The 72089-nt window shown below is 38.9% G+C and overlaps 1 protein-coding gene across 1 annotated transcript; it reads left to right on the top strand.

The window, feature by feature from the left end:
• The first annotated feature begins 36415 nt into the window (after positions 1-36415).
• On the top strand, positions 36416-65698 carry LOC142160671 (DBH-like monooxygenase protein 2). The gene is made up of 9 exons (XM_075215528.1): positions 36416-36715; positions 37428-37574; positions 39794-39949; positions 44967-45069; positions 47598-47764; positions 57757-57846; positions 61988-62121; positions 64816-64930; positions 65618-65698. Exons 1-9 carry the CDS (start codon positions 36416-36418, stop codon positions 65696-65698), a joined length of 1293 nt encoding a protein of 430 aa, XP_075071629.1.
• The last annotated feature ends 6391 nt before the right edge of the window (positions 65699-72089 follow it).

The raw sequence follows: 72089 nt of genomic DNA, 5'->3' as shown, positions 1-72089 counted from the left end.
CTAGTAGGTTAATTGGCTGCTATCAAAATTGACCCTAGTCTCTCTCTATCTACCTGTGTGTGTATGTTAGGGAATTTAGACTGTAAGCTCCAATGCGGCAGGGACTGATGTGAATGAGTTCTCTGTACAGCGCTGCGGAATCAGTGGCGCTATATAAATAAATGGTGATGATGATGATACTGGTAGGTTAATTGGCTCTTATCAAATTGACCCTAGTTTGTGTGTGTATGTTAGAGAATTTAGACTGTAAGCCCCAATGGGGGCAGGGACTGATGTGAATGAGTTCTCTGTACAGCGCTGCCTCATTAGTGGCGCTATATAAATAAATGGTGATGATGATAAATAGAGAAGAGCAGGTGGCCTAGGACTGAACCTTGTGGCACTCCAAGTAATAGGGGAAATGGAGAGGAGGTGAATCCAGAGAAATAAACACTGAAGGAGCAGTTTTTTGAGAACACGGGATAAGACAATGTCAGAAGACCTAGTAATGTAGCATTTGTTTAATAAGTAAGTGGTTGACAATGTCAAATAGAGCAGAGAGGTCCAGGAGGATTAGAAGTGTACTGAGTGTTATAATATAATATAAAAACATCCTTGATGAGATGTGACATCATGCAGGTGTCAGGGAGCATACCTGTGGAATAGGATGCGGTCAGTGCAATGCTGCCTTGCCAAACAATTAAGTCTATCTCAAGATGATTTGAACTCTACATATTCCTGCAGAATGTTGGCAATAACAGCCAACTACTTTACATGAACTCATGCTTACAGTATTGTCATTATCTTGACATGTTCTTCTTTCATTTTCCCTACTAGTATCTTATTCCAGACCAAGATACCACCTATGTCTGTACATTCTTTCCATTGCCCCAGGTATCAAGCAAACATCATATTATAAAGGTATTTTTATTTTTATATCACTACAACATTCTGAACACTTCTTTACACAATACAACTCCTTGATTACACTTCTTCCAATATTCCTTGTTTCTCGTATGTCCTACATCTCATATCTCTCCTTCTTGATTAAGTCATTTCCAAACTATTCCCCTCTGCAAATATGACTGATTTTCTACCAATTCCAGAATGAAAACCTGCCATATACTATTTTTTTTATGTCTAACACAGTATGAACCAATCACTGATCCCGATTCCATTGGGATAGTGCATCACATCCTATTGTATGCTTGTGCCAACTCCACGGTCATCACAACACAGATTGGAGATTGCTACGGGAGTGATACCAGATTTTCCCAGTGCTTGACCCCCTTGTTTGGTTGGGCGGTAGGTGGTGAGGTAAGTGGAATAGAGGATGTGGATGAATTTGAGCAGCCTAAATGTGTAGGGCAACCCTACTCGTATGGTTTCCCAATGACAGGTCATGTTTTTTGGCGATACAAATCTTTAACTTAGTGTTCATTGTCTAGAATTCAGAGTAGCTTGACTATATATCTAGATATATGGTCCTACAACTGATTTACTGCACAATAAATAAACAGGGAAGGAAAAGTTGAATTTTACATTGCGATCCTATCCTTTTAAAATGCAATAAACAGGACACACACATTACCACAAGTTTGCTCACACTATAACAGGCACTCTTCTTGTATGTTCTCAAAGAAGGTGAACTAGTTACAGAAATCTACTCTACCTTGTCCTGGAAGTTTGTTTACATTAAAAGTTTAAATTATGGGAAAATTAATATTGTGATTTAAAGAGTTTTGGGCAAATTTGCCAAGCCTTGTAAAAAGCAAAATGCGAGTTGATGGTCATAGCAACCAATGAGACTCTGACTATCATTTATCTAGTACATTCTATAAAATTATAGCTAGAATCTAATTGGTGGCTATGGACAAGACCTCCACTCTTCCTTTTAAGAAGGTTTAATAAATCTCCCCTTTTGGGTTTATTAAATTGGGACTTTTCAGGCAAAATGGTGACACTTGAGCCCTAATTTTATGGCATGATCAATCTTCATATGGGTTTCTCATTCTTTCCTATTGAAGTCCTACACATATCACAGAACAAGGATATGACTTTTCTGTTCCAACAGTGCAGCCAAATGACCTATGTGCCAAGCTAGGGCAATGCTAAAAAAATCGGAAAGAAAGAAAAGAAATATAGCAAAAATCAAGTTTGATATAATTTCTATGTGTAATTAATGGGTAAATGTATATTCAGCTTAACATTGGATAATGTTATAATTTTTTATCTTTTTCTCTGCAGCCGTTCATTTTCCCAGCAGACGCAGGTGTCTCTATAGGCACTGAGAAGGACCCTCAGTATATGAGACTTGAAATTCATTACAGCAACTTTGAAAATAAGCCAGGTACTCTGCTAAGCCTGAAAGCCTTTAATAAAATGCTTATGGGACATCAGCGAAATGCGTTGATCGCTGTGTTTGATAGATGCCCAAATTGTCAAGAGTGACTTGGTTTGTAGTCGCACCAGCATCAGAGCTGGAACTAGAGAGCTGTGGACCCCGGTGCAGGAAAGCGGGTAGGAGGGAACCGGGGCCCACAACTCACTAGGTGGTCCCCGTGCAGCGCCACCATTGGTAGTTCTGCCGCTTACCAGCGCTGTGGTTGTGAAGATTTCTTAACCACTTCAAGGCCTCCGAGTTTTTGCCCCTTCATTACCAGACCAAATTTCACTTTTTGACATTTGTCAAATGGGCATCATTTTTTTTATTTTTGACATTTTTTTTTTCAGGCGAGATGAAAAAAAACGAAACAAAAAAAATAAATAAGCTTATATATGACCAGATCTGCATTTTCCTGAGTTTCACATAATTACCAAAAGCCTCAGATGATTCCCTAAAATTGAATTGAATAGTTCTCTTGGGCATAGCGATAGAAAATATGTATACTTTATACATTATATTGATAAAGTTGTGATATATAACACCACTGCACAAGAGTACAACATAACTGTCGAGGTGACTGCTATTGTGAGTGACACTCGCACATTTTCACGAGAGTGCATGACACTTACGTCAGGAGCACAAGTGTCACGCCACAAAATACAACGCAGGCTAGGTAGTATGGGCGTGGCGTTAAGGGAGGTATATGTAATATGTATTTATTTTCATGTTTTATTAACATTTATTATTATTTTTAATTGCTTAAAGATACTTTATTTTTTTATTGTATTATTTTACCCTTTGGGGAGCTCTATAAGCGATGAAAGGATTTTAGTGATCTCCCCTGTACATAAACACTAATATATCCAATTTGATTTGTATTTGAAAGCATCTTTTATATAACGATTATATCTATTGATAATGGGCCTGATTCATTAAGGAGTTATGTTAAGCAAAATATTGAGTATGTTTTCTTACTCAAGTTTTCTGGACAAAACCATGTTGCAATGCAAGGGGTGCAAATGAGTTTATTATTTTGCACATAAGTTAAATACTGGCTGTTTTTTCATGTAGCACACAAATACTTGATTGCTTATTTGTACACTGAAATTTAAAGTTGATCTAGGACATGCCCTACCCCAAATATAAATCTGCCATCACATTTTAAATTTACCTCCCCCTCCAATGCAACATGGTTTTGCCTTACTTGCTTACTTTTGCCTAACTTTATTTAATGAATCAGGCCCTATATATGTGTATTGTAATTATATATCATGGTGACATCACAGGTCACCTGGTATTTCCCACTACTGAATGCGGACGTGCTTGGCACCTTCCTATTTATCCCACTGCCATTATCTGCCGCAGTGAATATATATCAGACTAGAGTCATAGAGCCTTAAGCCTGACGTAAATGTACGTTGACTGGTCAGGAACAGGTGCCTACACGTGGGCAGATGTGGCAGCTCTCCCTGTTTATGTGTGGCCAAAAAAACAGGGAGAGCAGCTTGTTAAGATCACCCCTGGTTGCATTGTGGGTGGTGTTATCTTTGTCTGCAGTATCTAAGGCATACATACCAACTCTCCTGGTATGTCCGTGAGACTCCTGAATTCCAGGTAGGTCTCCCTGATTCCCGGGAGAGCAGGCGATTCTCCCATATCTGCCTACTTCACTAAATTAGAGCCGGCATGTACGGGCGGAGAGGGCGGGGCTTCGCAATTTGCGTCATTCTGGCCTCGCCCCAGTGATGTAATGCTTGTTTGGGGTCTTTTTAGCACTGTAAAAGACCCAAAACAGGCATTACATCACTGGGGGTGGGGCTAAAATTACACGGTTCTTGAAGCCCTGCCCCCTCTGCCTTCCAGAATTTCCCAGACCCGGCCAACATAGGGTTAGCAAGTATGATCTAAGGCAGTGATAGACAACCTGATAGACTTCAGGGTCCACATGGGCGACCTTCTGACCTTTTAAAGGGGCTGCACATTACCATTAATCTTAAAAATAACTTAAAACAATACATTTATTCAAAGAAATAGACACCACTCTGTAATAACACATCAGCCGGCATTATATAAGTGTTACAAGCTATAAGAAACACATCTGACAATAAAGGAGGAAGGAGCTGAGGGCCGCAGGTGAAGGCTCGGAGGGCCACATGTGTTCTCAGGGTCACCTGTTGACCATCACTGATCTAAGGAGTAAGACATGAAGAAAGGCCAAAGAAATGGTGGGAAGAAGTATAAAATATATAGTTCTGTATGACAATCATTGTTATCACGAGTTACCAAAGATAAGGGTAAATTTCACAATATAAGTATTCACACCACTATGTATTAAATTGCATCATGGTTTTGCAGGAATTCAAGACAGTTCTGGAATAAGAATTTATTACACTACTGAGCTGCGTCAGTACGACACTGCTATCCTGATAACTGGGATCTTTACATTCCCGATGCATTTTATTCCTCCTGGATCTGAACGCTTTAGAAGTTATGGACTCTGCAACACTCATCTGATCCCAGAGGTAGGTACCTAGGCTTCCAGGACATATATCTCTATCTTAAGGCCCTCCACCTTTCACGTTACCCATCACTGCAATAGATGATATCCTGTTCCTAAAATTGGGACATATTACACCACTCCTGAGTCCATGACCATGCCATGCCCCCTTTTGGTCAACCACTTACTTATCAAACAAATGCTACATTACTAGGTCTTCTGACATTGTCTTATCTCGGTACTCAAAAAACTGTTCCTTCAGTGTTTATTTCTCTGGATTCACCTCCTCTCCATTCCCCTATCATTGGAGTGCCATAAGTTTCAGTCCTAGGCCACCTGCTCTTATCTATCTATCTATCATTATCACCATTTATTTATATAGTGCCATTAATTCCGCAGCGCTGTAAATTGAACTCATGACCCCAGTGATGTAAGGCAGAAGTGCTAACCACTGAGCCATGTTAATCATGACTGTTTGCAGGTATGGAGGAGCCATAGGAATTGGCTCATGAGAGTAGATGGATCCACAGGTTATAATCTTGGGGTCTTCTTGAATTCAATTCACATGAGTTACTGTTCTATATGAAGCGGTTCATGGGATAAGAGTACTGTAAGCTCTTTAGAAAGTACCATCAACAATATTACCTTGTAAGCAGCAAGTAAATGTATCTCCGAACTTATAATGAAATTGATCCATTGTTATATTACATGACCTGTATTGTGTTGTACTGTGACTGTATATGGTGGTATATAAGGTATTGTGTGTGTTGAATTTGATGAAGAGCATACTATGATATCTAACCATAAGTTGTCCCTGATTGGCTGCAGTTTAGTGACTTTTATTTGTAATATGTAAAAGCAATTTTAATTTTAGTGTTTTATTCGTATGTGATTTAAAATATTATATGTGTAACAAGACACCTTATATCTGACCAGAATATTTATTAAGTTTGACGTCTTGCCATAGAGGGTGGAATCATATTCTCTGAGGACCATATAGATCAGTAAATCAGCCCTGAGAAAGTGCTGTTGATCTACTGTGACCTATTTATTGACTACAATGAAAACAGCTTGGTATATTGTGGATAACTGCTTGCTTGGATAATTTCTCCTATTGTATATTTTTCATTATTTTGCATATCCTGAGACATCAACTAGCAGAGATGAAAGGTGATATTTTTATGGATATATTTTATTTACATAGTATAAGCTTATTTCTTAGCATTTACAAAGAGCTGTCCCCAGGCGCCACATCTTTTTAAAAGTTACAGGGATGTTCTGCAGGTAACAAATTGTCCCACTGTTCAATTTGCAAAGCTGTGAGTGATACATGCACTGTCCACTAGATGTCCTCATTAGCTTGAGTGTGTGGAAAACACGTGAATTACGTTTCATATATTTACATAATTATAATATATAGAGCATTTATGTGGATTAATAATCCAAATGTAGTGTAAATCTATTAGAATTTTTTATCAAATTGTTGAATAAGCAATTCCATCTGATACTATGTTATGAGGCACTTTGCACATTAAAAGCAAATTTACGTAAATTCCTTTAAGAAAAAAATTGCATCTCCGGAGGATGGGTAATACAATGCATTCATAGTGAACTGTTCAATAAAAATTGTGTATAACATTTTTTAAATAGTAAATGATGCATTTTTTAAGGGCACACACTGCTAAAAGTTAATAGAAGCTAACATTTAAACAGTTTTTTTTTTTTATAATAAAACAGGATTTCAATCAATTTTTTTAAACAAAATAAAAGTTTTGACCAAATTCTGTTGTGCGGGGTTGAAGAGATTGCTTCATACTACAGATGTTCCCAAAAGAGCATTGACAGTCATGTTTTATAGGTGATTTCTTATGTAAAGCCTGATTCTTTTTCCTATCAGATTTTAACCCCAGCTATGTGGTGGTTCGAACAGAACAATGTATCTATAAATAACTGAGCTAATCATTATGATAATTAACTAATCGTTACTACAATCATTTAAGAATTACATTGCAACTCTGAGGCTTTGTGTCATTAGACGCTTATAGGTTAAGAGATGTGAACATTGCTTTAGTGATATTCAGAGCATATAGTAATTTGTAAGCAACAATTCTGAACAATAGTCTGCTTACAGCTTTGGAAGACACAACAGTGATGAGTCACTATAAGTCACTATGAAGGGTCAAGCAGAGAATGCCACAGGACAAGTGGTACTGTTTTTGGCAGAGTAGCGTTAGATCCTCAACTACTAGAACCACTTGAGATGTTCACTGTGACAGGATGGACCACCTATGCCACCCTGTCTGTTGTTGCTGGGAACCGGCTGGGCTTACTTTGCCACCATTCCATTTCGTTATTCCAAATGCGCCAACTTGCCGCAGTAGGAGGAGCTTACAATGCTGTTACCACTGAGCTCCTTCTATGGCACTCAGAACCACGTTCCTTCTGGTTCACTGACTCTGCTAGTGTACCTCATTGCTGGTGTACCCGGGCTGGTACTCCTGACCTCTCACTATAGATCCGGGTTGCTGTGGATGGATCCCCCCTGGCCTATCACACTAACCAGGGCTGCATGGGTAGCAGGTAGAGTGGTGGTACTGGAAAAGCTTGGGTCCAAACCTCAGACAACCATAAAACAGATTAGTTTTTGGGTCTAATCTGCAGGTCACAGGAATACAGCAATATTGAAGATGCTTTCAAGCAGGTCTTGAAGCAAGATGTTTATTTGCTCTCACTGGTTAAAGGTCCCAGTGATCAGGTCAGTTGAAGTCAGAAGAAAACATTTCAATTTACAAGTCAGTGCATTTATACAGATTTGGACACAGGCTATTTTTAGAATCAGGATGTACCCTGCTTACCAAAACATAAATTTACATGCATTGCAAAGCTAGCAATATTTACATTTATCTGTGAAATTCTAGAAATGCTGTGATGTCGGGCATCTTTGATTTAGACGCAGGCAATGTAGCAGCACGTTTTAAATTAAACCTTCCTGTCTCCAAGTGAAACCTCACACATCAAAAGGCCTGTTTAGCATTAGACCTTTTTGTTCCAACAGTTGCAGAATATAAATTCCCAAAAACAGGTTTAAACTTCTAACAAGTCATTTCCCCACATCACAATACACAGCAGACTTTCTAAACAAAGGCTCATTGTATCAGCTATATACATCAGAAATAATGTATTTCCTTTAACAAGGGTAAACAGAAAAACCAACTTTTCTACCCTGGTCTCAGAGATAACGATTTCCTATCTCACAATATACACAATATCAAAAATAAGTGCATTAGCAATTATATAAATAAGTGGCCTGCGCTATTTGCTTTAAATAAATTTATACCAAAAGTGATTTAATAGTGATCTAGTCACATTCACCTTCAGCAGCCTTATTTCCGGGGAACTTGTTACATTCCACAGCACTTGGTTTCCCCCAGGACTTAGGCTCGGGTAGTAGCAGTTGTTGATCTAGCACCTGCCCATTGGAGAGAACAGAACACAGTAGGAGGAAATGAGCAACCAGGATATATTAGCTGAACTCTGAGCCAGTCAGGCAAGGATTAATGTTGAGTGGTTTACACTTGTCTGATGAATTGGACAGCAAACAGCAGCAGGTAGTATGCAAACAGACTGTAAATAGCAGAACTCTGAGCCAGGCAGGTAAGGGTTAATGCAGAGTAGTCTGGTACTTGTCTGATGGAGTAGACAGCTCACAGTAACAGGTAGTGAGCAACCAGAATGTATTTGGTAGAACTCAGAGACAGGCAGGGACCAGGAGTAGAGAAGACAGCAGAATACTTTAAACAAGCCAGGGGTCAGGGCAGGTAGAGATATGAGAGCAAATCTGTTTAACAAATCCAAGAGTCAGAAGTGGAGAAGACAACAATTGCTATAAACAATTCAGTTCATACACTGATAACAGAACAGGTCAGGATACAAGGCCTACTAGGTAAAGCAGAAACTATCATCAGCACTGGTATGCTACCAGGAAGAGGTTAACAAAGTCAGCAGCACCAATCAGAACTGCAGGATGATTAACTGCATCAGTGTGATAGGTGATTGTACACCTGAGGCTGCCAGACTGAGAGCTGAATGAAGCTTGTAACTATGTGCTAAACAAATCAGGAATGATCCCACACATAGTAGTAGCAGTAATTGCTCAGATGATAGATCAAACAAACAGGAGAGATCCTGTTTTGTAAAAGGTACGGGCATGGTCTGTTATGATAGAAGCGAGTCTCCCATCGCTGCCCAACTGAGGACCAATTAGATCTGAGCTAGAGCAGTGAATGTCTCGAGCTGTGGACGATACTACTGAAGAGGACCACTCACGGAGTCAGTCAACCACTGGACACCAAAGTGGATAGTGAGAAAGGTAGACTATCAATGATAGGAGACAGGGTAACAGCTGAAGAGGGAAGTGCAAAGTGACATAAGGAAAGAGTATTAAAAAAGCAGAAAAGAGAATCTGACAGGGGTAAGGAGGTAAAAAGTGGTCTGAGGGGAGATGAACTAATCGGAAAGATAAACTGTAAGAAAAGTTGAGTAACCAAATACAGTGTTCTACAGTAGAGAAGCAATAGCAAAGATACAGACATAGTAATTTAGCAACATAATATAGTTAAAAGAAAATAGTTGGAAGAGAAACATGATAGTGTAGAGGAGGGAGAAAGTATAAGACTTAAACATACAAATCCTTTATAAGAAATACAAGAGTAACCAAGCTAGCCAGGGAAACAGGAAAACTAATTGTGACACAAGGGTATGAAAGAGAGGTAGAGATTTAGTTAGGCGAGGTAGAGGATAGGTAGAGCAGCAAAAAACAGCATGATGGGATAGGGCGGAATCCGTTGCAGCAGAACCAATGAGAGTCACTTCGCAGACGGAGGTCATCAACATGATCATCATCGATTGATACCACAAGAAAGGGAGTCATAGTGATTATTGTATTTATTATTGATTGTTGCTAGCAATAAACTTGTTTCTTATAATTATATTAACATTCCGCTTCATCTAATACCTTTACCTAATTCTTTAGAAGTTCTGGTTTCTTGGGGTCTTGGCTTTCTTGGGGATCATGTCTTCTCTGCATCACAGTTGACAACTTTCTCTCTCTGAAAAGAGGTGAAGAGATCATCACTACCAAGAGTACCCCGGCCAGAGTTCCAGAAACTAACATGTGGTTATGTGGTCGGGAAATATGTCATTGTTGGAGCATGCATTTTCATTATCAAATCTGACCGAAATTATTTCTATTCATATTGGGACCTGTGAAACCACACAATGCGATTTTCAAATTCATGCGAATAAAGCAGAGGGACAGTCGTGATCCATCATTCTATCGGCATAATATGAACGTTCAATGTTTCACCTGCCTCACAGTTTATTTGCATTTATTGATCTTGTGCATTTGTTCAACATATGAGATTGTATGCCGTGCATATTTGTATTACTAGGAACATGGTTAGATAAGTCAGACAAGGTATTACTAAATGTAATGTAAATCAGGGATAAGTGAGGACTAGATGTCTTGTTTTGGGCAGCATGGTGGCTAAGTGGTTAGCACTTCTTCCTTACAGCACTGGGGTCATGAGTTCAATTCTTGACCATAGCCTTATCTGTGTGCAGTTTGTATGTTCTCCTTGTGCTTGTGTGGGTTCAAGCAGGTCTCCGGTGCTCCGGTTTCCTCCCACACTCCAAAAACATGCTAGTTGGTTAATTGGCTGCTAATAAATTGACCCTAGTCTGTGTGTATGTGTTAGGGAATTTAGACTGTAAGCTCGAATGGGGCAGGGATTGATGGGAGTCAGTTCTCTGTACAGTGTTGCGGAATTAGTCTCACTATATAAATAAATGATGATGATGATGATGATTTATGTCATCTTTATTGACCCTAGTCTTTCTGTCTATCTATGTGTAAGTTGGGAAACTGTAAGCTCCAATGGGACAGGGACTGATGTGAATAAGTTCTCTGTACAGCGCTGCGGAATTAGTGGCAAATATAAATAAATGGTGATGAATATGATGATGATGATGATGGTTTAAACAATTGGTGTACGCATGGATAATGTTATCAAATCATTTCATTGTTATACAAGTATCCCTGGATTAGACATCTAGGCACCTTCTCCACATAGAGTCAACAGTCGCCAATCACCATGAGATAGAACCCTCAAGGTTATGTCTTATTACTGACCCATCTATTATAACCTGGTTACCGCGCCTTGTCCGCCCACCATTAGCTCCACCATCGTGGGAATATTGAAGTGGGTATAACCTGTTTTTTTTGACGGTATTAAGAGTTTCGTGGATTGATGACTAGGAACTGCGCTTACGTCTCTTGTGTATGCTGTATCTCTGAAGAATCTGTCTGGTGATTGCATGTTAACATGTCAGTATTGTCATTTACGGTATAAACAGCTTTTTGGTTTCAAAAATCTGACTGGTTGATATCAAAGAACCCACTAGGATGTGCGGTCCTCACTGAAGCCAATTCTTTTGTAAAAAGAAAAATTGTCCATAGTAAGTGAAAATTAGTTTGAATCAATTTTTTTGATAATGAAAAAATCCAAATATGACTTTAAGATTCTAAATGAATGCTGGCATCAATGATGTGATAGGCAAAATTGTCCATATTTGCGGGGAGGATTTTTGTGCAGTTTGGGTGTTTGAAAAAAATGTTGCAGAGACATCGAACAGAATATTTGTCCAAATAAACACAACATTTTATGTTTCTTGTGAAATTGTTTTAGCCAAATTCTATCAAATGTTTTTTCACCCTTCTCTCATCATTTAGTGAGTTTTTGTTAGGTATGGATGGTAATCATAGTTTATATATATATAGAGAAACATCCTTGAAATGGATCTCGGCAAAAGAGTTCAGGTCAATAAAGACCATCGCCATCCTACTACTACATGAAGCCGATACAATATTTAGACTGTAATAACGAAAAACATTTGAGAATGACGTATCCTGATAAACATAACTGAGAGGCTTAGTGGGACAAGTCTAGGGAAATTAGTGCTAAACCTGGTGATTTTATGACTTTTCTCCTTTTCATCAGGTTTTGGATGAGCCGGTGGGTGACCTGACAGTTAGCATATTTCTCCTGCATGGACATATCACTGTTCGTGGAATTCGAATAATGCATTACAGGTACAAATTGTGCCCTAAACACTCTAAAACAGATTAATGATTATCATAGCTGACATGGAGAACAATGAACAGTTGTTTTATGCTTGTAAAGTTGACTACAGGAATGATTCCCACGCAATGCAGTATATGCAGCATGTAACCAAACTACACCAGTAGTCCATTGCTTGGTCAGTAACCCCCTTAAAGGTCACATTTGTAGGCAGAAATGCTACTACCATATCTTCACCATTGTTTGGAAAAACTAGTTCGGAAAAGACAACAAGTCACGGGTGAATTGGAAGACATTCCCTTAGTTGGGGTTGTCAGTAGAAAGCTGGGAGATTCCACATCAACATGATAGAGGTGCTGGAAAGCCCTTACTAACCTAAGCAGACCTATACTCAACTACTTGAACCATAGGGGTACATCCCCAATAATTCATGCCATTTACCCGATACTCACTCCGTTCCTGGCCTACATATCATAATCAGTGCTCTTACATTGTTAAATGAAAACCAACCAGATGTCCATGTACCACCCAAGTCATAAATTCCACATTTTTAGGTCCAAAATTAGGTAAAAGAGTTGCTGTCAGTTATTCAAACTTCTCCAGTAAATTTGGGTTCATCGGGAGTTCTAATTATGGGTTACTTATTATGAGTTAAAGATTTTGGGTTACATTAAATGGGACTGAAATATCATATGGGTGCCCTATAAAAGTTGAATCTTGCCATGACTTGCTCAAATAACTACAGTCTGACACAAGTTTTCAGTTCCTCGTAAGCAATCTCTAGGTTCTGAGTCCTAAACATTATTTGATGCTGTCTTTAGTTAAAAAGACGCTCACATAATTTTTAAAGCTAACAACTTATCGTCTAGTGCATTGTGCATCTTTACTGCTTTTCCTGTATAGAACCCTTCAGCATTCTGAAGACAATGTGCCTTTAGCCCAGTTGTAAGGCATGTCTCTGTGTACTACTGAAGTCTTCCTAACGAAAAGGTTTACTACTCCTTGGGTATATTTTCAGATGTAACCTCTACCCCTGGGAGTTTTTAAAGCTAAAACATTTCTAGATTTACCAAAAATTGAGTTTAGCGCTGCAAACTGCCGTATTAACTATAGGGCGGTTTGAGGCTGCGATGTACAATGCCAGGCGATGTGTGGCGGATTGAAAACTGCTAAACCACCGGTGGTTTAGTCAAAACCTCCATCAAACGCAGGAAAAAGACAGGTTTTTCTAGACATGCTTTTCATTAACTTGATAGCTCAAGCATGCTGTTTGAGCTATACTGCCATTCAAAACATAAATTATAGGGGGAAATCATTATTTATTGATTATTTATTAAGGTTCAAAATTGATTTATAATTAACTTATGTGGACAAATTTTATTTTTCATTATTCCTGGTTCACTTCTAAATGAAAAGCGCTCCTTTAGTGTTTAACATCCTCACATCCTCACATCCACTCTTACTATCTGTTGGGGTCCCACAAGACTCTGTTCTTGGTCCTTTACTTTTTTCATTGTACACCTCTTCACTAATTCGCTCTTTCGGCCTCCAATACCACCTCTACGCTGATAACACCCAAATCTATATCTCTTCCCCTGACCTCTTTCCTTCTGTACTATCTCGTGTAACCAACTGTCTTTCTGCTATTTCCATATGGATGTCCCAACGCTACCTAAAGCTCAACATGTCCAAAACAGAGATTATTATCTTACCTCCTGCCACAATTACCACCTAACCTCAAATCTCCGTCACTGTCAATAACACCACAATTTCAGTCTCCCAAGCCCGCTGCCTTGGTGTCACACTTTATTCCACCCGCTGCTTTATTCCTCACATCCAGACTCTCTCCCAGTCCGGTTGACTCCACCTTAAAAACACTGCCAGAATACGCCCTTTTCTTACTCTACATGTTGGCAAAACTCTTTTCCATTCTCTCATCATCTCCCGTCTTGACTATTGCAACCTCCTGCTATCTGGCATTCCCGACACCCATATATCCACACTTCGATCCATCCGAAATGCTGCTGCAAAACTGATCTTCCTCTCTCATCGCTCCACATCTGCTGCACCACTTTGCAAATCCCTACACTGGCTCCCTGTGTCCTCCAGAATAAAGTTCAATTTACTCTCCCTTACCTACAAAGCCTTCAACAACAACACCCCCTACATAAATCTCAAATCTCATATCAAAATACTCTCCCTCCCGCCCTCTTAGATCTACAGCTGACCTGCGCCTTGTCTCGTCTCTGATAACCACCTCTCACTCCTGCCTACAAGACTTCTCTTGTGCTGCTCCCCACTTATGGAATTCCCTTCCATGCTCAATCAGACTTTCCCACAGCCTTCAAATCTTTAGATGCTGTTTGAAAACCCATCTCTTTTTAGAGGTGACCTTATCCCGATAACACTATTCACACTAATGCACCCTAACAACTGTCCCAATCTCCACTCTGAATTACATTTGCTCCTCTTGTTTCAGCTGTGCCCTTTTCCACTTAGAATGTAAGCTCTCTAATGAGCAGGGTCCTGCATACCCTTTGTTTTCATATCTGCATTTATCTTGTCTACCTTATATGTCCCTGTTTTATGCATGTACTGTTTTCCCTACTGTATAGTGCTGTAGTCACATCTACAATGGTAATAATAATAAAAATAATAATAATAATAGGGGCACCATTTAATGCCACATTTGTGCGTCATAAATAATCATTGCCCCCATTAGCAATCAAATAGCATTGCCCAGGTAATATACTTATATATTCATATTACCCAATAATATAATATCATCATCATCATCATCATCATTTATTTATATAGCGCCACTAATTCCACAGCGCTGTACAGAGAACTCATTCACATCAGTCCCTGCCCCATTGGAGCTTACAGTCTAAATTCCCTACTATAGACACGCACTCACACACAGACAATACAATAATATTGTCCACTTAATATATTGAAAAATAGCATTTGATCCCAGAAGTTAATTAGAAATTAATTTTGGCCCTTAATCAAGAAATAATGATTGCCCCTATAATTTATATGTCAATGGTGCTCTGAATGGCAATATAGCTCAAAAGGCATCATTTTTCTAGAGGTTTTCCCAGCAGTTTGTCAAACAGAAGCTTAGTAAACCTGTCTGTTTTGATCATATGAAAAAATTGGAAAGGCAATTTGTAAAGTGGTGGTTTGTAAAACTGTTGATTTCAGCCTTTTAACTGGCGGTTTGGCCTTTAGTAAATCTGGGGGTTATACCGAAACTGCCGGAAGCTGGTGGTTTCATCAAACAGCTCCTTTAGTAAATCTAGCCTCCAGTCTATAAAAATATTGTACAGATCATGTAAAAAAACATATATAGTATTATCCGGTACGCTAAAATAATGAATCTTGTCTTCTGACAGTATTTGTGACCCCAATTCACTATCCGGCATTTGTCATAAATGGCGATCTTTGATCTTTTTATAGGAACGGAACTTTAATTGGCAGCCTTGGGGAAGACAAAAAGTATGACTTCAAGTTTCAACAAGTTAGACAGTTGCCAGGAGAAATTACAATTAAAATGGTATGAGCTGAGTGCATGTGAAGATTGTGTAAGGGAATTACACGTTATAAAGACACTTGTATGATAATGTGCGCCCACTCGTCAGTAAATTTGCTAACCTCTTGCAAAAATGTGTCGAATATTTTCTCTAGGCAAGAATAAATGAGAGATCAGTAAAAATATGTAACATCGTCTAAAGTAAATTTTACTTAATTTTGCCTATACCAATGGTTTTGGATCTGAATAAAATTATAAACTATTTTCAGACCCTGACCTCCTTTTACTGTAGATTCTACTATTTTCACTCCCTCGTACATTTTGCAATTATATTATAGAAAAAACGTGTGGGTAACAATATTGGTTTTCAGTAATGTTTCATAAAATTGTTATCTAAGAATAGTTTGGTTGGCTGATCAGAGTGTATATTACATGTATGTGGACGTTTTAGTTTACAGCCTTAAATTAACGTGCCCTCTACCCACAGGGAGACCAGATATTGGTTGAATGTGCGTCAAACACGATGGACAGAGAAGATGTCACATTTGTAGGTATTGTTATCTCACTTAGGTCGATATATTACAGAAGACTTCCACATAAAGCAATATTGTTTTTTTTTTTAAATGTCAATCGAGAGCTTGTCTGGATTTGTGTTAAACAATAAAAACATTTATTAGTTAATTTAAATTTCTGTGGCCAAAGACTAATAATGGAAGTCATCTTGGGCCTGATTCATTAAGGATCTTAACTTGAGAAACTTCTTATTTCAGTCTCCTGTTCAAAACCATGTTACAATGCAAGGGGTGCAAATTAGTATTCTGTTTTGCACATAAGTTAAATACTGACTGTTTTTTCATGTAGCACACAAATATCAACTTTAAATTTCAGTGCACATATAAGCTATCAAGTATTTGTGTGCTACATGAAAAAACAGTCAGTATTTAACTTATGTGCAAAACAGAATACTAATTTGCACCCCTTGCATTGTAACATGGTTTTGTCCAGGAGACTTAAATAAGATGTTTCTCAAGTTAAGATCCTTAATGCATCAGGCCCCTTGTTTTTAAGCCAGAAGAATGATGCTGATCTTGTCCCTTCCCACTCATTTGCGGATTCAGTGGCGCTATATAAATAAATCATGATGATAATGATGATGATGATGATATTACGTGCAAATATTGATGCAAAATTCGGGAGATTAATCACCTTTCTCTCTCTCTCTGTATATATATATATATATATATATATATATATATATATATATATATATATAGAGAGAGAGAGAGAGAGAGAGAGATTCATATATATATATATATATATATATATATATATATATATATATGCACATGTATATACAGTTATGGCCAAAAAGTTTGATAATGACACAAATATTGTTTTTCACAAAGTCTGCTGACTCAGTTTTTATGGTGGCAATTTGCATATACTCCAGAATGTCATGAAGAGTGATCAGATGAATTGCAATTAATTTCAGATAATGGTATTCTGCAAAAGGTACAGGGATTGGACTGCTGAGGACTGGGGTAAAGTCATTTTCTCTGACACTTTTCCGGAGAAGGGAAGGTGAGCGCTACCATCAGTCCTGTGTCATGCCAACAGTAAAGCATCCCGAGACCATTCATGTGTGGGGTTACTTCTCAGCCAAGGGAGTGGGCTCACTCACAATTTTGCCTAATGTATTATTAGGCAAAATTGAATACAGAATGGTACCAAAACATCATCCAAGAGCAACTTCTCCCAACCATCCAAGAACAGTTTGGTGATGAACAATGCCTTTTCCAGCATGATGGGGCACCTTGCCATAAGACAAAAGTGAAAACAAAGTGGCTCGGGGATCAAAACATCAAAATTTTGGGTCCATGGCCAGGAAACTCCCCAGACCTTAATCCCATTGAGAACTTGTGGTCAATCCTCAAGAGACGGGTGGGCAAACAAAAACCCACAAATTCTGACAAACTCCAAGCATTGAGTATGCAAGAATGGGCGGCCATCAGTCAGTATGTGGCCCAGAAGCTGATTGACAGCATGCCAGGGCGGGTTGCAGAGGTCTTCAAAAAGAAGGGTCAACACTGCAAACATTGACTCTTTGCATAAACTTAATGTAATTGTCAATAAAAGCCTTTGACACTTATGAAATACTTGTATTTTTACTTCAGTATCCCATAGCAACATCTGGCAAAAAGGTCTAAAAACACTGAAGCAGCAAACTTTGTGAAAACCAATACTTGTGTCATTCTCAAAACTTTTCGCCATTACTGTATATATATATATATATATATATATATATATATATTTATTAATTATATACTGTATTTCTAACGGAAAATTTAAGAATTCAAAATTATAATTATAGTTAAGAATATGCAATTTTATTTGTAGTTTGGCTTCTACTAAATCTCACTTTTTCCAAACCACACATAAAATCACCATAAAAATGTGCGGTTTACAAACCACACTTTACTAAATATACCCCTAAGTATGTTTTTATTGTTCTGATTGTTTTGATGTGTACATGGGTAATGTGCCTTCCTAGTATAAAGTCTACTATTTGGTAGTGCCAAACATGCATTGTAACTTTTCTCATGATAAGTTGGCCGCTATTGTGGTCATTCCTTTCTAGTACTCAGATGATATTTGCATGTGTTTAAAATGTGTCTCCATAGGGAGGACCAAGTACCTTAAATGAAATGTGTATTGGATTCCTGTTCTATTATCCGATCATTCCAGTTGCTGCCTGCTGGAGTTACCTGGATATTCATTATGTGACGGATGCCTTGGGGCTGGAACGGGCAGACAGGTGAGTTCCAGCTAATATAATAGAATGTGCATATCCTATAATAGAATGTGCATATCCTATGATAGAATGTGCATATCCTAAAATAGAATGTGCATATCGTGTAATAGAATGTGCATATCCTATGATAGAATGTTCCTATCCTATAATAGAATGTGCGTATCCTATGATAGAATGTGCTTATCCTATGATAGAATGTGCGTATCCTATGATAGAATGTGCGTATCTTATGATAGAATGTGCGTATCCTATGATAGAATGTGCGTATCCTATGATAGAATGTGCGTATTCTATGATAGAATGTGCCAATCCTTTAATAAAATGTGCATATCCTATAATAGAATGTGCATATCATATCTGGACATATGAATATATATTTCTATTAAATCAGAGCCCTTTTATACAATCATTAAGAGCAAACTTGCCCCAGAACCCCCCTTCTTCCCCATACACAAAAAAACACCTAAATCAGGTATATGGTTTAGAAGGAGGAAACGGCTTATAGGAGCTTAGTGTTAGTGTTAAAACTGTAATGCTTTGTCAGAAAGCTTATGTTTTAATGAACTTAGACTTCAACAACATGGCTGCCATTACTTCATTAATTTTTTGGCTCCAGTGTGTAGTAATAATGTGAAGCACAGGGAGAGTAATTTTAACGCTAATTGTAATTAAAAAAAAAATGTTTGTGAAGGTATATTAGTGTTCATTTTGTAGAGTTGCAAGGTATTGTATAAATTTGGTAATGATTGATTCATTTAAAGGAGGTTATTATTAATGTGGGTTTTTAATGTACAGTTTACTTTATGTCTCTTCTTTTTTTTCTTTTTCTTTCTTTTTAACATACATTATTACATCTATGAAACTTTTTTCCAAAAATTAAGCATGTGAACTTCCCCTGCCCCCCAAACACATACAATTCCTGTACTTGCCCCTGAGTGATATGTGCAGAATTTTGTGTCAAAATGGTATTTTCCAAAATCCTACAAGAAAGTTTTTACATTGCATCCTATTGTCAGAAGCACATTAGTCACAATGTGTGACCTATTATATCTAATGTATTTTGTTTACAATGTGATTTTTTTTTAAAATAATACACATATTTTCTATGTCTATGAAGTGTGAACTCTGTGGCCTACACACAGTGAAAGCAGCCATTTTGGAGTCTGAACCATTGAGAATGCTGCCCATGAGCTACAAACTAATATCTTCCCTGAGGCATGAAGCGGAGGAAGCCATCTTTGTGGACTGAACCAATATTCATGAGAATTCTGCCTACCTATTCCATCACTGAGACATGAAGTGGGGGGGCCATCTGAATAAATAAATACATTGATTGGTATCATATATATTGTGTCTTCCCAGAAAATGTCTGCTCCATTTTATTTAGTACCATGAATAAATATGTTGCTTACCATGTGAATGAAATGTTATAAATGTGCTAATCCGAAAAAAAATATGGTCCAAGGATTAATCAGTAAACCATGAACATAGCAAGATACTGCTCCATTCCTTGAGTCAGGGCACTTCTGCCCGCCTACGGTTGGCTGGGGATGAGCAGTCCTGATGTCTAGGGAACAGAGGGCCTGATTCATTAAGGATCCTAAGTTGAGAAACTTCTTATTTCAGTCTCCTGGACAAAACCATGTTACAATGCAAGGGGTGCAAATTAGTATTCTGTTTTGCACATAAGTTAAATACTGACTGTTTTTTTATGTAGCACACAAATACCAACTTTAAATTTCAGTGTACAAATAAGCTATCAAGTATTTGTGTACTACATGAAAAAACAGTCAGTATTTAACTTATGTGCAAAACAGAATACTAATTTGCACCCCTTGCATTGTAACATGGTTTTGTCCAGGAGACTGAAATAAGAAGTTTCTCAAGTTAAGACCCTTAATGAATCAGGCCCCAGATGGGCTAGACAGGAATCTCTTGGATTAGGTAACATAAATACACAGCAATTATACAAGTTGGAGAAATGTTACAAGCTGCTGTTGTGGGTGCAAGTATTGTTAGCAGATGGATCCTTGAACATCATGTTGCAAGGCTGACCATAGCAAATAAAAGAATGTTTCAAGAAATCTAGGGCACAACACTTGGCTATTTGTCTCGATCTTGGCTAGGGTGCTATATTTCTAAAAGTGTGCTGGATTGAGGCAAGCAGGACGACACAGACAGAAAGTCGGATATTGGAAGAAGCAGGGTCCACAATACAACAGAGGCTTCTTTCAAACTAAGTTTGGAAGAGTGTGGTGTGAACTGTATGAAACAAAGTTCATTTGTTTTGCTTGATATCCATCTACTCTCCAACTTTCTCTTACAACCTTCTTCTGTCTCTTTCAGCATAATTGATGCCATTCTGAACATTAATAGTGTAGAGTGGGATGATGAAAGCAGAGACATTGCCCAGCGAGCAGTCATGGAAGCCAATCATACTGTGGTAGTTGAGGACCGTACGGTGAGTATAGTTTTTCATTAACCCTTCCCTCTTATCCATACAGCCGTGTGGTCCTGAGATGAGCTCACCTATCTGTAATGTGATGTATATGCTATCTGTACTATACACACAGGAACTAATATAGACACCGATATATCTTGCTGTGGTTGGCAAGCTGTATATTACATCTTCACTCTAGGAAACGCATAAACACATTTGTTGCTGTGAAGAAGATGTGTCAAGAGCCATGATGGACAATATAACGTAGATAGGAGATAGTTGAATGTAGACGCCAGGGAGATTTCTCAAGGAGCCTGTGTAGAAGAACATTAATTCACCTCAATATAAATTAACTTCATAAGTTAGGTGTCAGCTTCATTTTCCAGAAGCATTGTCTAGCTCAGTGATGGCCAACCTGTGACACTCCAGGTGTTGTGAAACTACTAGCCCCAGCATGCTTTGCCAGTAGATAACTAGCTGATAGCTGGCAAAGCATGCTGGGGCTTGTAGTTTTACAACACCTGGAGTGTCACAGGTAAGCCATCACTGGTCTAGCTGGTTACAATGACTTATGCAGTTCTGGTCTTCCCCTAAAGAACGCACATGTTCAACTGTCCAATTTGTGCACTAAATTGAGCTCCCTAGTTAACCATGGTGCTTGTGCTTTAGAATGCCGCGTTTATCCATCCCGCACTGATAACAACGATATTCCATGTCATATGGGGGCATATAAAATCATCCGATAAGCAGTCACCATCCAACAACATTTACCAACATGTCCAATAAGGATAGTGTGACGTTGGGCCAACTGTAGTTATTGCAATGTATGTGGCCAACACTAGTCTGTGTATGATTGTGATTCTGTATTGATAATTGTTCTGTGTCTCATCTTGTTGTTTATCCTTTCAGGGGAAGAGAGTGAATGAGACATGTCCGCCACCACCAATTTTTCTACCCACCCCTTATCCTTGTGATGAAGATTCCCCCTGAATAAAATGCATGGCCGTTGTAAAGGAGTTCTAGTTATCTGTAAAGTGGATGGAGGTTCTTAGATAATTCTTTTTTTATTTTGTTTTAATCAGTGGAACAAGTAAGGAGAAACAGTTCCAGCAGGAAATTATTTGTAGGACAAAACACAGGCTCAAAACACATTCCAGTTCTGGTACTATTTCTGGTGGTGAACTATGGGAACTAAATGGGTTTAGAGAACAGTATATTCCTTCTATTTGCACCTCAGAATAGCCAGATTCTTGCACCGAACCTAAGCCGGCTCTTTGAAAGGGAACGAGTTCCAAATGCCTCACTACAAGTAATGTGCACCCCACCAACCTTGCCAGCCAACTGAACAGTGTTCTCCTGCAAAACCAAAGGCAGCTCCAGCTGCACGGCCTTGACAACTTGATGCTGATGAATGGTGTTTTGGTGTAAAAAATAAAACAAGCTTTTAACAAATATTTTTATAAAAAAAAATTGAGTCCCCTTTCCCTAAATCCAATCACCACCGCTCATAACCTGGGCTGGATGCGGCAAATGAGGGGGCAAAACCAGCACTAGGCTATGACAGGACGGGCTGGTCAGACAACTGTTAAAACCCCCTGCCATAATGTGACGTTGCTCCTGCCTGTTCGGCACAGGGGTTAATTCCCTAAGGAATCAGGTCCACAAAATAAATTCCCTACCCTGGTAAAGGACAGCCCTGTGCTTAAAGCACCGGGGCTTCTCCCAACACCACTGTCCATAGAGGTTGAAGTAATAAAGAGTGAAATGTAACAAAGTCGCAGTTTTGTAAACAGCACTACTGGTACCAGCAATTCCTGGAAGTCATAAACTGTTTGGTTATGCTGGTGCTTGTAGAACTACAACTGCCAACATACCAATGGCTGATCATCAGCATGGATCTTTGCTCCAGGTGTAAAGCACCTGGAACAGATTCAACTCCTGACCGGTGTATTTTGGTTTGTATCCAACTATGACTATATAGCATACTGTGTCTTTATTGTACTTTAATGTACCCTTCCCTCCCCCATCAACCTTTCTAGACACAAGAAGACGCAAATCAGGGATGTACGCTAAAATTGTAATATGGACCCAGTGATACACATTTTTGGCGAGCAAATGCATATTTTATGCTAAAAAAACTGGACTGGCGTCCAACTCTTAATAAGGCCCATAATGTTTACTATACTTACAGTAAGTTGTATTTGCAGAGCATTTATTAATATTTTGGTGAATGGCAAAATTGGAATCCTTTCAAAACCCTTATTTAAATGTAACCATTGCGATATGTGCAAATATGTAAATCAAGTGCATAGGACTGTTTCTAAGTATAACAAGTCTAGGCAATTTGAAATTAACTTATAAATTGCATGACAGCATCAGTGATATATTTATTACAATGCTAATGTCTGGACTGTATATAGGTTATAGAAATCACCCACTTAAATTCAGGATACAAGAACTCGTGAGGAATATCAAAAATAAGAAAGTAATTTGGTTTCAAAGCATGTTAATCTTGACTCCGACCCTGGATAATTATCTTCCAAAGCTATCGAGCATGTAAGGACCGACCAAGAGGTGAAGACATCCAGAATTGTTATCATAAAAGGAAATGTTCTGCATATGCCAATTAAGTACCTTATCGTTATGGACTTAACGAAAATTATGAAATGGCTTCCTTTTTTTTTTGTATAAACATACTCTCTTTATAAACACCTTTGTATATGTTGTTATTTTTATTCAATATGTTTTATAATATTTTATGTATTCTAATGTGGGTTTATATGTGTACCTTTATGAATTATCTAGATTTTCTTTTCTATAGATATACTTTTAATACAGATATTTCCCATTATAATATGTATTTATTGTTTTCAACTTACACACATCAGATTTTTATTTCAAGTGTTAAATGTATTAAAAAAATATATGAACCAATCTAAAAATGGCCACAAGTAAGTTTTTGGGTTTGAGACTAACCAAAAATGGTACTCATAAAAAGTATGGATTTCACATTATTTACTACTCTATAAGATTCCAACTTTTTCATTGCATTGTGCTATATGAACTCAGGATGGAAATCCCTAAAAGTAACATCACTAGTAGATCAAGTGCTAATAGTAATTTTATTTACACAAAAAAAGTTGCACAACCAAACATAGTAGATTTAAATCCATTTAAAGCATGAAGCAGGCTACGCGTTTCGGAGGAATCTCCTTCTATAGGCAATTGTTAATCCCAGATTGTGCTCTTCTATGGAACTTTTGATCTGACCAGATAAGTGTCCAGCCCTCCCAGTGGTGTAGGAAGGAGCCATAGAAACCGGAGTGAGCATCTTCTAAGGTGACTGTCTCCTGTGACCAGTGAAACATTTTGGCATGACCAGTCCATTGGGCAAGCCTAATGCATTACAAGTGCAAGACTTCCCTCAAAACCCCTCTCTCTCTCTCTCTCTCTCTCTCTCTCTCTTAAGATTCCTAAGGAATAAATTATGGTGATGATTTTCATTAACCCTTATAAGAAAATATATTGACTGTCAATAAGCATAATCTTTAGCAACCATCAGCATAATCACCTCCATCAGAATAATTATTACCTTGCATGAGCATAATCATTAACTCCCCATCACTTACCTTAATGCTGGGCACTCACCAAATATTATTTGGTTTATGTTCTTTTGACTCCTTCAGAGCCATCTGACTGTGAGGTCCCGTCTGGCCCAAGCAGGCTGCAGCATCAATTGCTCAACCCTCAATTAAGGCAGAAGGGCGCCTAGCCAGCCTGCTGGCATCTCTCTGCATTCATGGACAAAGGAGAGAGGGAGCTTGTGAGACCCTCTTTCACTTGTCCATCTACCTATCGCCCTGCACATGACAGTACTGAGCTTTGCTTTCACAGAGTTCTTGCTGGTACAGTTAAAGCAACTGTACCAGGAACTTCTTGAATCTAGGAGGAGTCAAGAGAACTTTCCCCCAGGCCTGTACAGTGGAACCCACAGGCTATTTTCCAGCACCGACCAGCAGAGAATGTATCAGAGTAACTTGGCCAGTCTGTGCTTTCCTGGGCTACCTTCAGCCTATCACACACCCTTAGTACAGTGGATGTGAGCATTTTTCACACCCCGGAAAATATCTGAATAAAAAGTGCTTAATTTTATTTAACACAAGTCACCATTAATGCTAAAGAACATTTTTTAAAGTGTTAAATGAAATCTAACTAACAGCTGTAACATAAAACACAGGGAATTCAATGCAATTTGATACTGGTGTCCTTCTAGTCATCCCTGGGGTATCCACTCAAACTGGCATTAGAATGATTCCACTCCCACAGCTGGCAAGGCAGTGGTCTTGCTTTCATGTCACTCTACTTTTGGCAGGTACACAGATGGGCAAGACCCACAGGGAACAAGTGTGAAGGAATAAGATCATTGTTCCTCGCAGTCTCTTGCTGTAGCTTCCGGTTTTTGATCAGTCTAGCAGGAGCCGTAACCTCTAGCCAGTCCTGACATCTAGCTTCCCCGATCTCACAGCTGAATCTCGGAGTGTTCTGGTCTCCAGGCACAGTCTCATCATGGCTCTGGTTCCCAAGCTTGTGGCTTCTGGGTACAGGGAAGGAACAAACGCTGCAGGCTACCTGATTGTCAGCCCTAATCTCCCAGGGGCTGGACAGGGTTCTGGCTATTGCTCCTCTCACTCATGGACCCCATGCCAGCAGTTGCTCCCCAAAGTCTGGAGATAACAGGCTTGCATAAGTGTCCTCAGCAAAGGGAGTCTAGTCCCAGAAGATTAATTTAGCTTTGCTAACCTCCCTGAGTTAACCCATTCCAGTTTTGATAATCTTGTTTGGCCAACATTGAGTCATCTAAGGCTTATAGGGCCTAAGTCATCTTCGGACACAACCTGAACGCAACTTCATTGGATTATAAAAGACACACACATTACTGGTGCATACGTCGATCCGTATTCAAATACAAGCGCATAGGAGTAATACATTTGGACTTGAACATGGATGTAAAATCAAACGTAAATGTCATTAAGTTTTATTTTAATTCCTCTTTATTTATAGAGAACTACAAGTAGGTGAATACAAAAAAAAAACAACATAAAAATTATGCAATTAGAGACCGAGGTCATTGAACTTTTATTTGCTCTTCTACATAATTTTGGAGCAATGGTACACACATGGGTGCATTTCCTTAATTACACTGACTGACTTTATTACTCATAAACATTGATGTTTCCTGACAATTAAACCACATTCACTGCATTACCTCATCTACCTGCACTATTTGATGTTAACAATAACCCCTTTATTACATACTTCACTAACTAATATAAGTCTCATTTTTACACATTTGCTTAGAAAAAAATAAAATACACACAAAGAGGAAAACTCAATTAGGATTTGCGGCTGCACAGGACCCAACGTTGTGGATTTTTGTGTGCACAGAAATCCGCGATGTTGCTGTACCGTAATGGCACTTTACAAGCGCAGACGCGCGTAATCACGTCCGCGAATCCTAATTGAATACCCCCCAAAGGGATTTTAGAACATCAAACTTTTTTTATAAACCAAAAAACAAAAATAACTTTAAATAAACTGTACAACCAATTTATAAATATTATATACTATTTTACCGATGAGAATGTGCAGGGGAGGTTGTGGGTTATGAACCTAGAAAAAAAATATTAGTATAATAAAGTCTTCATTATTAGGGCTTTTTTCTTTTTTTTTAATGTAATTAAAAAATTAAACTATTATGCTAATGTATGCAAGTACGTCTATACATTGCTAAAAATATATTGCAATGCAAATGTCTGTAAATGCTCCGAAAGGCTCACAAAGATACCGTATTTTTCGCTCCATAAGACGCACTTTTCCCCCCAAAAGTGTGTGCGTCTTATGGAACGAATACTGCTGGCAAGACGCTACCATGACAAGCCAGCCGGGGCAGTGGCGGATCCAGGGGGGGGGGGGGGGGGGGCGATCGGGGCAGGGGGCAGGGACTTGCTGCCGACGGCTGCACAGTATGTGCAGGTCCGTTCGGCAGTGACAGTGTGCTGCCCGGCTGCTCTGATTGTGTTTTTAACACAATCAGAGAAGCCGGGCAGCACACTGTCACTGCCGAACGGACCTGCACATAGTGTGCAGCCGTCGGCAGCAAGTCCCTGAATTGCATGAAATTGCGTTCATTGGCATAAATCCCATTCTGGTACATGTGCAGAGCTATTTTTAGCAAGATTAAACATGCAAATGCATTTATGCCTGAAGATGAATCAGATCCACAGTGTCATAGCTATAAAACAGCAGGATTTTCAGCTAGGATAAAATGTTACAAATATTTAACTTCATCTGCATTAGGCCTTAACCATTGGTTCCTCCTCCTGGGACCTCATCCTGTGGCCCCTCCTCCTCCAGGACCTCCTCCTCTGGGCCCTCATACTGTGGCCCCTCCTCCTCTTGGGGCTCCTCTTCTGGTCTCTCCTCCTGTGTGCCATCCTCCTAATGGGCCTCTTGCACCATGTGGGTCTTGTGTTCAGGCTGCTCTTGGTGTTGTTGCTCTGTGAAACTTTGAGAGGACAAAACTATGTAGGTTGTCTTTTTCTAGTTTGTTTTAACAATTTTTTTTAACCAAAAGTCAACATGTATGTGATGTAAAAATAGCAAAGGACACAATGAACTGTCCTGAAATATATCCAAATTGTTATGGCTAACAGATGCCAAGATAAATTTAAAGAACACATGGACAGAGGTCTTCACCTATAGCAGATGCCTTTCCCATAGAGCTGGTAGCACTCGTAGGTACTTGGATGCCCCCAGGACTTCACACTAGAGTAGTAAAATTTTCTACGGAGACTGTAGCACAGAAGTGGAGGATAACCGGAATACAGAAGACAATACCAGGAACAGTTCAAAGGTCATGGGTCAGTAGCAAACAGGATAATCAGTGACAGGCCAACATTTTTCCAATCTTCAACTAGTCAGTGTTGGCGAGCTTGTGCCCACTACCTTAGTTTCCTTTTCTTAGCTGACAAGAGTGGAACAACAGGCTGTGCATTCAGAGATGCTCTTCTGCATACCACTGGTTATTTGAGTTATAGTTGTTTCCCTGCCAGCTTGAACCAGTCTGGCCTTTCTTCTCTGACCTTTTTCATTAACAAGCCACCTCCTGATCTAACCCTCTGGGTGAAATCATGCTCCCAACTGACTGACACATCCTGTGAAATATGCTAACAGTCTCTGTGGTGCCAATAGCCTGGAGTCCCAAGTGACAATACATTTACAGTGCAATATAACGCAAGTCATACTGGCATGAGGGATGCCAAGAGAGTTAAATCTTTAAATGAATTTAGCCTGACACCCTGCTCTCGCTGTACACGCTCCTCCATAGCTTAATGCATAGACGCGCTCACATCTGCCCAATGTTCTTATGAATCTGTTCAGATCGGTAAAGCAGCAAAGTGACCAAACAGCCTAGATAAATCAGGAGGACAGAGATTCCTGACACTTAGTTAAGCTGTGTTTAAACACCAATAAAAAGAGATTATGCAAAATTCTAATTTCAGATTTCGCTTATTTGATCGTTTTAGTATTAGCAGAAATATACATAACAATATGTGACCTCCTATGTGTGAAGAGTCTAAAGGATTATAGGTAAGAAAATAAATCTCATAAACCTTTTCATTGATCTCTAGAATGGGATGTTATCCCAGTTATGTCATTGCTTTTATTCAGGATATATATATAGAGTCTCAACCTGAGGTTGTCACCAGTTCTACTCCTTTCTCTTGATGGGTTGAAATACAAAAGATGAAACTACAGTTACATTTCACAAATGTAAGATAGAATGACTGATACCTTATATTTCCTGTGCTTTGTGGGGGTGGCAATTGTTGTATGAACTCCTCCCTTGAACCTGATGATGATAAAGTCCCAGTGTTCCCTATCTATCTCCCCTCCCCATCCTGTTAAACAATTTAAATGCAAGAGGGACAAATTGCAACTTACTGAGCTACAAGTCTGTTATGTAAATGAAGATAGTCATTGGAGAATAGCAAAACGCGTAGGTAGTGTGAACTGAGCATTCCAGAAGTCTACTCCATCCATCTGTACTAAGTTATCCAGCTACAATATGATCTTTGCACAGGAATATTAACATATTAAAAATGTCATGTGGAAGAAATTGCTATCCGATCATCAAATTTCGATCATGTTCTTAATGCTTTATAATTTCATCACAACAAAATAGCCTATGGCATGATGTAGTGATTGTGCCCATGAGCTACCATCAATGGTATCCGCTGTCAGGATGACCAGACTGAAAATACTAGCAAGCAGGCAGCGGAGAGGTATACACAACTCCATAAATGTGTTTATAGCCTGCAGAAACATAAAACTATATGTTACAGTGTACCTGTCACATACACATAGTTTTCAGGGGGCAAAAATGACACAATTTGTGATGAATTGCGTCATGGATGCCCCCATCCAGCCCACTTCATAGGAAGATTTGCAGGATGCAGGAGAAATGCCTGCTCTCCCTGGAGTCCAGGAGATGGACTCGGAATTCGGGAGTTTGCTATGTTCTATACCCTTGCATCTGAATTTATAATTAAAGTTTTTATATAATCTGGCTAAACTGGCTGAGTCTCACCGCTAGATCATTCTGTTCATCCTTCCTGGAGAGATTCTATTAGGGTCCCAGGCCTAGTCTGACTGCGTACTTATGCTGAATTCTCTGGTATTGTTCCTGACTTCTCAGATTCCTACATTACCTTGCTGCCTGAACCTTCTGGTCTACCTGGATTTTGCAATATTGGACTTCCTTTTCCAAGTATATTTTCAGCAAGTAGCTATTATATACCTTTGTACTTGCTTTTGAATACATTTTTTGCATTATGTTCTGATTTGTGCTAACTTGCAGTCTAATTTTTTTCTCTATCAAGTTTTTGTCATGTAAGACAGCCAATAGTAGAGACAGCCATATTTTGTGGTCTGGATAAAAATTCAGCCAGGCAAATGAGTGAGGACTAGTGGCCTCAATGAGCCATGGGGCACAGACTTCATTATGCCTCAGTGATGTCACTAGTCCCATCAGCATTGATAAGACATACCTTCCAACATTTTAAAAAGTAAAATCGGTACAAATTAAACTCCTCCCGTGATCTATCCAAACCAGGACCGATCCGCAACAAACCATGCCCAGACCCGCCTATCCATGCCCACTTCTCAGTGAGCCACACCCATTTCTGATTCTGATACTTAGGACAGTCCTGCCATAATCAAAACTATTGAGAGGTAATGCTATAGTCTCAAGGACATTGGCTTAGCTTACAAAAAAGCTGCATCTGCTATGTGCAAGTGGCAGGTATCGTTTACGCTAATGCAATCTTTGAATAAATAATTAATTCAATGACGGTCTGCCCACAACATATCAATGTGCACGTCTACTCCCCATTCTCGGGAGACGTTTCCATAAACTAGAAGCGCTTCTGGGCTTGAAAACGCCACCATGCGGCTCCTTAAACCCATGAACTTTTGAGGAAATATAGGAGTAACTGAGATTTTACAACGCTCCTCCGCTGTTTTAAACTTTATAAATGAGGCCTGTTGTTGACATTTGCTTTGTTCTTGCAGAATTTATACTTTGTGTCATCTCCCTTTTTACAGAAATCACAGCCGTGCTCTTTTCATAGTAAATATCTTGATCACTATTGAGCTATGTCAACACTGCTTAGTTTCTTAATGTTTGCGTAACACACAGATCATCTCAGGAAGAACGGATTATAAACAGTCTTTGCCATCAACTGTATTAAGAAAATAATTCCTGTAACTGAGCCATAGTTCATCTCCAGGTGATCCGGCTTTCAGCTAGGTACTTTGTCTTTCCTGGGATTTTGAATCTCCTTTCACAATCTGAGACCCTGGGACACTGAGTATTAATATAATTACAAACAAACAATCACAACCATCAACAACTTGGATGAAATCTGTGTCACACCACAGCATTGCCGTGCCAGAGTACCAGGAGACTTACATCACTATTCAGTGCTGGTGTTAAAGGTTAGATGTTCGTATCGGCAACATTATGACCTAGAACATCCCGCTTCAAATTTGCACACACATGTAAACGAAGGAGTGCGCTGAGCAAAAATACAGTGGAGATAATTTATCATATGAGTTATCCTTTCAAAAATTGCTGCTGAGTATGCTGGCTCTATATAGATAAATGTTAGTAACTAAGTGTAAGCTCCGGACTATCTTTCGGCGCACCAGAGGTAGTGTAAGGAAGGAATCTACAGAAATATATATATATATATATATATATATATATATATATATATATATTTATATATATTTATATACATATATATATATATATATATATATATATATATAGTCAAAGTAATAATTAAGAAAAATCCTATATTACCAATTAGTTCAATAGAATGAACCAATGATCTTGTATTTTATGTGTCTGTACTTTTAAGAGGGAAAAAGTATTGAACTTGGTTCTATATATTACACAATAACATATTACATAATAAGAACAACAAGAAACAGGTTTTTCCTAAATTTATTTCACAATGGCCGGACAAGGCCAAGGACATTGTTACTTTAAAAAAAGGTTGAGATGACCCATCCAAGAGCCCTTCCAAGGACATGTCATTTATAAGGAGGATTGATGATATGATGTCATTCTTACTATGGGCCAGAAGGTTTGGTTTGGCAAATGATAATTAATGTTTATGTAATGATAGAGACTTAGAGTGCCAGCAGTGATGTAAGCTGGGAAGGCGTGTTTAGTAATGATGAGTAACATTTTCTATAAAAGAATGACTTAATCAAATATAGATTATCAATTGGCATTTGACACCCTAGGCGTATGTCTGCTTCGTCCAGTATGGCTGTATCTATGTATAATATATTTTTAATAAAAATAGAAATATTATATTTTGGAAACCTGCTCATCTCATTTATTATTTAAAGAGAAGAATATAAAAATCTTATACAATATTTATACTGACCTCTAACATGTAAGTCTTACTCTTTGAAAACTCTTTGGTATTTTAGAATCTAACCTAGGGAACGACAAGTCTTAATAAACCATTTTCTGCAGACTTCACATCTCATGCTGCGTTACTTCTTCGCATCTTACACACTATTTCTTTTTACTCATTAGAGAACGTGACCATGTGAATAGCCAGCACACTAATAGGTTTAATCTATCTGTACTTTATACTGACATGCACAAGTGTCTAACCTTCTTAATTTATAAAAAAAAATCCAAACTGTGAAAAGTTTCCATGTAATCCTAAATTTCTATGTTTGTTTACATTTGCAGTGCTGAATATCTTTCTTTAGTGCTGCGTATGGGACAGAGTAGCTGCAGACCGGTCAGACTGCCCATGTGATCCCTGTCCACTACCGAAAGAACTTACAATGGGCACGTGAGCGCTAGAACTGGACTATGGAGCAATGGAAGATGGTGGCTTGGTCTGATGAATCATGTTTTCTTTTACATCATGTGAATGGGTGCGTGTGCGTCATTTACATGGAGAAGAGATGGCACCAGCTTGCACTATTGAAAGAAAGCAAGCTGGTAAGGGCAGTGTTCTGCTGGGAAACCTTGGTTCTTGAAATTCCTGTTGATGTTACTTAACACGTACCAGCTACCTAAACATTGTTGCAGACCAAGTACACCTCTTCATGGCAATGTTATTCCCTGATAGCAGTGGCCTCTTCCAGCAAATTAATGCACTCTGCAACACTGCAAAAATTGTCCAGGAATGGTTTGAGGAACATGACAAAGAGTTGAAGGTGTTGACTTGGCCCCCAAATTCCCCAGATCCAAATCCGATTGAGCATCTGCGGGATGTGATGGAAAAACAAGTCCGAGCTATGGCTTTGCCCTGATAAAACCTCTTAGCGAAACGCGCGTCGGCAACGCTGTGCTGTTTGCTCTCAGTGACTCTATAATTATAATATTTTTAGATAAGCTATTTAGAGACCGCTCTTCTAGATAACCAGGGAAGATTCAGATTATCTAGCATGCTTAGTTTGAGTTCGATAAGAATAGAGGCTCCCACAACCATATTTGAAAGGGAGATTATTGACCTTGAGTGAATGATTCCTGCTTATATAATGAATGAATGAATGAATACTCCTCCCCACACTACTCCAGAAAGGAGAATAGTAAAAGAAAAGTAATAGGGATTACAAAACCCTAGCTGTGAATATGTGGACAGATTCCATAGAAATTCAAAACCCTATATACATAAGTGTTAGGAGGTATCTATAGAATAAGATTGAGAAGAACATTCTATCATGATGGTACCTTAATAGCTATAAGTGGCATCTAATTATGGATTATCATCCACCAGCTGGTCTCATTTAGTATAGATGTATATATGAGAAATAACATCACTGAGCAATAGCACAGCTAGGTAGCTTTTTTCTACCTTTTTAACAGCTATTATTATTTATGGCAATTACATTTTTCCAATTTTTAATATTTCGCTATTAGTCTTTTGAAGGATTCATTCTTCATGATTTTAAAAGTCTAATGACAATAATAAAGTTACTAAATAAAATTTTAAAAGCTCATGCCCATTAGAGTGCTTCATTTTCTGAACACACTTTTTCTTCTCCCTTGTCTGTTGTAATGAGCTCTTGCAAACTGTTATGATCAGAGGTTGGCGCTTCATAGCAACGATGGCCGGCATCTTTCAATCAGGAACCAGTGTGCTTCTGGCTTGTCGCACCATTTGCTAAGCACCTCCAGCCAGAACCGCTGAAACATATGTTTATGATGCTCTCCTGGTCTCTATTCAACGGAACGGAGTATATTCACAGGTGCAGCTGAGGTGACTCATTCCTTAGGTCAGTAATGTGATCAGAGGGCATGTGTCACACCTCTGGTATCTTAAGATGGGATCCAATAGCCAGGTAGTCTGAAAGTAAACATGATTTTTTTTTAATACGCAAATTTAAGTATCCAACAAGTGAAGTCAATAGTCCCAAAGCAGATAAAGGTCCGGCGGAAGAATCAAAGTATATCAAACCAAATCACAAGAGGGAGCAAGGTTCTGTTAAAGAATCTGGTTAAGATTCAAACACAATACACAAGCAAAGGCTTCAAAACAGGAAGTGTTTTTTATAGGTCCAAACAGGAAATGAGATCCAAGATGGAATCTTCATGACACAGTCCCGGCCATCTTGTATGAGTGAAGTTCAGGGGGCAACAAGAAAGGGGGCTGCTGTAGGTAAAGACCTTATGAAGTGGCTCCATGGGTCTCATCTCATTGGGCACTGTACTGACACAAACAGGCCAAACAGAACAAACATTTCTAATCGCCTTTATCTAAGGGAGGTGGAAGGTGCCAGTCTTAGTGGGAGGAGGGAGGAAATCAGACTAGAGCTGGGGCGAAGCCTAGAACTTAACAGACATTCTGGTCAATCTAACAGTCAATGGAACTGAGTTATACATCATGACACCATCAACAGCACTAATATATTATTATAATTATATGTATATATATATATATATATATATATATATATATATATATACAAAAATATATTGTGTATACACTGTGTATTTTGATATTCTGATTCTGATTAATATCATGTTCATTTACAATAGGGGGTGCATTATCCCAGTATAAAATCATTATCAGTGAGTTGTGGGGTTTTTTACATGTCTTTCTCTACTATTGTATATTTAGGTCATTGGGATATTTTTCTTATCACTAACATGAAACTTATTTTCTTATCTCTAGAAACTCAATCCCAGTACATTTGAATCCAATGATTGTGTAAATTCAACCTTTATCAGTTGGCTGGATTTAATTGATTAGTTATGTAATGATATGTTCAGTGAATGAGGCACAGTACCAAAAACAAGAGAGAGTGTGTCCTAATGTGCCCATTGAGCACTTGTGTCGAAGTTCCCCCCCTTAATTGCTGTGTGGATATACCAGACACAGAAATAAATCACAAATCAGAAATCAGTAGCGATGACATAAATAATAAGAGGCACAGAATATTTGGCAAGTTGGGTGAATCTATGTGCTGATCTAAATATAGTTGAAATTTTTGCAAATCTCTTACATTTCAGTCCGCACAGTAATTTTGCTAATCTGTCTTGATTCAAGTGGGATTCAGAAGTTGTAAAAAAAACTGTGCTTTGTAGAATCAGGCCAATCACTGTCAAGCAAAGGAAAACGAGCCAATCACAATGCAACATCAACTGTCACATGACCATAACATTATAGAAGTAGAAAGTAGCCAATTTCACAGTCATTTTTCTTGTTTGTATTAATGGAGAAACATTCCTGCATGTATTTGCTACAGGAGCCAATCAGAATTATTTTTTACCATCTAAAGTAAGTTAGCAATGAAAGCAATTATCTGATCCTTTGCCATAGTTAAGTGCACTTTTTATTAGCAAGTGAGCCCCTGTGTCTCTTAAGTGAAGTTTGACCTCTGCACAGGTTTACCAACATACTCTCACATTGCTGTCTACATTGCTTAGTGAAGTGTAATCTGCAGTATGTCATTAATAGGTATTTTACAGTAAACAACTTACCACATTATTGAATACACATTATCCTTGTAGCGCCAGAAAAGTGTCTGTATCCCTTATCGTATGGATAAATTATATAGCCCTCTTAATATAAAAATAAATATTGCCCCATAGATAATTATACATTTATACTGCCCCCTTCAGTAATTTCCCCCATAAAAGTCTATTGCTGCTCCTGCAGTTGGGGGCTGATAATCTCATGTGATGTGTGGTGCACAGAAATCTGAATTTTGATACATTTCCCCTTAATCATCTAATAAATGCTTTATTTTCACCTAACTACATACCATGGTCACTGTGCTTGATTATTTTTCTATACTTTATTCTAATTGTTGCAGTTACACTTCTGTCTTATAAATACCTGTTTTTCACTCAGGTAAGTACAGCAATAGATGTGGTTCAAATTGTTATAAGTACTGTATTGTAATTTCAACACTATATTGTCTTATAAAAGCCTCTTCGGGGACAAAGAGGGAGCTCTAGCAGTGGAGGAACGTAACTGGACAGGACGTTCTGTGGGAAAAGCTCTTTTAACCGGCAGATCTAAGAATCTAATTGGTCAGAAGTCGAAATTTGGAAGACTTACTCAATTCTACATCTTATTACCAAGATGTGTGGTAGAGTTGTTGAACAGAAAGCAATGAGCAAGCTGGAGAATAAACAGTCTAGTAGAAGGACATAAACATGTTATTCATGAAGAGTAGGCTCAGATATTAGCTGTTATAGCTGTAATGAGTCTAAGGATCCATTGTCAAGGTGGAGAAAATGTGACATAATTCTTATATAATTCTTGGCAGGAGTGAAAAATAGCCGCTTAGAACCATTATCATCTTCTGTTACCTGAATACAATATTATCTGGATCCTAATTACAAGATAAGGTGACTTTGCTTTTCAATAACATCTATAGAGGAAACAGGAATAAGTTCATGTAAGATACACCTCCAGTAGATTCTTATAAAAGTCTACACAGATTTCTCCAATAATGAATTCAAGAACATATGCATCACCATGGTGTACATTGTCCAGTTGAGAACTTCTCACTATGAAGATTAGGAAGGTTTCAATGTGGAGGAACGTTTGGCTTCTGCTGACTGGGGTCCTCCCCATCCTAAGGTCACAGGGACCTCTTGATTTACCATTTTCCCGAGAGATACCATCTAAAGAAAGTGAAGATGTCGCTCTTCTGGAATGGGGATATGACAGAGAGATGCAGGAGATTGTGTTGGAGATACAGACACCCTTAGCATCGTGGGTAGCTTTGGGTTTGAGCCCTGGTGCATCTCTGAATAGGTCTGATTTTGTAGTGGGAGGTTGGAATGAAGAAGAAGAACCATTTTTCTATGTGAGTCTGACGCTAAAATTCTATTATTGTATTGGTTAGAAAATCTTCTCATTGTGGCTCAGATGCCCGTAGAGGAAGATCTGTATAATTTGACTCTGTAAGGAACAATGGCTGAAATGAATTAAAGGATACTTTCATAGCTTTCTATTGTGTACTCAATAAAGGGAACCTGTTTTACAGTTTTACAAACTTGTAAATGGTCGATTGTTTTACCTTGTGTTTAAAAATAAGCACATTAACTTATTTATATGTATAGCCAATATTGCTGTACAGAATAATATATTTGTATTTATATTTAATTCCACTAGAACTAAGCAGAACACATACATCTATGATCAACACAGCAAACCAGAAAGCCGTTTCTTATTGCTTCTGGTTGAAACAAATATATAATGCCTCAATTTTATAACATTTCATGTTTTGGGTGTTAGAAACGTACATCTTAGTAACAATAAAGGGTAGTAATTATAATACAAACAATACAGCTATAGCCTGATTGATTGCTATGGGATATAATACATTCCCACATAATGCACTGTATTGCTAAATAAGCTGCAATATGTCTCTCTTCGAAAAACAAATCACATTTTTCTTATTTCAGATTGAGAATTCTTGAATTATTGGAAAGATTTTGATTATTGGCCTACGCATAGAGCCACCATTATCCCTCTCCCAGTTCCACCTTACTAACACAAGCTCTGTCCTTATGTAGGATGCTCACATGGAAGGGGATTGGCCACCAGTGAAGGACGAGACACAGAATTATGAACTCATCAACTTAAGCCGCAACGATACTCATAGCGTTCTGAGAGTTTGGCGCAAATGGTTCACATGTGACCCTAATGATCAAGAGATTGAGGTCAGTACATAAATTCATTCGGGAGTGTCTATAGAGGAAGAGTTAAACTGCCCTTAAAATATTGAAAATTAATTTATTCTAAAAGAAGCAATCCTTTGTTTATCTCTAAACTAATGTGAAAACTGGTGCTGAAACTAGAGATAAAAGTTGTATTATTTATTATCAAATACGGAGTTATCTTTAAGGACAATTATTTATCCTTAGTTTATATAGTGCCATGAAATTCAGCAGTGTTGTGCAGGCTGATAATGTATTTATGCACATCAGGAGGTAAATGTATCAAGGTCCGATTTTTCAGCGCGTTAAAATCGCAGCAAATTGCGGGTGATAACCTGCGATTTTAGTCAAAAATTTCTCAAATGTATTAAGCTGCGATTTTTACCCTGATCTTCAAAATCGCTGGTCATCTCTGGCGATTTGCTGCGATGTCAAACTTAGCAAACTCTCCTGTGTTGTCATTATCTAGCTGTGGGATTAGTAAACACATCACTGTTACACTGTCCCTGCCTACAGAGCCGGAGGTGCCGGCAGCTGTCAAAAGTGATAAAAATAGATAAAAGTTAAAAAATAAAAAAGTGTGGGGTCCCCCTATCCTACCACTATCAACCCTAGTGCTGCCAATCTACTGCTGGTTACGTGAAAAAAAATCGGGGAATAAATTTGTGTGTCCCCCTGCTATAGTGCTACCCACCCCAGGCTGGTTTGCCTAGTGCTGGTTAAGTGAAAATCGAGGGGATCGCACGCAAATTTTTTTCCCTGATTTTCACGTAAGCAGCAGTAGGCTGGCAGCACTAGGGTTAATAGTGAATAGAGGGGGGACCCCACGGGTTTTTTTTTTTTTTAAACCTTTATTTATTTTTCTCAGTTTTGACAGCTGCCGGACCTCCGACTCTATACCAGGACAGTGTAACAATGATGTGTTTACTGAACACGCTGCTAGGATGCAGCGTGTTGTATCTGGCATATTTTAAAGCAAACTCAGGAGAGTTTGCTTAATCGTAGCCTCATACATTTCAGACTTGTATAGCTGGAGTGGCAAACAGTCGGGAGTTTGATCTCTATAGATTTTGGAAATTGCGCTTTTGACCGAAACACATCTCTGGCGATTTTACATGAAATCTCAGCTTCATACATCTGCGAGTGTCAACTCTCCTGAGAAAATCGCTGATTTTGCAAAATCGCACCTTGATACATTTACCCCCCAGGTCTTGCCCCAGTGGAGCCTACAATCTAATTTCCTTACCATAGGCACACAAACACATTTAAGATGATACCCACCTATTTAATTACAATTCACAACCGTTTGGTCAGAAGTGGCAAGAGTGTGTATGCTCCCACGATCAAGTTTTAGTTTTCCAAAACACCTCGCATCTGTTGATTTGGTATTAAAAACTTACTAAAAATCATGATCAATGATTGAACATCTTCATCAGCTATTTATGTAGCGCCACTAATTGCGCAGCGCTGTACAAATAACTCACTCACATCAGTCCCTGCCTCATTGGGACTTACAGTCTAAATTCCCGAACATACATATACACAGACAGAATGAGAGAGAGACTAAGGTCAATTGTATATGGTGGTATGCCATACTAGCAAATCTCCTACTGTCTTCATTGTTAAACTATCAAATTCCATTCACTCACATTTTCCATACTTTGACACCTATCTTCTACTATATAAATGCCTAGTGGCGTGTGTGAAAAAAAACAAAAAACCAAACTGCAGCGCCACCTGCTGGGCAGAGTTATACACTGGCCTATATATTTCTTGAAGGAGAAGTGACAGTTGGGAGTGGTTGGTGGTTGCCGGGGGTGACAGTGGGGAGTTTTTAACACCTTAAGAAGCTTGATGAAGGATGTGGCGATGAAGATGAAGGATGAGGTGATGGAGAAAAATGATGAGGTGGTGACATGTGGACAAAACCACGTTAAAAAAGGGCGCTTGCGTCGGGAAGTAACGCTCTTCCCCTGAGGAGGCCTGGGCTAGGCCCAAATGCATGACAAGAACCTTTTTAACACCTTAAGTAGCTTGATTTGACTAGAATGCATGAGTATCATGCACGGGTTAACTTGTATACTATAAACTGTCATTAAAATAATTAGTTTTTTCGCTTAAGCATACAGTCATGTAGAAGTATTTTCCTGCTGTTCTATGTGAGGATAAAAGAGTTCACTTAAAGGACATGTTCCTGTTGAAGTTCTTGTATTTGCCTCTAGAATGACACGCTGAGGATGATTGTCGTTTTTGGAGAAGACAGTGAATTCCAGATAACTGAGGATCACACATTCAGGAAATCTATCTTTTTCCTGGAGATCTTTCAAGATATTGTCTATCCTGATGTAATGATACCCTACGACTTCAGGATCAAGAACGTGAGTAATGGAAAGATTCTTCGTTCTACAAGGTGCACGGGACAAGTTCATGACAAGATTGCTCAGTATTTTAATGTTTCATATATATTTAATCAGAAGTGAAATACCCACAGTACAGTCATTATCTGCAATGAGATTCAGAACTGAAAATATACACATATTTACCTCTCCTTACAGACCTGAAAACTACATTGTCTTGTATTCTTAATTCCTAAATATGCTTTGTGCAACATGCTTTTTTTCTGTGTTAGGGTATTGTGAAACGCACTAAAATGTCTTAAGGTATAAAATATAGACTTTGTGAATAAAGCGATTAGCTACACAAATATTGAAAACAGGGATGAGAGTAACATGAAGGGAAATTTTTAAAAAGCACTGAAAACAACATAGCGGAAATGTCAAGTTAAACTTAGCTGTACACAGAATATAAGTTCTGAAGATGTTTAGTAAACTGGAAGCTTCAATACTTGTTGCTGAATTGTGCTCACTTCTAAGAGCAATTCTGATCATCTTTGAACATTTTGTTGCTTCAGCAAATAAACCTGTTATGGTGTAATAGGGTTCTTAAGGATAAATTCTTTGGGGTAAATTTTCTTAAGTTCAGTTTTTGGAGGTGTTTTGCAAATGGCCACACATTGCCAGCTTATCTCAGCACCAAACTGCAGTATTAACTATCCTCCTGTTTGGAGGGTGAAAACTCAAACCGCTGGCGATGTGTGGTGGTTTGAAAATCCCTAAATCATCTGCGGTTTAGGCTAAACTACAGGCAAGTCCCAGCCCAATGTATTAAGTGGGTACCATGTCCCACATATTAAAATAAAGTGCATGCTCTTGTGACACTACAGGTGTCAGCTTGCACTTCTGCATCCTTGCACTTGAACTACCATAAGAGCGAATGTAAGTGTAGCCCCCTTAGAAATGAAATGAATAGTAGTGCCCCCTATAAATGAAGAATTAATAGTAATGGCCCATATATATAGATTAAAAAAAATTCCATAACCCTATAGATGAATAGTTGTACACTCTTTAATGAAGTAACCATTTAATGTTGCCCCTCTATATTAAAATATATAACTAATACTGCCTCTTCAGTGAATTAAATAATATGGACACTTTATTATTTTAATTATTATTATCTCTATAATTTTTTAATATAGGTTGCGTTTCTGTAATCTTTCTTTTTCTTGATCTGATGTAATCTATGTGTGGAATAAAATAAAAGACCCTACTGGAACGATGAACAGCTCACAATCTATTCCCAACAGAAAACGAGTTTATCTCTGGTGATCCCACCAACTTACTAGTCAGGCAGCCAATCAGGGGCAGTCTATTACACCGCTCAGCCTATCCTGCATAAGGGAGGACTCATTATAGGCTCGTGCAGCGTGCACTGTATTTCAAAATTTGGACCCTGCTACCCACTGGACAGGTGCACCAAGAGGGTCCCATACATACCATTGGGCAGGACTGTCCTGGTGAGGGGGCTCAAATGTTATTTTGGTCTCCGCTATAGTAGCATTGGGCTGGAAGCAATTGTATTTGATAAAACCAAATGTTTTCCAGAGCCATGTCTAAAAACATTACTTTTTTCTGGCAGTTTGAGACGCAATTTTGCATACTGCAGCTCAATTCAACTCAAGGTTTGTATACCTGCATTTTTTTAAAAAAAAAATCAGTACAGCACTTTCAAACCGCACAGTTTCAAACCGCGCTATTTTATGTGCGCTTTGGCATTTAGTATATCTCCTTGTTACCAGACCGCACATAAAATATGTAAAAAACCATGCGATTTTGAAAAACCACACTTTAGTAATCTTCCCCTTAGTGTCTTAAGGGTCTGTTTAACGCTTTTCAGATTTTTACCCCACTAAGTATAATCTGTCATTGCAGCTGCCATCGGGACAGTTTACTATAAAAATGATGTTCCGATAGGAGGTTGTCCCAGCGATGACTCTTTTCTAGTGACGATTCTGGGATCTGACCTGGAGTCTTTACTGCGTATGTGCAGTTGCCAGTTGCGTTAAGCAACAAAGCTTCCGAAGATCCCTCTTCTGTGATGCTTTCCCTATAGGTTTGATTGTCTAACGCATCTTTAGATGGCTTTAGCTATCAGGGTCAAGCTAAGCTTTTCGGAAAAAGTCGTTTTGTCATTGTTTAGGGCTTGATAAATAGGCCCTTATACTGTTCTCAGAAACACCATCTATTCAACATAGGATTAGATAAATGGCTTCAATGTTATAAGCAGAATGTACTGTAGAGAGTCTACTGCTGACACTGACACATTATTATTACATACCTCCTTGCATCTCAGTGCCCGGCATTGGGACAGGGGGAGAGGCCGCACCATCGTGGGGGGCGTGGTCACAACATGATTGGGGTGTGGCCACACTCTCAGAGGGCCGCCTAGCGCTGAAAAGCACTATGATGCCCATTAGAAATCTCCCTTCCCCTCCAAATACTGAAGCACCCGGTGCTCTGTGCCTATCCATCGCTGCTCTGTAAAGAGAGATTACAAGCCTGAAAAGAGGAGAGAGTTTGAAAGTACATTTGCTTGGGAGTGTCCAGTGTATTCTGGTAGAAATGGTAGATAGCAGTATATACTTTGCCAATGATAGATTATTCAATCTCTACATTCTCCTGGCAGATCTTCATGGAGGATGTTGCAGAAAAAAGCCAAATGTTTTACATTAATTTATACTTTTAGTGGCATTCTCTTGATATGCTTTTATTTCATTTTGTCTACTAGTTTCTTATTCCAGACCAAGATACCACCTATGCCTGTACATTCATTCCAATGCCCCAGGTATCTAGTAAACATCATATTATAAGGGTAAGTTTCGTCCCAAAATATGTATTTATTTCTGCAACATTCCGTTATAACAATTTTTCCTATATTCCTATTTTTCTTGCACATCCTGCATATTCTTTCCTTTCAGTTTCTATGCAATTTTGATCCTTTTTCTATCAAATCGATCGGTAACAGCCTCTACTATGTTTCTACCTAATACAGTACGATCCGGTCATTAGTCCAGAATCCGTTGGGATAGTACATCACATCCTAATATATGCTTGTTCCAACTCCACGAACATCACAACAGAGATTGGAGATTGCTACGGAAGTGATGCCAGATTTTCCCAGTGTATGACCTCCATGTTTGGTTGGGCTGTAGGCGGAGAAGTGAGTGGAACAGAGATCGAGTATGAGTTTAAGTGTTCTAAATGTCTAGGGCTCCCATTTGTCAAGAGTTCCCCAGTATCTTCTCCCCATGTTTGGTGAGTTTCAACCTGGTATTCCTTTATCCTCCCGCAGTCCGAAAGCATACTGGTAGGTACAATAGTGTGTGTCAAAAATAGATCCTTGTGTGTATGTGTAGTAGGGAATTTAGACTATAAGCTCGCCATTGGAGCTTACAGTCTAAATTCCCTACCACACACATACAGGGACTGATTACATAGCGACTGAGGGCTGCCTCTCCGCCTGCAAAATGTAAAGTGCTTTGCATCCTATTAATAGAAAATCAGTCTAAAAATAAATAAAATGTATCATTGTTATTATTATTATTACTACTATTAATACATTTACCTCATTCTTTCTTCACAAATGAGGTACAGCAGTTTCAGGAACCTACTCCATCTTGTCCTGATATCTGTCCATCCCACGGGCCTGATTCATTAAGAAACACCAAGGGAATGTAATTTGCTTTTTTTTAAAAAAATGTACAGAAATTACACACAGGTACACCTGTATTCAGCAACAAGAGGATCTCAAGAAACACTCTTAGTTGAATAGTACACTGGCTTAATAGTTAGCACTTCTGCCTCACAGCACTGGGGTCATAGGTTTGATTCCCGACCATGGCCTTATCTGTGTGGAGTTTGTTTGTTCTCCCCATGTTTGCGTGGGTTTCCTGCAGGTTCCTTCCACATTCCAAAAAAACATACTGATAGGTTAATTGGCTGCTATCAAATTGATCCTAGTCAGCCTGTGTGTGTGTGTGTGTTAGGGAATTAAGACTGTAAGCTCTATTGGGACTGGGACTGATGGGAGTGAGTTCTCTGTACAGCGCTGTGGAATTAGTGGCGCTATATAACATAGCTGATGATGAAGATGATGATAGTGCGCACTGTATGCACACAGAAACTACTCACTGCAGGATACGCACAGTGCAAATGTACATATAAAGTCCCATCAGAACGCACAGATGAAAAATAAAGTTATTAAGTACATGAATTCAACAATATAATCGTTAATGGGAAAACATTAAAAGAAAAATAGTTGCTTTTTTTTCCCATGAAATACATTAATTGACAGGTGTATTTTAATAATTTTATTTTCTATGTGTGCATTCTATATATATATATATATATATACATATGCATTGTGCGTATCCTGCATATGCGTTGCCTACTGTACATAAAATGCGTAATTATAATAGCTCTTGATTGCAAACACATGTTCTAGCATGTATACTGACCGTCACCTATAGCTGGCGCAAATGATACTGCGAAAGAGCCTCGGAGATGCCCAGATCTTCGATCAGGTGCTGCTGTGTGCACTCAACCTTATGTCCCCTCCCTTCCCCGTCTCACCCTTGAAATCATAGGCTGTTTGTAGTGTCCTTTGCATTCGCAGATGAATTGGATTCACTTGTGTTCTGGGCGTAAACTCCTTTTGTGAGCATGCGCAGCGCAATTTTACTCAAAATCGTCACATACCGGGTTTTATTATGGGAAAATGAGTATTGTGAGTTAAATATTTTGGATATAACAAAGAGGAAATTGTGAGTAATCTTCACTTCGCACCCATTCTTATGGAAGTCCTACACATATCACAGAACAAGGCTTTGACTCTCCCGATTCAGCACTGCATCAAAATGACCTAGAATATTGGCAAAGATAGTAATCAAATATGTCAAAAATTAAGTTTGATATCACTTTCTATGTAAGATTATTGGATAAATGTATATTCAGAATATAGAATAACATTGGATTTTATTTTAAATCTTATTCTTTGCAGTCGTTTGATTATCATCCAGAAACCGGTGTCCCTATAGGCACTGAGAAGGACCCCCAGTACATCCGAATTGAAATTCATTACAGCAACTTTGAAAATAAGCAAGGTACTACGATTAAGTCTGATAACCTTTGATAAAATTCTCCTGGGATACCAGCAAAATGCCTTAACCGCTTGTGTGATAGATGCCCATATTATCAGCTTGCTTTCAAAGCCACTGAAGTCTGAGAAAATTGTTGATGTGGCTTTTAGCAGTACTAGCACTGAGGTTGTGAATGACAAGCAACAAAGGGGATAAATTTACTAAAGTGCAGTTTTGCAAATCCACACTTTTTTTGGCGATTTTGTGTGCTGTTTGAAAAATGTGAGATTTATTACAGGCCAAAGTACACATAAAATCACATTATTAAACCACATGGTTTGAAATTGCCAAGACTTATTTTTTAGGAAAATGGCAACTGTACAAGCCGAGAAATTTTAAGCGAAAAGACACAGATCAAACTGCTAGAAAACGGCACATTTTAAAACATAATTTTGATTGGCGAGATAGCGCAAATTGCGAGACTTTTGGGGTATCCAGCCATTCAGAACATAAGAGACGTATTAAATATGAGGGCCATCATTATTGATTAAGGGGGAAACACTGATTAATAATTATCTTGGGCAAAATCAATTTATGATTGTATTAAAGGGCTAGTTTTAATTGAACACTATATTATAGGGGTAATATTATTTGATTGCTAACGGGGGTAATAATAATTTATTTATGACAGGGCATTATGACATTGCATTATGGGGGCACCAATTTTAGCGCACGCTTCTGAATGTGCATGTTGAAAAAAATATTAGTGAAAGCAGCAGATCCCTTAAGTCCTGTAATTTGCAAGGTAGGACCTCCATGGTTCTGACTTGTTTTACCATTACATCCCACAGATGCTCAATCAGATTGAGATATGGGGAAGTTGGAGGCCAAATCAACACCTTCAACTCTTTGTCATGTTCCTCCAACCATTCCTGAACAATTTTTGCATTGTGGCAGGGCACATTATCTGGCTGAAACCACTGCCATCAGGGAAAACCATTGCCTCGAAGGGGTGTATTTGGTCTGCAAAAATATTTAAATAGGTGTTACGTGTCAAAGTAACATCAATGTCAATGCCAGGACCAAAGTTTTCCCAGTCGCACATTGCCTAGAGCATCACACTGTCTATGCTAGTTTCCCGTTTTCCCATAGTGCACCATGGTGCCATCTCTTTCCCATGTAAATGATGCACATGCACCTGGTCGTCCACACAATGTAAAAGGGAACATGATTCATCAGACCAGGCCACCTTCTTCCATTCCTCCATGGCACTCACTATCCAATTGTAGGCACTCTGGCCGGTCTGTATTCAGATGTTCTGACCCAGTCATCTATCCATCACAATTTGGCCCTTGTCAAATCGCTCAGAACCTTATGCTTTTTTTCAGGCTAGAGTCATAGGGTTTAGAGCCCGATGTAAATGTACTGTGACTGGTCAGGAGCATGTGCCTATACATAGGCAGATCTGGTTGATTGCATCCGTATACGTGTTGCCCGATTTAAAAGATCCACCTTAGCCAAATGACCAAGGTGCTCAGTTGAAGGGGCGATCATTACTCTTGTTAGATCCACGTCTGGATGTATTGTGGGTACTATAAACTTTGTCTTCAGTATGTACCATGAAAGGTCAATGTATGAATAGCTATAAAATACATAGTAGGTCACCTTCCTGTTATGGATGAGCTATGCCCTAAAATGTACAACACTGTTAAATATTTTGATATCTTTGTCACTCGTTGATATCTCCAAAGATAAGAATATATTTCCCAGCTCTTTATAAAAGCAAAGGCATAACACTTAATCACTACATCCTATGCAAATGTTTTTTTATTTGTTTCTGGGGGAGGGGTGCAGTGATACCTGTCCACTCCTTTATGCTGCTGAGCATCCACAGGGGCTGGTACATGCAACATGGAGACAAGTTGGAGCTTTCAGTTCAATGGTGCTTAACTATACAGGTGTTGGCCTCCATGAATGATCAGAAGAGCAAAACGGAGGATCCCTCTGACGTTAGTTCTGCCACTATACATAAATATTCATACCAGGGGTAGATCAATGTACCGGTTAGGGGCCGGTTGATGCCAATCTCACCTCTTTGGACCACCGCTCTTAACTATTAAGCATGTGTCAGGTGCATATTCAGAAGTGGCCTCTGTTCTTTTAATGGTCATTAGGGGATGGTGGCAGGGTCCTAGGAGAGGGGGGACCAAGGCTCAGTGACCTTTAGCACAATTCCCACTGTTGTTCCTCCCATAATTCACACTATAAACGTATATAAGCATACTGTATACTTTATGGTAGCTTTTATAACTATCCACAACACTGTGTTACATCAGGGGCCACATTATTCATTATATTACACAACTTTTCCTAATGAACGATGAAGTGATGACATCAGAACTCACCAATTATAAGCGATGACATCGAACCTCACTATTTATACAGATGTTATTTACAGTAGATATCCATATATTTATAATCACTTATTTATTATAAGGAAATAGTTCCCAATTATCTTTACTCACATGTTATACTATATCTTTATTTTGCAGGAATTGTAGATAATTCTGGAATAAGGATTTTTTACACCAATGAGCTGCGTCAGTACGACAGCGCTATCTTCATGGTCGGGATCTTTACATTTCCTATACATTTTATTCCTCCTGGATCTGAGAGCTTTAGAAGTTATGGACTCTGTAACACTCACCTGATCCCGGAGGTAGGTGCTCAGCCTTCCAAGAGGAACATCACCAACTTGAATACTAAACTTTTTATTGGAGCAATGACAACTTAGTCAACATAATAGAAAACAATGAAGAGGGTCTTACCTTTACGTTTATAGTCTTCACTTGTGTTAATGTTGTTTGAAGTATATGGCCAAAAAAAACAACTTTGCACAAACCCAGTGAATGAAGGAGCAAACGATAATATACACGGGTTGCACCACAATCACAGGTTAATATAACAGGTGACTTGTGTGAAGATACTGGGCCTATCTGATTTAATTATACCCACATCACCTTACTGTACCAGGAAAGCACACCCAGTACCTTGTAGAGATCCTATAGTCACTCAGGCAAATACAGTTAGAAAGTGCATCAGTACATTTATTGCAATAAAAACAGTCACTAGAATTCTACAAACAAACAATAAATAAATGCCTGGCCGGTTAATCATATTATCTGTCCCTTACACCACTAACTTAAGGAGTTACAGTCAACTGGATGGCCTGACTTGCTGAATCCCAGCAACTTGGCCAAATGCTCCTCTACCAGCGTTGTAGGAGTCAAGCCCTTGGTCTCCCTGCTAGAACAGGCCCACCAAGTAACAAGACCCATGGAATTCTTCTGAGCTGCAAAAGTACCAGCAGGATGCTCAGTCCAGCAGGAGCCGAGACTTCAATGCTGGAGTTTTTCCCAAGATGAAAGCAAAAAACGCAACAACCTTCCATGGGTCTCACTCTATCTACTATACCCTCTAGTTATTTCATGGTCCAAGGGCTGGGTAAGGCGTGGTCTTAGATAGTGGGATCCTCTGAGAGTGGCTGTCTGTTAGAAAACTCTGTTACAGGGCTGTCCCTTCTCATACCAATACACCTCTTGGCTCCCTGCTCAGAGGATTCCATGGTGTTTAGCTTAGTATAACAGTGTGAAAATTAAATACTTATGTTAACTAAGGGACATGGCCAAGATTAATAAGTGACACTCCCAGTATTAACCCCTTACAAGCTTTTTCAGATAGAACTTGCTTCCTGCTGACCAGGACTTCTTGTAGAGAAAGGAGGGAGAGAAAGGAGACAGCTCCATCCCCTTCACCTGTATCCTGGAAATGGATTTGATCCTTGGCCCAAACCCACCTGCCTTCAATTTAAGAACAATGGGCCTGATTCATTAAGGATCTTAAATGAAGAGGATTCTTATTTCAGTCTCCTGGACAAAACCATGTTACATTGCAAGGAGTGCAAATGAGTGTTCTGTTTTTTCATGTGTGTGCTACATGAAAAAACTGTCAGTATTCAACTTATGGGCAAAACAGAATACTCATTTGCACCCCTTGCAATGTAACATGGTTTTGTCCAAGAGACTGAAATAAGAATCCAATTCATTTAAGATCCTTAATGAATCAGGCCCAATGTATCATTACAGTATCAAGAACACACATTTTTACAATGGGCGACACTTAGTGAAAAGGTCTCCTATATATATATATATATATATATATATATATATATATATATATATATATATATATATATATATAATTTATTTATTAATGGTGTTACATAGAAAAGCCATATAGTGAACAGCAGAGATATGATTGTATTTCATCTTACATGTAGTTACTGTCCTTAATTTAAATTATATTATTTGTAGTTTTCAATTACTTTTATATATGATTTTGATATGTTCCATCTTTATTTAGTAGCAAAAAGTTGGGGAATACTATATTAGGTAATTTTCGTCAGGACTGTTTGTTTTAGGAGATTGTTGAAATAAAGGAATTTAATAAGAAAATGAATTAGTGCATTGTGGTGCCAAGGCTATATGCCACCGAACACGTAATCATTATAACTGATTTGGAGATGTAACAGTGATCTGGACATATTTCTTGTAGGTATTGCCTAGTCTTACAATTATATACATAGCTTACATTTCATTATGAATGAACTAATATGGGAATCCCTGAGGTGCGCCTTATTGTTAGGTACATTTAGTGATGAGATTGATTATTGTCTGTAGCGAAACAAGATGTGACTGAGAGGCTGAATAAGCGTATGTTATCATTTACTGAATGGTTTGAAAATGAAGTAGTGGTTTTGAGATCCAGCTCAGTTTTTTAATTGCTTTTTTTTATTTTATTTTAGTGTTTGTTTGTGTGGTCGTTTTGATTACAAAGTGAATGATCTATTTTTGACAGATGTAGGATTATTATATTTATTGTGTAAGCCTAAAGTTTGTCAAAAGATTAAATTAAGCATTGCAATGGGTGTTTTTTGGCTATGAAATTATGAACCAAATAAAATATTTGATAAAAAAGTGAGATCCTTACTTTGATTCAGAAAAGAGTAACCAATATATTTTCTACATGAGTATGTATCAAATGATTAACTTGTAAAATAGGTTTGAATTGTAAATATAATTCATTCAGTTATATATATTGATATATTTGTAAACATATTTTTATATTTTTAAGTGATATATATATATATATATAGTATATATTAGGAAATTAGGACAAGCGCCACCTAATAGTGCAGTAGTTTAGGAATAAAATCCACAAACCAATAGGAGATGATTACATGCATACCAGATGGAGATATCTTAAAGGCCCATCAACACATGTATCCTGGATGCCTCAGCAGGAAGGACCGTCTATATATTATTTAGTCATGCGTACCCAGAAAAAATAGAGATAGAAATACCAAAAATAGTGTAGCATTATCAGACCAAAAAGTGGAACATAACACACCAAAACTGTGGTTATATGTACGTACCTGAAATAATAAGAAAAATAGTTTATCTCTATTACGCTTGTTATCACAGCAATACATCCAGTAATACTTCATGGTGATATCACCAGTCCTCTCCAAAGTGATACAAAAAGAAAAGGCCTTATAGTATAGTAGTGTATTTAAGACTGAAGAAGTCTTTATTAGATGAAATGTGTCAAGACATAAATTATTAAGTATTTTTACTATTTATTGTTGCTTTTTAATTTCCTCTATTCATCTCTTCCCCTGACCTTCTCCTTCTGTACTATCTTATGTAACCAACTGTCTTTTAGCTATCTCCACATAGATGTCCCAATGCTACCAAAAGATCAGCATATCGAGATTCTCCCAATCCTGTTGACTCCAACTTAAAAGCATTGCCACACTCTTTTCTTACTCAACATGCAACCAAAGCTCGTATCCATTCTCTCATCAACTCCAGTCTTGACTACTACAACCTCCTGCTATCTGGCATTCCCAACACTCATATATATATATATATATACTTTAATCCATCCTAAATGCTGCTGCAAGACTTCCTCTGTCACCGCTCCACATCTGCTGCACCATTTTGCATATCCCTACACTGGCTCCTTCTGTCCTCCAGAATCCAATTCAAATTATTCACCCTTTACCTACAAAGTCCTCAACAACACCACCCCTTCATTCATCTCACAATTCATCTCAAAATACTCCCCCCCCCCCCCCACCCCCCTGTTAGATTTTCCTTTGACCTGCGCCTTGTCTCGTCTCTGGTAACCACATCTCACTTCCACCTACAAGACTTCTCTCGTGCTGCTCCCTACTTAAGTAATTCCCTACCACATGACAATCAGGCTTTCCCAGAGCCTTAAAATCTTTAGACACTCTCTGAAAAACCATCTATTTTTTTTAGAGCTTATCTTATCCCCGATAATAATAGTAATAATATTAATAATTCCAATAAATGTATTAGTCTTCAATGTAACATAGTACCAAAAGTCTTACTAAACTATGACTCCACCTTGATCTGATAAATCAGGCTTATTTGACAGTCTTCCCCAGTAAAATCCCTGCTGCTTGGGAACTTGTAATTTGCCAGGTTTGAGATATTTTCTTTCTGCAGTGTTTGTATTAATTTCACCACTATTAATGTCAGACTCATCGGTCCGTAGTCGCCTCTTCTCTACTTCCCCCTACTGACCCCATTGACTACTTTGAGTTTTGAGAGTTCGGTCTGGATCCTCTCCTCTGTAAATTGACTCATATCTACCTCCTTGACTACTTCCTACTGAATAGAAATACTTACTTACAGTCTTGCCTCCATCCACAAGACTTCCTCCCTCTGTCTTTAGTATTACTTTTCCCTCTTTTGTTTTTTTGTCCCATATATCAAAAGGTTTTGTTCTATTTTCATTTCACCCTGAGCCTTTGCATGTCTCATTCCTTCTGTTTATCCAGATATAATACTTTTTCTGCATATCTCTTATCTTCATTCCTCTAAGTCTGCTTATATTTCAATCAAACAATTGTTTTTGCTCTTACAATGCTTCCTACCTCCTTTGAGAAACACAATAGATTTATTTTTCATGTCTTTTTCCTAATGCTCCTGACACAAAGGTCTGTGCATTTACAATTGTCCTCTTGAACCGTCCCCGCAGGTCCTGCGCTCTATTCCAATGCCTCCACTCTCTCATGGGATCACTTAAATATTTTCTCACCTCTACAAAGTCAGCCCTACTGATCTCTAACACTTTTGTTTTTGTGTGGTATATGTCAACCACTGTCTTTATACTAAGCCACATGGTTTGATTGATCATTGAAACCCAAATTCTCACCCACAGTTACCTTGGATACTCTGTCCCTATTTCTAAGCATTAATTCAAGAATGTCTTGTTTGTGGGTGGGTTCCGTTGCTAATTTCTTGAGAGAAGACCCAAGCAAGGAACTCAGTACGTCCCTACTTCTGCTTGTACCTGCACCAGACTCACTGCAGTCCCCATCAAGCAGATTAATATCTCCCTTAGTTATTAGCTCTCCTTTCCTTGTTATTTAAGTGATGTCCTTTATTAGAACTGTGCCCAGTTTCTCTTCCTGCCCTGGAGTCCTGTGGATTAATCTAGCCTGAAGAATGAGATTTCCTTCTGTTTCTGGATTATCACAAAATGTTTCAAGTGTACCTCTTATATCTTTTATTTAAGTAGCTTTGATGCTTTTTCTTTAAAGAGCCACACACCACCTTGCCTTTCTAATCTGTCTTTTCTAAATAAAGTATAACTTGGTCTATTTTCTGCTTGTAAGTTGCAGAGAAATTCACTGGGGTCATGAGATCAATTCCCGACCATGGCCTTATCTGTGTGGTGTTTGTATGTTCTCCCTGTGTTTGCGTGGGTTTCCTCTGGGTGCTCCGGTTTGCTCCCACATTCCAAAAACATATTGGTAGGTCAATTGGCTGCTAACAAATTGACCCTAGTGTGTGTTTCTCTCTGTGTGTATATGTTAGGGAATTTAGACTTTAAGCCCCAATGGGACAGGGACTGATGTGACTGAGTTCTCTTTACAGCGCTACGGAATTAGTGGCGCTATAGAAATAAATGATGATGATGATGATGATGATGGTATGGGTCCACTGTTCAGATTGCAATACTGAGAGTTACGCATGCATTGTCCACTAGATGTCCTCATTCGCTTGGGTGTGTATGAAACGTGAATTATATTTCATATATATTGAAAACAGAGTTTTGTTTGTGGATTATTAGTCAAAATTTAATGTAAAGCTACCAGTATTATTTACTAACTTTTGTAATAAACAATTCCATCTGACACCATTTTATAGGCCAAGGTGCAGATTTAGTGCAGGTTAAGGGCAAATTAATGGCAATTACTGCATGGGATGATCTGTCCAACAGAGTCCATATAAGAAGTTCATGAGAGATGTGTAAAATGATTTATAGTTATTATTCTGTATAAATGTATGTAACATTGTTTTAAATTGTCACTAAAAATTACATGATTAGGGGAAAAGTGGGATGAAAGTTAATTTTTAAACATTTTAAACAGCATTTCAGTCAACTATTTTTAATAAAAAAACAAAAAAGAAAAATTTCAGCAGATTATTCAAAGAAGATATTGGGCCAGTTATTTCACAGAATAACACGTTCCCTCATCTTTATATCTATTCATGAAATAGGAGTTTAAAATAAAACAAAATAACATTTCTGTGATACTCCACAAAATATATTCTCAACTTTCTGTGAAGGGTCAGAAGTGATTTTTTAGGGGCTTTACAGGGTTGAAAACGTGGCTTAATTTTACAAATGTGCCCAAACATTGGACTACATTTGACTCGTATTTAAAGTCAAGTTTTATAGGTGATTATTTATGTAGAGGCTTGGCTCTATTTCAGATCAGAATTTCACCTCTGGTGAGATATCTAGAGCACTGCAGTATTTAACCTATCTCTAGATAGTAGAGTTAATAATATGATAAACAATTATTAGTACAATCACCCAAGGATTTGGCTAAGTGGTTAGCACTTCTGCCCTACAGCGCTGGGGTTCAATGCCCAACCATGGCCTTATCTGTGAGGGGTTTGTATGTTCTCCACGTGTTTGCGTGGGTTTCCTCTGGGTGCTCCGGTTTCCTCCCACACTCTAAAAACATGCTGGTAGGTTAATTGGCTGTTATCAAATTGACCCTAGACTGTGTGTGTTAGGGAATTTAGACTGCAAGCCCCAATGGGGCAGGGACTGATGTGAGTGAGTTCTCTGTACAGCGCTGCAGAATTAGTGGCGCTATGTAAATAAATGGTAATGATGATCTGTCTACAGTAAATTAAAATCAGTTTAAATAAAAATTAAGCGAAGGTTGGCTGTTTGGATAATATATCTATGAAAACATGACACCAAGGTTCTAATTGAAAACCAAAATCAATGATCTGAAAATGTTCTATATGTGAAAGGAATTTCTTGTGCAGTCTGGGTGATTTTGAACAATTTTTCCCAAATATTAGCGTGTCGGTACAAAATACATCAACCTGAGATGAAATTTAGACTGTGATAAGGAAAAACATTTGAGAATAAAAAGATACCATGTTGATAGACATAGATAGACTGAGAGGACAATTCTGACAAGTCTACGGACTCTGAGGGGAAACCACCGATACACTTTATAATTTCACGACATTTCCTCTTTTCTTTAGATTTTGGGCGAGCCAGTGGGTGACCTGACCGTTACCACTTTTCTTCTACATGGACATCTCACTGTTCGTGGAATGCGAATAATGCATTACAGGTACAAATTGTGCTCTGAACACTTTAAAACAGTTTAATGATTAACATTTTTCAGTTGGAGAACAATGGTAACTTGCTTAATGATTGAAAAGTTGACTGCAAGAATGATTGAGTATTACATCATGAATGACGTCAGTTGAAGGCTTCTCCCTTGCTTGGTCAATCTCAGTATGCGCCAGTAAAGGTCACATTTCAAGTCTAGAAAAGAGGGATTATGCCTATAACAGCATTGGTTGATCACCTATTATGTCTTAAGGCACAAATGCCACCAGCAATTTGCTCCTGTTCTTAGTCCTTGGTCATTGCCTCCCAAGGGGTCATGTCAATTTGGGTTCATCAGGAGTTCTACGTATGGTTGGGTAGCATGGTGGCATAGTGGTTAGCACTTCTGTCTCACAGCACTAGGGTCGTGAGTTCAATTTCCAACCATGGCCTTATATGTGAGGATATCTGTGTTTGTATGTTCTCCCCATGTTTGCATGGGTTTCCTCTGGGTGCTCTGGTTTCCTCCCACACTCCAAAAACATACTAGTAGGTTAATTGGCTGCTATCAAAATTGACCCTAGTCTGTGTCTGTCTGTGTGTGTGTGTGTGTGTGTGTGTGTGTGTGTGTGTGTATGTTAGGGAATTTAGACTGTAAGCCCCAATGGGGCAGGGAATGATGTGAGTGAGTTCTCTGTACAGTGATTTGGAATTAGTGGTGCTATATAAATAAATGGTGATGATGATGGGGGCCCATTATGAATTAAAGATTTTGGCCAAATTGAAACCTGGGCTGATCTAGGAAAACAGGGACAAATGTGAGCCTGTTGCATCTTGATGTGTAGCCTAACACAATTTATGGGTTCACTACAGAGTCCTAAATATAAAATGGGGTGGATGCGATGTATTAAGAGTATTAGGCAAACGGAAGAGATCCCACCATTTAGGGGTGAGTGGTCAGTGGGGGGTTTGGATTAAATTTAATGGGGGATGAAGTTTCCTTTTAAATCCCCACACTTCTACTGTCTATTCACAAGGCTAACAGCAACCGTGTTGACTCCACAATTTTTGAGTGCTGAAAATCTATTTTCTGTCTTTAAATCAGTAAACAGCTTCCAGTGATCTAGAGTAGCAATAGCATTTCACATTGTATTTAGTTTAACAAAAAGACACCTACAGCCTTTTAAAACCTAACAACTTACCTGCTAGGGCACCGTCCAACGTAACCGCTCGTATTGTAAAAGAACCCTATACCAACCTGAAGAAAAATGTATTTCACCCTTTTTTTTTAATAAAAAAACTACTTAAAAAAACTACTCTTATTTTCTTTTTTTCTTAAGTAACCTGTAGAACTTTTGCATCATTAAAAACTTGTGGCCAAATACCTATATGGATAATAAATTTGCAAAAGTGTGTCAACAGAAAAGAAAATATATTGAAATAATATCACCTATTTGTAATAAAGGCTTTAGTGATAAAACAGTAACAAAAAAGTGTTTTCCACTCCCTTGAAATACATTTATTAGGATGTTATTAATGTCTAACATAAAATAAATTTCTACAGTTGCTCTTGATTGCAAACAAATGTTATAGCTTGAATATGAGACTGTCATCACTACTGATCAGGACTTAGACTAGCCCTGTAGCTGGAGCAAGAGATACGGCAGAAAAGCAAGTAACTTTGAGATGTCCAGAGCTGGATTCGGAGGTGGCGGCTTGCACTTGAGTTTGGCGCGCCCTTAGTGTACAGTGACTACAACAAAACGCCTTTTCACCGCCCCGCTCACTCGCTGAAATCGTAGGCTGTAGTTAGTGTCCTTTGCGCTCGAAGACACAGCGGACATGGCACCATCTACGGACACATGACCCTGATCAGTGTCGGACTGGTTCATAAAGGGCCCACAGGGGAAACAAATGGTTAGGGATCACCTAATGACATTTAGCTCTGCAAATCGGTGTAGGGTCATGGCCAAACGAAAAACATATATTAATATTACACATTTAAAGGGAAATATGCAAATGTGTTAAAAAAAATGGAGAAATGTATTCTTAACCCTACTTGTAATTGGCAAATATCTGTGACCTCCTTATTCTGATTCTCAGTCTGTGATGTTGCCGGATTCAGGCTTGTCTGGTCCAGGGCCCCTGATGCAACTCAGTTCCTGCCATTTCCTCGCACCGTCCCCTCTCTCTGATCACCGACCTTTCCTATTAATCCAGTTCCTTCCTCAGTTTTCAGTCCTTAACTTAACTGAAATGTTCCCCTCTGTTGTCCCTGCTCCTTAGCCTTAATGTCTTCTTCCATTGGATCTTGCTGACTTCCCTGCCCTCCCTCCCCAAATGTAAGTGAATGGATTCTGATAGTTTTACAATGAAGGTAGTAGGTGAAATGACAGTATGTCAGTCCACTGCGTGTGTGTGTGTGTGTGTGTGTGTGTGTGTGTGTGTGTGTGTGTGTATATATATATATATATATATATATATAACACAAATAGATACAAATGGCGCTATGACACTGCACCAGTAGATATTAGAGTCCAATGTCTTGAAATGAGTCCTTCTTATATGACACTTCCCCTGTGCGGGCGGCTGCCAATCCTCTGTACCAAGCGGTGTAGCAGGAATAGATCTAGAAATAAAATAAGAGGAGGCGCACAATAGTGTAGTATGGCGAGTTAATTTGGCCAGGTGAGAAAATTCAAAGAAGGAACCAAACCACCAGGAATGGATAAGACAGAGCTTCCCACCATGTGGATATCCACAGTGTCTAGGGTAAATGTGATTAGTTCATACAATGAAGAGATCACACAGAACCAGATAACAATCAGGAAAATGTGTATATATACAGGTCACACCGATGAAGGTATATGCGTACCAGAAGCCAGAGAATATATGTCTTATCTGTAGAATTTTCCAATGGACTGTGAGGGTACAGTCAATCTTCAGCCAACCTTGATTGTCCAATAGGTTACCAAAATCGAGGGATTGAGGTTAAAGATCCAGGAGAGTTTTAACGTGACCCCTGACAGACAGCGGCTCTTCTACCGGGGCAAGCAGGTAAACACACCCAGCACTGGCGGGTATATATATATATACACAGTTTTGAATGGGGTATATATGGTGGTACCATACCACCACTTCTCCTGCCTTGATTGTAAAACTTTCAAGCTTCATTCACTTACATTTTTCATGCCGTCACCTCAAGACACTTCATGTTTTGCAAAAGGTCTGCAAAGATCATTAGAAAAATGCAGTGTTCTGACTGTGTTTTGTTTTGTGATATATTTCTAATTTATTACCTTGTTGTCCTTTGAGGGCTCATTGTAAATGTCTACCTAAATAACACTTCTCCAGCCTCATGACCTGTGTGCTTTGCATGTACAAGCTGACAGAAGGCATAGTAAGATGCTGGAATAAAATGTACGTAAGGGGTTTTCATGTTTAACTATGTACCCCTTATCTGTTTGTCTCCCCTTACCTGCAGCCCAGTCTCTTGCCCATCTCCATGACCTATTCTGTATCCCTGGTCTCTGCTTTCTCTTCTGCCCCCTGACTTCTTATTCTATGTCCTTAATTTGCTCCTTTACTGTTCTTATCTCTTCCTCTTCTCTTCTCCTTCGCACCGCCAGGGCTCTTGCTGGCTTTTCAGCCCCCAGCGTTACTTCCAGCTGTGGCTAAGCCGCGACCTGTGACCTCACAGGCTTAAAGCTCTGCTGTCTGCCTTCCTGTGAAGCGTCAGACGGAGCCAGTACATTCATGTAATTTGGAGGGGGGTCTATGTGGGTGGTGCACCCTCCCTCCCATTATGACTGCCCAAATTCACTGTAACTGGCCGAGGGCCCACTCACTTCGGGGGACCACCAGGGTTTTCCCCGGTGTCCCCGTGGGCCAGTCCGGCACTGTCCCTGATTTGGGCATGCGCAGAGTGATTTAGCGTACGATACGCTCAAACGATACGTGCATCGATCAATCAGGCCTATTATATTATTCTTTGCAATAAAATAAGGAAACCTGAAAGCATTTGTGACCCTGTTTCACTATTCTGCATTACTCGTAACTGACGCTCTCGGATCTTTTTATAGGAACGGAACCTTAATTGGCAGCATTGCGGAAGACAAAAAATATGACTTCAATTTTCAACAAATTCGAACTTTGCCAAGGACAATTACAATAAAAATGGTATGAAGAGAGTACGTAACCGAGTACAATATTGTGTAGGAGAATTAGACTTTAAGAAAGACATTTGTGCGAAAATGTATGTTATGTAAAGTGTAAGTTATAATAAAAGATACAAGATTCGTTATCTAAATGGGGATTATTTAGTCTACAGCCTTAAAATAACCTGTCCTCTCCTCTCAGGGAGACCAGATATTGGTCGAATGTGAGTCAAAGACAATGGACAGAGAAGGCGTCACTTTTGTAAGTATTATTATCTTAGCGATAGCTCTGTGGTTTAAGTTCAACCAAAGGTTTGTCCGGTTTGGTGTTAAAAATATATATTAAAAAAAACTTTTCCAATTAGATTTAAATGTCCCTGCCCAAAACAATAATGGTGAACCTAGCAGAATGGGGCTCAACTTGTCTCTTGTGCGCATTCTCCTATTCATTATGCGCAAATGTGCCCTTGTTCTTCGGGAAGTGTCCTGGTGTCAAAGTTCCGGTCAACCAATTGTAGGCTGAAATAGAAATGTTCCTGGTGGACAGAATAAAAATGTCTATTTGAAATGTTGCTTAATATCAGTTTTGGAGTCCCCAGCCCACCGCCTACATCATTTTCAATGTTGCCATTTTTATCTTAAAATACTTATCTTTAGAGCTTTAGTTGAATCTTAAATAAAATTGAGCATAATGGCACAACAGGATTAACTTTACTTTATGTTTTACTTTGCTTGTGTCTATTATTATTATTACCATTTATTTATATAGCACCACTAATTCCACAGCTTTGTACAGAGAACTCACTCACATCAGTCCCTGCCCCATTGGGGCTTACAGTCTAAATTCCCTAACACACACACAGACATAATAGGGTCAATTTGTTAGCAGCCAATTAACCTACCAGTATGTTTTTGGAGTGTGGGAGGAAACTGGAGCACCCGGAGGAAACCCACGTAAACACGGGGAGACCATACAAACTCCACACAGATAAGGCCATGGTCGGGAATTGAACTCATGACCCTGAGTGCTGTGAGGCAGAAGTGCTAACCACTGAGCCACCGTGCTGCCCTGGGATACACTGGGATAAGTTGACTCATGATCTCCACCATGTCTAGAGCTCCTTTAAAAAAAACCAAAAAACAGATCATTTTGAAACAGGAAAAAGCCCTTAATTGTGCACTCTTCACCCCTGAGGCTTATTTAATATATATTAATTATCTTATCCCTCAATGTTAAATCTAATTTTGACATGTAGAAGCGCTAGGAGGCAAAGTCAACGTTTACTCTGTCCAGCTTCTTCCATCAAAAGATACAAACATTAACTATAATTTGCAGACACCTTGGCCTGATTCATCAAGGTTCGCCTTCTCAGCGCAACCTGCATTTAGTATTAAACGCACATATTTAGGCTTTGCGCACCTCAAATTCATCAAGGTACAGATCTCAAGACACGTGCGCTGCTGAAATGGGGGGCAGGTCTGCTGTGCTCTACATAGGCAAACCGAGGGGGATTTCTTAGTGCCTGGAAACCCCCCTCCAAGCCTGGTGCACTGTATAATTGAGGTGGCTGGACCCTGCCCCCGCTTCACAATGCTCTGCTTAAAAAGGGAGAGCTGCGTGCACCTAACAGTAGTGTATGCAGCATTGCCCATGTATATTATGGGGATAGGAAGAGTTGGAGAGCAGCCAAGCACTGTCTAATATTATAGCTACGCCCTCATGCATGCTTGTCACGCCCACCGGCGGCATGGTGTGGAAACCCCCCCTCTACAAATCCTGCGTTTGCCCCTGCTCTGCTACACAAGACGCTGCAGGATACGTCCAATACCTGTGTGGATTATAAATTCGCAAAAGAATGCTCAGTAAAAAAAAATAATAATAAAGGAATTAATGATATGGGGCCTGATTCATTAAGGATCTTAAATGAAGAGGTATCTTATTTCAGTCTCCTGGACAAATCCATGTTACAATGCAAGGGGTGCAAACTAGATTTCTGTTTTGCACATAAGTTAAATACTGTCTGTTGTTTCATGTAACACACAAATACTTGAAAGCTTATTTGTACACTGAAATTTAAAGTTGATATTTGTGTGCTACATGAAAAAACAGTCAGTATGTAACTTATGTGCAAAACAGAAAACTAGTTTGCACCCCTTGCATTGTAACATGGTTTTGTCCAGGAGACTGAAATAAAATACCTCTTCACTTAAGATCCTTAATGAATTCATATATATATATATATATATATATATATATATATATATATATATAAATATATTATAATTATATATATATATATAAATTATTATTATATTATTATTAATTATATATATATATATATATATATATATATATATATATATATATATATTATAATTATAATATATTATATTTATATATAATTCTTCCCATAGTTATTAGGAAAAAAATGTGTTGTTTTTTTTTTTTTAAAAATGAAATACATTTATTAGGATGTTAATGTCTACTGAGCATAAAATACATTTATTCTCTTGCTCGTGATTGCAAATACATGTTACTGCATACATACAAGACTGTCATCACTACTGATCGGGACTTATACTAGCCCTGTAGCTGGAGGAAGAGATACGGCAGAAAAACAAGTAACTCTGAGACGCTCAGAGCTGGATTCAGACGTGGCTGTGTGCACTTGAGTTTGGCACGCTCCGACTTTAATTGACTATGGCAAAATGCCCCTTCCCCGTCCCGTTCACTCCACTAAACCGTAGGCTGTAGTAAGTGTCCTTTGCATTTGAAGACGGAGCGGACAGGGCTGCGTTCATGGACGTATCTCCCGGTTCTAGACATGCGAATGTTACGCTTAAAATCGCCAGATACGCACCTTGATGAATCAGGCCCCTTGTGAGTAAATGGGCAAAGTGTCATCCGGATATAAAGTTTTCTATTTGGTAGAGCCAAACAAGCATTGTAACTTTTTCTCATGATAAGTTGTCCATTGGAGGTGTCATTTCTTTCTTGTTGTCAGATAATATTTGTATGTGTATAAAATGTTTTTCCATAGGGAGGACCAAGTACCTTAAATGAAATGTGTATTGGATTCCTGTTCTATTATCCGGTGTTTCCATTTGCTGCCTGCTGGAGTTTACTGGATATTCATCATGTGACGGATGCCTTGGGGCTGGAACGGGCAGATGGGTGAGTTCCAGCTAGTATAATAGAATGTATATATCCTATAATAGAATGTGCATATCCTGTGATAGAATGGGCATATCCTATGATAGAATGTGCATATCCTATAACGGAATGTGCATATCCTATAATAGAATGTGCATATCCTATAAGGGAATGTGCATATCATATAAGGGAATGTGCATATCCTATAAGGGAATGTGCATATCCTATAAGGGAATGTGCATATTGTATAATGGAATGTGCATATTTTGTAATAGAATGTGCATATCCTATAACAGAATGTACATATCCTATAATGGAATGTGCACTTACTATAATATAATGTGCTAATCCTATAATAGAATGTGCCTATCTTGTAATAGAATGTTCATATCCTACAACGAAATGTGCATATCCTATGATAGAATGTGCATATCCTATAATATAATAGAATGTGCATATTCTATAACAGAATGTGCATATCCTATAACAGAATGTACATATCCTATAATGGAATGTGCATATCCTATAACAGAATGTGGATATCCTATAACGGAATGTGCAGATCATATCTGGACATGTGAATATATATTTTTACAGTGCAATCAGAGTGTTTTCACGTGTTCATCACTCACACAGATTTAAATATATGTGAAAGGTTTAACAGGCAAATTTAAAGTGATGAAAATATATAGAGTTTGAAGGTGCCTTCATCGTCTTGTTTGGTAACCTTGGAAGGTAGGCTTGACCCTTATGGTCCCAGAGTAAATCTCATTCCATGTATATCATTTTTTGGGATGGATCCCAAACATTTATTGTAATATATAAAGAAAAAAAAACACTTTCATAATAAAGTTAAAAAAAATAAATTAATGGTATAAAAAGACATACATAGAATAGGTAATATCTGGTGTATCTGGTTGTGGAGCTCTGAGGGTAAAACCTTCTTTTCCTGGATCGAACAAGCCAACATAAAGTGATGTGGAAACTCCTCCTCCATATATTCATCCAATAGGATATCTTCAGGAAAATGTAATTTTTTTTATTCTTGAGCGGCAATCTCCAAAACCCTATTTGACAAGAAAGTGTGAGCTACCATTTGTGTGGTCCGCACCAATATTCATGAGAAGTTCCTCATATCTCAGTGATGTCACTAGTTCCTAGTGAGTTGATAGGCTGCATTGTTATGAATATGTTTTCTTCAATTTATTTAGGACCATGAATATAATATGATATATATCATATTTGTGTTCATTACCGTATGAATAAAATCTTTTATATGTACTTAACCGGATAAATATGTTACCACATACTGCTCTATTCTTTGATTCAGGGTATATTTACTAAATTGTGGGCTTGAAAAAGTGGAGATGTTGCCTATAGCAACCAATCAGATTCTAGCTGTCATTTTGTAGAATGTACTAAATCATCCTCATCTATTTATTTATATAGCGCCACTAATTCTGCAGCGCTGTACAGAGAACTCATTCACATCAGTCCCTGCCCCATTGGAGCTTACAGTCTAAATCCCCTAACTTAGACACACACATACTGAGAGCAATTTAATAGCAGCCAATTAACCTACCAGTATGTTTTTGGAGTGTGGGAGGAAACCCACACAAACACGGGGAGAACATACAAACTCCACACAGATAAGGCCATGGTCAGAAATCGAACTCATGACCCAAGTGCTGAAAGGCAGAAGTGCTAACCACTAAGCCACCAATAACTAGAATCTGATTGGTTGCTATAGGCAACATCTCTACTTTTTTAAACTCACAGTTTAGTAATTATACCCCTAGGACTTGTTGGAGGGAACCGGAAGTTGAGTAATGTTATAGATCAGCTGTTGTGGAAAGAAAGTGTTGCTAGTATTACAGACCTTTTTTGGTATTGTGCAATTTGTATGTTTTAAAGGATAGACAAAATGCTTGTCTGTTTTACTTGGCCTTGTCAGGACAAGTGTATGCTGGAAAATAGGGAACTATATTTTACAGGTATCCACTAAACATTTAACTTTACTTGCTTTTATAATGTCTTATCTTTGCATGTAAGGGCACATATATGTTATGTCATCATATCCTGCTCATTCGTTATACCGCACTTTAGAAGTGAGCAGATCAGCTGAATGTTCAAATCAGTATTTCACTTGTGTGCTTGGATTAGTGAGGACAGGGCTGCATGTGACAGGGGCAGTGACATGATGTGAGGAGAGGAATGGAGGCAGCAGGAAGCCACAGACTGAGAGTTATATAGTGGAAGGAGCAGGGTCCTCAGCAGCACAGAGTATATCAGGAGATGAGTGATGTGTTAGTGAGGACAGGACTGCATGTAAGAGGGGCAGTGCCATGATCTAAGGAGGGGAATGGAGGCAGCAGGAAGCCACAGACTGAGAGTTATATAGTGGAAGGAGCAGGGTCCCCAGCAGCACAGAGTATATCAGGAGATGAGTGATGTGTTAGAGAGGACAGGACTGCATGTGACAGGGGCAGTGACATGATGTGAAAATGGGAATGGAGAAAAAACAGGAAGACACAGACTGAGAGTTGGATAATGGATGGAGCAGGATCCCCAGCAGCACAGAGCAGAGAGACTCCTGTCAAACTAATGTAGGAAAATTGTGGTGTAAAACCATCTTTATATTAAACAAATTTCATTTAATCAACTTGCTCACCTACTACTCTGATGTCTGACCCATCCTCCTACTGTCTCTTTCAGCATCATGGATGCCATCCTGAACATTGATGCGGTAGAGTGGGACGATGAAAACAGAGAGATTGCCCAGCGAGCAGTGATGGAAGCTAATTATATTGCAATAGCTGAGGATCGTAAGGTGAGTATAGCTTATCATTCATCCTTCCTTCTTATACATAGAGATGACCTTGCCTATCTAAAATGTGATGTACATGCTACCTGTACTGTATGCCCAGCTTCTAATAATGGAAGTGGACACCAATATCAAAGATATAAAGATCTTCACTTTTGGAAATGCACAAAGACATTTATAAAGGTAAAAAACATGTACCAAGAGCCAGGATGGACAATATAAAGTAGAATTCATGAGTCAGTCAGCCAAATCCAGTAGCCAGCAGGGACTTTTAAGGTGCCAGGGAATAGGCACCTTGTTTCACGTCAGTAAAAAATTAATTTAGAAAGTTAGGACCAGCACTCATTTTCCAAAAGCCTTGTCTACCTGGTTCCAACCAACCTCTGAAGAAGGCACATGTCATCATTGCCAATTGCAACACTAAGTTGAGTCCCCCATTTAACCAAGTTTATCCATCCCGTAGTGATTGATAACAATGAAAATGCCCTGTCACATGGGGACATTTCTCCTGCAAAAACATTCCATCAGCATCATCTGCAGTCACCTTCCAACCACGTTTACCTACATGTCCGATAACGCCAGTTTGACATTGTGCCAATTGTAGATATTGTGGCCAAAATTAGTCTGGGTGTGATTGTGCTTTTGGGTTTGTTACTTTATTACTTGTGACTAATCTTATTGTTTGTTCTCCAGGGGACAAGACTGAATGAGACAAGTCCGGCACTACCAATTTCCCTACCCACCCCTCATCTTTGTGATGAAGAGTCCCCCTGAATAAAATGCATGGACATTCTGGATCTCCAGTTATCTATAAAGTAGTGTTTCTTAGATATTTAACTTTGTATTGGTTTTAATCGGTGGTGCAAGTAACGAGAAAGAGTTCCCACAGGAAATCATTTGTAGGACAAAGCACGGACTGAAAACACATTTTGGATCTTTTATTTTCTCATTTTTATGTCTGAGAGGCTTTGAAAAGTATATTAATAGGAGTCTGGTAAGATGTAGATGATACATGGCAATGTTCTGCAGATCTCTGGAGCAATTACAAATGAATTATCCTTAGTGGTAAAATTAAAGGGGATCTATGGGATCAGAGGCGGAACTAGCCAGCTGTGGGCCCCGGTGCAGGGAGGCGGAGAGGAGGGAACCGGTGCCCCCAACCCTCTGCATCTGCCATGCAGTGGGCCCCATGATCTCCGTGGGCCCCAGTGCATGGCACCTGCCACACCAATGGTAGTTCCGTCACTGTATGGGACAAATTTAGAGGGCAGTATGTTCCCTTTCTGTAAGGGGCAAAAATCAGTTTCCACCTCAACATAGCTAAAAATCCCACTTTGCAAGATGCAGATGAAGGACTTAGGCGCAAAATGCGTATGACTGGTTGCACTGTCCCAGTGACTCAATTAGGAAGCTGTATTGACCTATTGATAACAATAGGGACATTATATTTAATTTTTTGCCAATTCCTTGCTCCGATGTCAATAATTGCTCCATTAGAAGCTATTAGTAATATTCCCAAATATTGCAGAAACCAACAACCAGGGAATGTAATAAAGTGTGATAATAGTCAATTACTATTAAAGAGGCTGAACCTCAAAACGTTTCTACGCTTAATTGTACATAACATGGGGGAATGTATATACCAAGAGTCTTCTGTCTATTTTGGAGATGCCCTAATTTGGGGTGTCTAAAATGTGAATCATTTATTATCGCATAGAGTGAGCACTGCAGAATTAGTGGCGCTATATAAATAGCTGATGATGGTGATTTATGTTTTAGTTTTTGCAATATTTTTGTGTAATCTCTGTATTGTGGACCTATATTCATCAATCTTACATCTAATTTTTTAAATATGTGAGCAGAATATTTTTTCAGTAAGCAAAGATCTTAGCAGTGGTGTGAAACATGGGTGACAAGCATACATCTTTTTATGTGGCATAATTAGGCAAACTAGTAGGTTTGACGTTTCTTGTTGTTAGAGATGCTCAGGCTTGGTTCCCTGAGAACCGAACACACCCAAACTTAGCAGATCCGAGTACTGAGCCGAGCCGGCTCGGTACTTTTGTGGGCCCTTGGAATTGAAAACTAAGCAAAACGCCATTGTTACGTCCACGGATCTCACGATTTTTGGATTATATAAGTACCACCCTCCACAGTGATCCAGCGCCATTTCACAGAGAGACACAGAGGGGGTAGCACAGTTCTTGGTAGTCTTTAGAGCAGTTGGGCAATGTCATAGATAGAATAGAAAGAGGAGGGGTAGCAGTGTTCTTTAAAATCTACAGTGACATTCAGAAGTGCTCCATTGCTCCATTGCTAATTGTCATTGCTGAAATAGAATTAATAGGTCTGGCAGGCTTGGTCTTCTAAATCTGCAGTCCCATAATGTACAGTGTTATATAGGTAACACACAAAGAGGAGTGTTCCATTGCTCCACTGCAAATTATCATTGCTGAAATACAAATACTAGGGCTGGCAGGCTTGGTCATCTGAATTTGCAGTCAAATTGTATGGTGTTATATAGGTTACACACAAAGAGGAGAGCGCAATTGCTCCATTCCAAATTGTCATTGCTGAAATACAAATACTAGGGCTGACAGGCTTGGTGTAAATCTACAGTCAAATTGTAGGGTGTTATATAGGTTACACACAAAGCAGAGAGCTCCATTGCTCCATTGCTAATTGTCATTGCTGAAATACAAATACTAGGGCTGGCAGGCTTGGTGTAAATCTGCATCCACATTGTACTGTGTTATATAGGTTACACACAAAGAGGAGAGCTCCATTGCTCCATTGCTAGTTGTCATTGCTGAAATACAAATACTAGGGCTGGCAGGCTTGGTCTTCTGAATTTGCAGTCAAAGTGTATGGTGTTATATAGGTTACACACAAAGAGGAGAGCTCCATTGCTCCATTGCTAATTGTCATTGCTGAAATACAAATACTAGGGCTGACAGGCTTGGTGTAAATCTACAGTCAAATTGTAGGGTGTTATATAGGTTACACACAAAGCAGAGAGCTCCATTGCTCCATTGCTAATTGTCATTGCTGAAATACAAATACTAGGGCTGGCAGGCTTGGTGTAAATCTGCATCCACATTGTACTGTGTTATATAGGTTACACACAAAGAGGAGAGCTCCATTGCTCCATTGCTAGTTGTCATTGCTGAAATACAAATACTAGGGCTGGCAGGCTTGGTCTTCTGAATTTGCAGTCAAAGTGTATGGTGTTATATAGGTTACACACAAAGAGGAGAGCTCCATTGCTCCATTGCTAATTGTCATTGCTGAAATAGAAATAATAGGGCTGGCAGTCTTGGTCTAAATCTGCAGTCACATTGTACTGTGTTATCAAAATGGATTCACAGCAGTACACAGAAGATCAAAACTTTATTGAGACAGACACAAATATAGGGAAGGGTGCATAAATTAAGGCAAGACATTCAACAAAACTTCAAACAATGATGGGGAATGGGTTGGAGGGGGTAAGGGAGGGGGACACACAAGCCCAAGGTTTTATTGAATAAACAGACACATAGGGGGAGAAGGAGAAGAGGGAGACAGAAAATGAATCATCTTCCTCTTCCTCAGGCCTGTCAATGGTGTTTTAGTCTCTTAGTAGGCTGTGGGTCAGTCCTGGATGGTCATCTTCTCCCTTTTCAAGATGAGGCGATTCTTGGGAAGCCAAATATCGTCCTTAAAGCAGTTCATAAGGCGCCAGGCCTCCTGGACTGCCCCAATGATGTAGATTCCAGGAAATAATCCATAAAATACAGAATGAAATGAAAGGCAAGTTCTGGACACACATCCTTAAAGCAGTTCATAAGGTGACAGGCCTCCTGGATTGCCCCAATGATCTGGGATTCAAGAAATAATCCATAAAATACTGAATGGTATGTAAGGCAAGTTCTGGACACACATCCTTAAGTTCATGTTCCAAGGCATCCAACAGTTCCTGTGCAGTGGGGCAGTCCCAAAATATGCTCTGTGCTGTTTCCCTTCTGGTGATGCAGAAGGGGCAGTGGACATATCAGCACAAGTTCCGAGAGTACATGAATGTCCTGAGAAGCAGACCTCCCTGGATAGCCATCCATGAAATGTATTTGTGCCTATTAGTCAGCCTCTTAGAGGCCACAATTTCCCACACGTGTTTTGTTGTTGAAGCAGAGAGCCCTGGAACAGACTCCATAATGTCTTTAGCTCTGATGAGCTTGTGGACAGTTTTTGGCTTCCACAAGTCTGGTTTAAGTCCCTCGAGATGGTGCTCCATCACAAATTGTCCAACATCCAGGTATACACAAGGAGTAGTCCAGTTGTAAGGGAATTTGCTGTCCCACTTGTCCCAACCAAGGATCCTCCAAAGAGACAGGAGGAAAAAGCGTGACATGGACTTCCCAGCAGAGCAAATGTTCTTTTCAATAAGAGTTCTGTGGATGCAGATGCAGACAAAGAAGGCTCGCAGCATGGTGGGGATATTGAGGATCCCTTTCCTAACTTTGTGGGTCTCCTTGTACATGACCACCCATTTCACTCTGTCCATGTATTAGCTGTAGAATTACCCCAGTTATCAACGGAACGGGTGGAGCGATCAAATGAACCATAACTGATTTCATGATCCATCTTGTACCACTTTTCTTTTCTGCCACTGCTGTGTATCAATGTGTCCTAGATGTGCTAGGAACTGCCGTGTGTTTGAGTCATTGCTCTGTTGCTTACCATCCAGCCAGGGTGCTGCAGTCTTGTTTGAAAGTGCATGAAAATAGTATTGTGACCTGTGATGTGGTCCAAATTGACTGCAAATGACTTGAAATTAGTGTTATTGAGATTTATATTAATGTAGCAACAAAAACCAAAACACACTAAGGCAGTTTTGCTAAAACCAAAACCAAAGCCAAAACGCAAAGTTAATCCAGATCCAAAACCAAAACCAAAAGCGGAACATCTCTACTTGTTGTATACTTTTTTTAAAAAAATATATATTCAAAGGGCGCATACATGTCTGGTTAGCATAACATAGGATATCATACCTAATAACGACCAAAATCTCCTTCACAGCAAGCTAACACAAAAAAACAGTCAGGATTTAACTTATGTGTAAAACAGAATGCTAATTTGCACCCTTTGCATTGTAACATGGTTTTGTCCAGGAGACTGAAATAAGAAACTTCTTAATTTAAGTTTCTTATTGAATCAGGCCCATAGAGGGGAATTCAATTTGCTGCCCTGACCCGCCGGACATTACAGAGATGTCCGGCTGTGCTCATTTCCTGGTACTAACACTTGTTTCTGGCATGAATACACGAACGTCGTCACTGTCACTTATACCTGCCCTGTAGGTGTTGCAAGTGGCACGGCTAAAAATCACGTTCCTTTAGAGATGCCCAGAGCTTGAAGCGGACAGATGTGCGTGCGCTTGACCTTGGCGAACTTTCTGTACATTGCTTATGTGCATATTAGGCTATTGGAAGCGTCTTTTGCGTTCAAAGATAAATTGAATGCAATTGTGTTCACTGGTGTATAGTTAATCTCACAGCATGCGCTGAGCATTTTTGCACAAGTACAGCACATATTGGCATTTTGGTTCAGGCCCTAAATATCCAGAAATATAAAATATAAAAAGGCTAATAGCATATAAAAATTTAAAAAATGCATGATAGCTCATTAATAGCCACAGTTAAGTTACAAGTATATTCATAAAAATTAGGTAGCTACAAATACATTTACAGAGGAGAAGGTTCTAACAGAGCTCTCAAAACTGAAAGTGGATAAATCAATGGAGCCAGATGGGATACATTCAGTGATACTAACAGAACTTAAAGGGGTGTTGGTAACACCATTAAAAGGACTATTCAACCAGTCACTAACTACAGGAGTAATTCCAGAGGCCTGGAAAAGAGTGAATGTAGTCCCACTGCACAAAAGTGGAAGCAAAGAAGAGGCAACTACTGACCAGTGAGCCTTACATCAGTAGTAGGAAAATTGATGGAAACACTTTTAAAAGAAAGACCTGTAGAATATCTCAAATCCAGTAACTTACAGGATCCAAAACAGCATGGATTTACTGGGGGGAGATCGTGTCAAACTAATCTTAATCTTATTGACTTGTTTTACTGAGTGGCTAAAGTAATATATCAAGGAGGCGCCGTAGATCTAGATTATCTAGACTTCAGTAATGGTTTTGACACTGTCCTACATCACAGACTGTTAAATAAACTTGGACATTTGAGAAAGACAACTACAGTTTAATGCCAAAAAATGCACTTGGGCCTCAAAAATCCAAAAGGCTAGATCCCTAGTCTCTGCCTAGGAGTGGAACACACTCAAGAGCGCGGAGTCTAACAAGTGCGAGGTTCTCGCCAGTGACCCCCGCAAGAGGGTATGGACTTCGCTGCTCCTATCTTGCAGGTCACGGCCTCCTGGGTGAATGCTGGCAGAGTGACAGTGGAGCTTGAAACAACGGGGATGGTAACGGGCAGTCAGAGAGACCCTGGAAGCAAGGGCTTGATAGTCTTTGATTTAATGACAATACAGATAACGGCAATACTGGAACATGATATAGATGATACATCAGGACTACTGCATGTGAATACAGATACAGTACTGTTGAACTACAGAGATAGCGGATTAGGGCTGGCGGACCCGTAGCTGGTAACAGAGAGCAATCACAGATAAACAATGCAGCAATAGTTCAGATGGAATTGATAATGAGATAGAACTGGCTGATCCGTAATTAATAACCCAGGGCAGCAGCAGAATAACTAATACAGCAAAAGTCCAGATGAATGTGATGATGAGGTAGTACTGGCTGATCCGTAATTGGTAAGCCAGGGCAACAGCAGAAGAAACACTAATGCAGCAACAGTTCAATATAAACAGTAATAAAGAGAGAGAATAACTCTGACTGCGGAGAATCACTAATACAGCAACAGTTCAACGATAGTAGAGACAAAGATAGAACAAGCTGGTCCGAAATGGTAACTCAGAATATAGTAGGTGAATCACTGGTACAGCGGCAGTTCAGACAAGAACAATGGTGAAATAGAATTTAGCTGATCCGAAGGTATTAACACAGAGCATAATAAGAGAATCATTGACACAGCGACAGTTCAAACAGAGGCAGACATGAAATAGAACTTAGCTGATCCCCAAATGATGATTCAAGCAA

This window comes from Mixophyes fleayi, chromosome 6 (assembly GCF_038048845.1).
Source record: "Mixophyes fleayi isolate aMixFle1 chromosome 6, aMixFle1.hap1, whole genome shotgun sequence".
NCBI classification, from domain to species: domain Eukaryota; kingdom Metazoa; phylum Chordata; class Amphibia; order Anura; family Limnodynastidae; genus Mixophyes; species Mixophyes fleayi.
This window is presented reverse-complemented; position numbering and strand designations above follow the sequence as displayed.

Bases quoted from the DNA above. Each gene is read 5' to 3' on its own strand.
- LOC142160671 (XM_075215528.1), top strand. From the start codon at position 36,416: ATGAAGATTAGGAAGGTTTCAATGTGGAGGAACGTTTGGCTTCTGCTG. The intron at 37,575-39,793 runs GTCAGTACATAA...ATTTGCCTCTAG, and splicing joins CTAATGATCAAGAGATTGAG to AATGACACGCTGAGGATGAT. The intron at 47,765-57,756 runs GTAGGTGCTCAG...ATTGTCCAATAG, and splicing joins ACACTCACCTGATCCCGGAG to GTTACCAAAATCGAGGGATT.